At 45.4% G+C, this 60,623-nt stretch overlaps 2 protein-coding genes across 2 annotated transcripts; both read left to right on the top strand.

Annotated features, from left to right (window-relative positions):
• The first annotated feature begins 1,056 nt into the window (after nt 1-1,056).
• On the top strand, nt 1,057-31,779 carry DYNC1LI1 (dynein cytoplasmic 1 light intermediate chain 1). The gene is made up of 13 exons (XM_004588252.3): nt 1,057-1,276; nt 1,482-1,555; nt 16,048-16,164; nt 17,161-17,391; nt 20,285-20,454; nt 23,084-23,177; nt 25,216-25,351; nt 26,677-26,788; nt 28,444-28,503; nt 28,619-28,663; nt 29,090-29,210; nt 30,737-30,892; nt 31,620-31,779. The coding sequence occupies exons 1-13, from the start codon at nt 1,149-1,151 to the stop codon at nt 31,730-31,732; spliced, it is 1,557 nt and encodes a 518-aa protein (XP_004588309.2). The 5' UTR covers nt 1,057-1,148; the 3' UTR covers nt 31,733-31,779.
• A 5,211-nt stretch (nt 31,780-36,990) lies between these two features.
• Nucleotides 36,991-59,836, top strand: CMTM6 (CKLF like MARVEL transmembrane domain containing 6). Its single transcript, XM_004588253.3, has 4 exons — nt 36,991-37,210; nt 49,370-49,546; nt 55,840-55,938; nt 59,613-59,836. Exons 1-4 carry the CDS (start codon nt 37,073-37,075, stop codon nt 59,748-59,750), a joined length of 552 nt encoding a protein of 183 aa, XP_004588310.2. The 5' UTR covers nt 36,991-37,072; the 3' UTR covers nt 59,751-59,836.
• The last annotated feature ends 787 nt before the right edge of the window (nt 59,837-60,623 follow it).

The following is a 60,623-nucleotide window of genomic DNA, read 5'->3' as shown; positions in this document are numbered from 1 at the left end:
CAGGGTGTCCACTCGCAGGAAGTTGGATTGGAAGCAGCAGAGCCTAGTGCTATGGCACTAGGACATCCAAAGCATGGACTCAACCTCTGTGCCAGATGTGTGCCTGCGGAAGGCTCCCGGTGTGTGACAGAATGCACAAGCCTAAATATAAACGAAACAGGGAGAGATGCTCTGAGGAAAACCGGGGACCAAGGGACCAAGGCACACCAAGTCTCCAGGTGGGACAATCAGCCTGAAAGCTCAGCTTTCTCAGGATACCCCCCTGAATGCCTGGGAACACAAGCAAACTGCTGGTTCCTTCAGCTGCAGGCCCAGCGTTTCCAGGGTCTGAAAGGTAAAGGAAAAAGCAGGCAAAAACCCAGGATATGCCAGTCTCTGTTTTATGTCATTTAACAACGTTCACCAGATATTCCAGATAAGGAAACTGCGCCTCAGAGAGGGTAAGGTTAATAAATGGCGTAGGATAGGAGCACTGGAGCTACATCTCAGCTCCGATTTGCCAGGTGCAAAGTCTTGGGGACTTCTAAGCTCAATGTCCACACACAGCAAACGTTGTTTTTCACCGCGGATGGTTTCATTAGCACAATGGAGCTATGTGTCACACATGAGCAAGTGATGCGCAAGGAGGAAAAGACATGCACAACGGTCAGGGCCATGTAATGGATCTTCCCAAATCTCACGAAAGCGAAACTCGTCAAAAATCCGTTTAATCCTGTGGCTGCACAGAGGGTCGCAACAACACGCTGAAGCTGCAGGTTCAGTTGGACGCACACGTCGCCCGAGAGCCTACACAGGGAGTGTGAGTCTGCAATGACAGTGCAGGAATTCCGCGCCTGATGGCAGGGTTGGTGGCTCCGACGGAAGAGTGTGAGGGAGCAGGGATCAACCGACACACACCCAGACCGCCTCAGACAGCGGAGACAAAACCAGCCCCAGCTCCAGCAGCCCGCGCCTGCGCACACGCACACACGCGCCAGCCCGTTCGCGGCGCACGCGCAGTCGTCCCCTAACGCTCCCCGTGCGCCCGGGCCCCGCCCCCGCAGGCCCCGCCCCGCGCGCCCCGCGCCCCATATCCGGGTTCCCGCCGCCGCCGCCTGCGCGGCCTCGCTCATTCAGCCCTGTCGGGAGTGGTGTGATTCCCGACCAAGATGGCGGCCGTGGGGCGAGTCGGCTCGTTCGGTTCCTCCCCTCCGGGATTAACCTCCATGGCCGGCGACCTCGCGTCGGGCAATGGCGGGGCCACAGCAGGCGACGACGAGGACGGGCAGAACCTTTGGTAACGAACGACTTCCTCCCCCCGCCCCCAGTGTCCCACCATCCCTACCCCTGCTCCGCGGGCTCGGCCGGCCTGGCGGGCGCCCCGGGATCCCCGTGCCCGCCGGAGCTCGGCGCCCGGCCCAGGCCCACCGCCGCCGCGGCTCGCCCGGCCGCCCCTGCCCTCGGCCCCCCGTGCCTCAGCGTGCGTCTTGATCCCCCGTTAGGTCCTGCATCCTCAGCGAGGTCTCCACCCGCTCGCGCTCCAAGCTCCCCGCGGGGAAGAACGTGCTGCTGCTGGGTAAGTGTCCCCGGGGGTCCCGCGGCGCCCCGCCCCGGCAGGCCGGCTGGCTGGCTCGCTGTCCTTTGTGCGGTCCGAGGGGCCGGCCGCGCCCCGCCTCCCTGCGGCTTCTGACAGTGGGGGGCCTCGGGAGACTGGGAGGACCTGGGGACCCCTCTCCCGGCCCTGCTGGATCAGCCTTCCCTGAAGACGCCCCGCTGCTCCTCTTCCAGCTTTCCTTGTTCTGAATGCCATAGCCCTTCCTGGGGATTCTTGCTGGCTTAGGGTTTTTTTGTTTTTTTTTTTACCTACAAGATGAGGCCAGGTTTTTTTTTTTTTTTCCATAACAGAAATTGGTAACAGAAGGTTTCTTGGCCACAGCTCCGGTGCAGTAGTATGCTATTAATATTTGATAGCGGACTCTTATTCTAATTGACAGAGACCCGGGCAGCTGTTATGCGCGTTCGCGTTGAATTCGACGTCTCGGGTACAATGCGCTCGTCGTGTTGCACTTGCCTTTTTTTTTTTTTTTAAAGATTTATTCATTTTATCACAGCCAGATATGCACAGAGGAGGAGAGACAGAGAGGAAGATCTTCCATCCGATGATTCACTCCCCAAGTGAGCCGCAACGGGCCGATGCGCACCGATCCGCACCGATCCGAAGCCGGGAACCTGGAACCTCTTCCGGGTCTCCCACATGGGTGCAGGGTCCCAAAGCCTTGGGCCATCCTCGACTGCTTTCCCAGGCCACAAGCAGGGAGCTGGATGGGAAGTGGAGCTGCCGGGATTAGAACCGGCGCCCATATGGGATCCCGGGGCTTTCAAGGCGAGGACTTTAGCCGCTAGGCCACGCCACCGGGCCCGTACTTGCCTTTTGAACCGTCACCTGCTAAATCTGAACGCTGTAAACGGGTGGTGGAGAACACCCTTCTAGTTCGGGCGCCCTTGGCCAAGTGCACATAACTAGGAAAAGTGGCTGAATGTCCTTAGTTCTCCTCTCCGTCCCCTCGGTTCTCTGGAAGTTGTGTTTTGTGTGTGGGGGGGATGGGATAGGGGAGTAGAGAACCGAGGGAGAACAATTGACAGGTGCACATTTTCTGGTCATTTCCAGGAGAGCTTTCTGCCACCTACATTAAGTCCTATAGTTTTGGTTGATAAGATGATGGTTAAATTGTAAAACTTCGCTGTGTGTCAGGGTCCACAGTTGATGATAAGGGCTGAGAAGGGACTTGTTTTTCCACAAACGGCTGCTGATCTAGAACATCTGCGGGTCTTGATTTTTCACAGTGATGGGGAGCCAGTTCCAAAGTCAGTTTTTCAGCTTTGTTCTGGTGGAATCAAAACTCCCTACTGCACAGTCATCTTTATGCCCTATGATCATGACCAGTGGATTGACCTCTAAAAACCTGTGTGTCTGCAGGGGGAGTGTTAGAGAAATCAGCAGGCAGGCCCTGTTAGGGTCTGGGAAGGATGCAGTGAGATGTTTGTAAAGTGGTACCAGCATACGGACTTGTGATGGATGTATCTTAACTGGATTAGAAACCGTTTGATTGGAATCTCTTCTTTGGGAATCGAGTTAGTGCTCACATAAGTGATATTGATAGGGCAGGAAAAATACAGAAAACACATTTAATGTACTGCTTTAAACAAATGGTGTACTAATTACTGAACTCAAATGGACTTAATAACATGCCTTAATTGAAATGGATTATATTTTAATCACCTAAAAATTCTTTTCAGAAGTGGTCATTGTAGCTGAGTCCTGCGTTTTGATTTTGTTCTGTGACTCCTCTGTCCAGTTGTTCCTGCACTTAGCTGTCACATACATAGTGTTGGTGGTGAAGTGGCAGTGGCACTTTTGTTCCTTTCTGGGTGCCTCTAACTGGAGCTGGGGCTGCATCGTGTGTATTCTGCCCAGGACTGCCTTTTGGCACTGGGTGAGTGTGTGAGACTGAGCGTCCTCAGAGGTCCAGGCTGGTCCACGCCTGCATGCCTACCAGAGGTTAAATATCCTTATTGATCAGTGGAATAGTTCAGTAAGCCCCATCTAGTGTCAGATTATGTGAACTTGAAGTTTGGTATTGTCTTTGAGATTAGTGGGATTTTATCAGAGTGCCCTTCAGCGCTTTGGGGAAGCCAGTGACTGATCCTCGCACTGATGACAGAACTTAGGGTGCCTTTTCGCAGGTGCACCTGCAGGTTGGCTGTCGGGAGTTATAGCAGCATTCACTCTATGCAGACAGGAACTGTGGGTTTCTTTGTCAGGAGTTTGAGAGGTGCTTGGCTCCAATGTATCTTTCGTAAATGATGATTGTTTTTGGAGCCCCATATTTGAAAAACCAAATTGGACACTATAAGGTTTTGTGTTTCCAGAAACAATCCAGACAGGTTGCCAGCACTGTCCTCCCACCCCACCCCTTACCCCTTCATCCCCATTACAGGGTGTGTGTGGATATATTTTATTTACCTTGAAAGTTCAAAGTTAGAGGGAGAGAAAGAGAGATCCTCCATCCACTGACTCACTCCCCTATGAACGACCAAGCTTCTTCCAGGTCTCCTGGAAGTGGAGCAGCTGGGGCTGTAACTGGTGCCCGTGTGGGATGCTGGCACCCACTGTGCCACAGTGTGGCAATGTTAACTCCCAATTTCAGTCCGTTTAACATTAGCTTGCTGTGTGACCTCCCCACCCACTGCCTCATGGGAGAAGAGTCAGGACTAGAAATGTGAGCCGATCTGAAAGCATCTTTCATAGGTACTTCTCTCCCTCCCCGCTCCCTAGTCCGGAGGTGGAGATTAATCCAGTTTGTAGATGATGTAATGGATTCTGGAGACCTGTTAAGTGTGTTTTCCAAGGTCACACAACTCTGAAGGACCTCGTGTTTTCTGAACTGGCATGGCTTTGCAGCTTAGTAGAAGTCCCTGCCAGGTACAGAACTCCCTACTCAAGATACTGGTGATTGTTTTAAAAGAAGATCCAAATACATGTTAGACTTCAGGATGTAGTTCACTGACAAACACACCAGTGGCTGTGATGTGTATGTTTGAGCAGTCCTTTGTTCCACCTAGGCCTGACTTGCAACGAAGTCTGTAAAGAGTCAACACTAATGTTTGGTCATTGTTTCTTGAAAGACTTTGAGACCGGGTTTCAAAAAGTGGGTTTTTTTTTTTTAATGTTAAAGGTAGGACTTACTGCATGCATTTTAAGGACATATTCTTTCTAAATTGTACTTTTAAAAGCTACTTTTCCTCTTTACACTTAACCGATTTTTACTGCAGTTGTCTATGGTTACATTTTAATGCCATGCTTCTCATGCTTTGATAGGAAAGCTGTAATAACACTGGCTTCTGCACATTTGTAAGTACTAAATCTTGTGAAGATTGTTTACATTCTCTGCTTATCCCGTTAAAGATCAGGAAACAGAGCTGCTAAGTCAGTCGCCCTAGGCACGCAGTCAAGATGAAGCAAAGTCAGGATTCCGAGTGCTGCTGCCTGGCTCCAGAGGCCACACTCCTCACTGTGCACCAGGTGTTTCCCTGAAGCTGGGCTGGGGAGTTGGCCCCCACTCCCAGGACGTCTTGCAAAGTCTGGGCCAGCCTGGCTGAGGCAGGTGCAGGTGGGACTGGAGATTCAGTAAAACCAAAGCAGCTGATTTTTCAGGTTCTGATTGTGTATGGCTTGTGAGTGACACTGTAAATGTCCAAGTGACCCTTGGCAGCAGAAAGGTGTCCCCACCCCTGCTGAAGGAATAAAGGGTTTCTTTGTTTACGAGATTGTCCTGAGTGTCTGATTTGGGTGAATGACTCCATGGTCAGCTAAAGTACCCCAACAGTGTTCACGATACAAACTTAATGTTAGGAATTAATTTTTTTAAAAGTCAAAACCTCAAATGCTTGAACATTGTTGGATTTTTAAAAGTTTTTCGTTTTCTTTTAATTTGAAAGGCTGAGTACGGCTACAGTGGCTGGAGCTAGGCTGGCCTTGAAGCCAGGAGCGTCTTCGTGGACCACGTCACGTGTGTGGCAGGGGTGTAGGCACTTGGGCCTTCCTCTGCTGCCTTCCCAGGCACCTTAGCAAGCAACTGGATTGGAAGTGGGGCAGCCTGGTCGTGAAACTGCAGTGCCCATGAAGAATGCCAGCCTCTCGGGTAGTGGCTTTTAGCTACTACGCCACAATGCCAGTCCCTAAAAATGTTTTAAATCATATCACAATTGAGTCTGAATTAACAAAATATTTCCTTCTGGTTGTGGTCTGTTTAATTGTACCCAGAGATGAAATTTAGTCTGTGTTTGCTGGAAGCATTAGTCCAAGGTACTATGTGACAAAAAACAACAAAAACTCACGAAATGCTGAGTATTAAGAAGTGTCCTTGAAACAGGTATCTTGCTTTAAAAATAAAAGAAAGAAGTTCTGGAACGAGACTCTTCTGTCAGGTTTGGGTTGTTGCAGGCAGGAACCTCAGGACCTGGGCAGTGGAGCTAGAGGGCTGTTCCCAGCAGAGCCATGTGAGTGCCGAGGGCAGCGCGGCTTGCTGCACTCGCTCATCTCGGGAGAGCTGGATCAGAGGTTTATAGGACTTGGGGGACATGCAGATTTTTGTTAAACTGCAGTGTGTTCATGATTTTTTTTTTGGCATAATTATGGGAAAATAATACAATTATATTGGTGATTTTTAAAAAAAAGTTAACATGAAGTTAATGTGTATTTTCATGTGCTACTAAAAAATATGAAATGAAAATATTTTAAGAGTGAAATAGTACATTTGTTACAGTTATCAGGTGAACAGACTTTTCTCCTCAGAGCCAGTTATTAAATACTTTAGGCCTTTTGCAATTTGTTTTGATTGGAAAGGCAGAGTTACAGAGAGGGAGAGACAGATTTTCCATCTGCTGGTTCACTCCCCAGATGGCTGAGGCTTCGGACCAGCTCAGCTCCAGCCGTGCAGCCATGTGGAAGTGAACCAGTGCGTGGGGGATCTATCTCTCTGTCTGCATCTGTCTCTAGCTGTGCCTTTCAAATAAAAAGAAAATGAATCTTAAAAAAAAAAAAAGAAAATACAAAGCAGAAAGCAGCACTGAATTAGTAAAAATCAAAGACCAAAGTTTAACATGTCACTGTATCTCTAAGAACTGGGTAAGGCTGTTTTTTGGTCTGGTCTTGTCTTTAGTTGTAAAATCAGGGCAGTGTCTCTAGGAAGTTCTTACAGATGACCTCTTTAATCATGCATTCATCCAACATCTATGAGAAAAGTCTCAGACACTTCACTGAGTCATCCAGGGAAACAGGACTGCCTAAGGCCGGATCCCTGTCCAGGAGCTTACAGGCACCTCTGGGGGGCCCGGCGTAGCAGTTAAAGTCCTCGCCTTGTATCCTATATGGGCGCCAGTTCTAATCCCGGCAGCTCCACTTTTCATCCAGCTCCCTGCTTGTGGCCTGGGAAAGCAGTAGAGGATGGCCTAAAGCCTTGAGACCCTGCACCCGAGTGGGAGACCCAGAAGAAGCTCCTGGCTCCTGGCTTCAGATCAGCGCAGTATCGGCTGTTGCGGCCACTTGGTGAGTGACCCATCAGATGGAAGATCTTCCTCTGTCTCTGTACAAAAACAAACAAAAAACAAAAAAACGAAAACAAAAAAACCCTCTGGGAGAAGGCTCCAAAACTGAATACCAAGTTTGTAGAAGTGGAATCGCTAGATTCCAGGTTTTATGTTTTTGTAAATCTTGTTATTATATTACAAGTCTTAGTTGAAGGTTATAACATTTTACAGATATGCATTCAATATGGGAGAGCACTTGACTGCCTACCACTATTGCTGACACTGAGTACTCTTTATTTTAATCTATCTTGGTAGATTAAAAATTGCATTTTAATTTAAGCTGGCTTAGTTATGGAATATACACCACATTTGTTGATCAGGAACCATTGCTTTAATGTAATTTTAATTTCCTAGAACACAGGACTTTAAAAAAAAGATTTATTAATTTTTATTGGAAAGGTAAATTTATAGAGAAAAGGAGAGACAAAAAGATCTTCAATCTGCTGGTTCACTCCCCAAATGGCTGCATTGGCTGGAACTGAGCCAGTGCAAAGCCAGGAGCTCTTCCGGGTCTCCCACACAAGTGCAAGGTCCCAAGGCTTCTGGCCGTCCTCGACTGCCTTCCCAGGCCACAAGCGGGGAGCTGGATGGGAAGTGGAGCAGCTGGGATGTGAACTGGCATCCATATGGGATCCTGGTGCATTCAAGGTGAGGTTTTAGCCATTGAGCCATTGTACTGGGCCCCGTAGGACTTTAATAGCCACTTAGGTTAGCATTTATTGGTCTTGGTAAAGGTTTATTTAATTCATGTCTGGACAGTCTGTGAAAGTAAGAGAAATTATAAGTTCTTTTTTAATGTAATGCAGATTGCTAAGCTCAGGTAGGGCTTTGACCAACCCTCAGATGGGAACTCTCATATACTGTGTTCCTCGTGTTAGGTGTTCTGCTGGGAGCTTTGTTGTGGAGCGTGCTCACTGTTTCACAGTGCAGAGTTTCAAACCACAGGTTACACAGCTGACGTAGCAATCAAAATCAGGTTTGTCTTTCTTGCCTTACAGACACTCCTGGACAAAAGGAAGGGATATAGTCTCGAACAGGAGTTTATAACTGCCTGCTTAACACTTACCGAGTTCTGCAGCTGGCTTACGGCCTCTTACTGAGACAGCAGGGGAGCCCCAAGAAACCCCCACCCCGTCTGCCCACTTGATATTGTGTGGGAGGCCATGCAGAAGACCTGAGCAAAACTAGGGCAGTGTTTAAAGAGGAAGCTGTGCGTGGAAGACAGGATCAGGCACATCGAGCAAAGGTAGCGCTTAGCTCCCGACAGGAAAGAAAGCGGAGAAAGTAAAGATTTACTTATTGTCACCCTCATTTATAATTTTTCCTAAAAGCAGCTTTAGAGAGAGAGCTTTCAGCCCACTGGCTCACTCTCCAAATGACTGCGTTGGCCAGAATTGGACCAGGACAAAGCCAGGAGCTGGGAATTCCATCCGGGTCTCCCACATAGATGGCAGGGGGCCCCTTCCTCTGTTTTCCCAGGCACGTAACCTGGTTAAAAGTTGGAACAGCCAGGACTCAACTGGCACTCACATGGAATGCTGGCTTTGAGGTGGCAGCTTAGCCCGCTGCGCCGCAGTGCTGGCCCCGTGGCCTTTGCTCCTGTGCTGAGTGGAAAGTGACTGAAGCTGCTGTCGGAGCAGTCAGAGGCAGAGTTGTATAGTGTTCAAGAATACTGGCTGGATTCAAAACCTGCCCTTGGTGAGTTGCTTAATCTCAGATAATGCTGCTTACCTTTTAGGATTATTGTAAGGATTATATGAGATAATGTTGGAGAAGCACTTCAAATAGTGGCATACCTTGGAAATATTCACAACAGAAGCTTCCGTCATTGCAGTGTGTGTGTTTTGATCAACTTAAATGTGATTCATATTTTTGTTATCTTTCTGAAACACTGATAATATCTTCTAAAGAGTTTTATGTAAAATATGTCACTGATCAAGAGGCAGTGAAGCTAATGGTGAACTCATTTTCCTCTGTCAGGAGAGGTAAATAAAATTAATGAAGCGTCTTCAGAAAATGGAGGGCTTGTCCACAGATCTTTTTGTGAGGTTGGTTGGCTGACCAAGATAACACTGACCAAACCTTCAGAACTGGATGAACTTGGGAGGAAGGCATAAAATCTGGGGAGTGAAGTGGAACCAACCCCTAAATAAACTAGTATAGAATAACTTTAAGAAAAGAACTAATGGGGTCAACGTTGTAGTGTAGCTGACTAATCTGCTGCCTACTTCCCAAATGGGTACCAGTGCAGTATCTGGCTGCTTCAGCTCTGATCCTGCTCTGTGCTGATGGGCCTGGGAAAGCAGCAGAGGACCGTGCAAATGCTTGGGCCCCTGGACTCACGAGAGACCTGCATGAAGCTCCTGGTGGATGGAAGGTCTCTTTCTCTTTCTCTCTCTTCCTCCCTCCCTTCCTCTCTCCCTCTCCCCCCTCTCCTTTCTAACTTTTTCACGTAAATTAAAGAAAAAATCTTAGAAAACAAAAATTGACACTGATGAATGAAGATACAGAAATTTTAAGTCCATCTCCATAAAGATGGCCTAATCCTACTCCCCTCCATTTAGAAGCCAGGGAGTAAATGGAATTCCTGGATATTCAAGCGAGCTATGCACAGTTAATGAGAGTGTTGTAATTAGAAATCCACATTTTATCTGTCTTCACTTCTTCCACCTGTTAACTGTCAGTGTAAAGTTGATGGGTATTACATCTTGTGTTGAGTTACAGACCTGTCAGGAAGGTAAATAGTATTATGGGAAAACCTTAGCCTACCGACTGTTTAGATGGGTTTGTGTAGAATTTGAGATTTTCTTTTGAAATTGGAGCTGAGAAGTGATATTTGATGGCCATTGTTTCTCTTCTTTTTTTTTTTTTAAGATTTTTTTTTTATTTTGATTGGAAAGTCAGATCTACATAGCGGAGGAGAGGTAGCCAGGAAGATCTTCCGTCTGTTGATTCACTCTCCAAGCGGCTGCAATGGCCGGAGCTGCGCCAATCTGAAACCGGGAGCCAGGAGCCTCTACTGAGTCTCCCATGCGGGTGCGGGTTCCCAAGGCTTTGGGTCATTCTCCATTGCTTTCCCAGGCAACAAACAGGGAGCTGGATGGGAAGCAAGGCCATGAATTAGAACTGATGCTAACATGGGATCCTGGAGCTTGTAAGGTGAGGACTTTAGTTGCTAGGCTACCACCTTTGCTTTTTTTATGGTAAAACAAGTTCCATTAACTGCTTGGATCTTGGAAAGTCCAAGAGAGGAAGAGAAAGAGGAAGATCTTTGCTAGTTCACTCCCCAGTGGCTATTTAATTTTGCTGGAGCTGAGCTGATCTGCTGCCAGCCTCTTCTGGGTCTCCCATGCGGGTGCAGGGTCCCAAGCCTTGGGCTGTCCTCGACTGCTTTCCCAGGCCACAGGCAGACAGCTGAATGGGAAGCGGGGCTGTCGGGACATGAACTGACTTTCCTATGGTTTCCTAGAGTATGCAAGGCAAGGACAAAATCCACTGGGCTACCACGCTGGGCCCAATTTCTTGGATCTTAAACTTGGCTTGCAGAGTGACATTTGGATGGGATCTAGACAAATAATTTGGATTAAAGGCTAATTTATTGTCGAGAACTGAACGGTAGCTTGATCAACAAGCCAAAGTGTTACGTGCTAGGATTGAGCTTGGTGCATGGACTGTCTTTGGATGGCCAGCAAAGCAAAGCACCGTGTTTTCCCCTTTATTTTGTTTCTATAATGTTTAAAGAGGTAATGAGTTAAAGATGAATATGTGACGCACACTAGTATGGCCCACAAAGCTTGCAATATTGTTTTACAGTATTATGCCCAGCATCTGCTTATCTTGAAAATGGCTGTGTGATAATAATGGTGATCTAATGAAATGTTTTGATTTTTTTAATCTTTTAAAATGTGCCCTCTTTGAACCAGTGAAGTGGCTTGATTAGTTAATCCTCCCCCTTTAAGTGCTGGGATCCCATGTAGGTGTTGTTTGTGTCCTGGCTGCTCCACTTGCTATCCAGCTCCCTGCTTGTGCCCTGGGAAAGCAGCAGAGGACAAGCCAAAGCCTTGGGACCCTGCACCCACGTTGGGAGACCTGGAAGAAGCTCCTGGCTCCTGGCTTCGGATTGGCTCAGCTCTGACTGGCCTTTGCAGCCTTTTGAGGAGTGAACCAGAGACAGAAGATCTTTCTCTCTGTCTCTCTCTGTAAATCTGTCTTTTCAGTAAAAATAAATAAAATATGTATATATGTGTCCTCTTTAAGGAGATAAATAATGTAAATTTAAATAAAATATGTAGAGAATAACATTGGCATCATCACTTAAGGGTGCTTTATAGAAGGGCTTTCATCTTTGTGTGATCAGGAACTCTATACTGTATGAGTGTATGTTTACAGATCATTAATTATTTGGCTCGCAGGCCCAAAGCTGGTGTGTTGGCCTCACTGCCCGCTGCAGGCCAGGGACCTGAAGGGGTGGATGAATTCCTGCAGCATTGTGTGGAGCTGCACAGGCCCCAGGACTGTAGCTGCCACTTGAGAATAAAGCATGTAGAAATGTTTTGATTTTACTTTTCTAATTATTCAGCTTTTTACTTTCCAAAAGCAACTTGTAATTGAATGACCATTCTCTCATGAATGGGTTGCCACTGATGGTGATTTTGAATGTGTGTCACTGTTGAAGGACAGGTATTTGCAATTTTAACATTTTTCTTCTCTGCATGAGAGAGTAGGAGTGAGTTAATACTGAATTGTTTTATCGCTTCTCAGCCTTTTGGCTAAGATCAAGTGTAATCCTGGATGCTTTATTATTTTCAAACAGAGTGTAGCTTGGCTGTGGCAGGGCAGCTGAGGTCCGTTCATGCAGTTAGTAAAGAAAGTGCATTATGAGCTTATACTGTGAAACCTGAGAACACTTTCTGGAGATTGGAAGGATAAACTAGGTAGGGTTCTCCTAGGAACTTGAAGGATAATCCAGAGAGGTGACTGAACGAGAGAAGAGCCAAGAGCTGGGAATGTCACTAGGCAGAAAGCCCCGCAGATTCTTGTCTGGCGTGTGTGCTAGATAGTGGAGCACACCAGTGACTGGAGCTGGAAACAGAAGTATGTATTTGGGCTGGCCTAGCCCCATCCAGGGTGGTCTCCTGACCAAGACCAGACACTCCGCAGAGCTGGGAGTTACAGGATTTATGGGGCTTGTTTTCAGGGTGGTCATTCGTGAGTAGTGGAGGGAAGGTGGCAGTGTGATACTCCCTTTGCACATGTTGAAATGTGGCGTGTTGATGGGACATCTAAGGAGTGATGAGCAGTAGGTGGTGCAGGAAAGGCTGAGGCTAGACCAGGCAGTAGGTGGAAGTGGAATCCATGGATGTGGGAACTTTGTGGGGATTCCATGTAGAGGGAAAAGAATAAATAGCTGAGAAGGGGCGCCTGGGTGGCACAGATGTTGTGTGGGGATGCAGGAACAGCCCACTGACAAGTCTTGGGACCAGCTCTCTCAGAGGTGGGTGGCAGGAGAGGCAGGTGGTACTTGGGCTCTAACACAGCAGTCTCCTTTGACATCCACCTCTGTCTTGTTGCTCTGCCGGCTCTCAATCCAGTTGGCCTACGAGTACAGCTACCTGCCACCCCACACCTAGGGCAGATCTCACTACCTTGAACTCGTGCTTATCAATGGCTGCACTAAATGGCAGTGTCCCTGCCTCCCTGCCCTCCCGCTGCCCCCGCAGGACAGTCCGCCTCAGCTGGCGGAACATGCCCATCAGGAGCTGGCCAGCTCTGCCCTCCCATCTTAGGTTTCCTGTGTTCAAATATTTGTCGTTTCTAGAAAGACACTTATTGCTTCCAGGACCCTGCCCATGCGTTCCTTACTTCCTGCAGTGACTGACTCCATGCCTCACTGACCTGCTTTGCAAAGTCCTTGCTGACTGGCAAGCAGAACCAGGCTGTTTGCTCTGGGCTGGTTTTCGGATTTGTGTGACATTACTGGCGTAGCCCTAATGACAATATCTTGACATTGTCTCCTGTTTGTTTTCCTTCTGGAAGACAGCAACTTTCACATCTGCATCTTTGTAATCCTCGTGTTTGACTTAGTGTAGTGAATAAGTATCTGGTACGTCTACATTTCAGACGTTAGACTAGCAATATCAGCATCACTGGGAATTTGCTAGAAATGCAGTTTCTTGGGCCCCATTCTAGACTCCATGAATCAGAGACTTAAGAAGAAGTTTTAACAGTTCCCCCAGCTAATTTAATACATGTTTGGGCACATTTATTCCAGTGAAACGACTGATGGACAGCCTCACTGAGGGGAAGTAGCTCTGACCCTGTGTTGTGGAAAAGTCTTTGTCGTTTCTGTATGCAGTCGCTGGAAGAAGGAAGCAGCCATGCACTACTGGTTGTTGCAGTAACTTAACGCAGGGCGTGTTGTAGATAAGTGGCGATGCTGTTGGCATCATGAATTCAGAGTAAGAAGCTGAGTGTTGACTTAAATGTTTGAGGATGAAAATCAGTAATTTATAAAATCACCTATAACATCATCACAGATAATTTATCAATATTTATTAAAAGAGATAAGATAAATCCTGGGTCAAGTTAAGTGTACTTTTAACTGCATATGGCCTGTTTTTATGGTTCTCTATATGCTTTACAAAATACAGTTAAGACATTGTATTGTTGATTTAGATTTGTATTACAAGGCTGGGCACTCGGTTTTTACTTAGAGTATGTAGCACTGCCCCTGTGGGACAGTCCGAATTCGGTTGATATTATTGTAGTGTAAAGGACTTCTTTCAGGAAATAGGCTGTCTTGAGAAGAAAGACTATGAAATTTGATTCTTTACTTTTTAGCTCTGAAATAGACTTAGATGCCTTTAATTTATCGCTTCTTGGTCTTTTGGGTAAGAATAAGTGTAGATGCCTTAAATTCCACACCTACACATTTCATTTTATTTTCCTTGGATATTTTGGCTGAAGTTAAAATGTCATTGTGGGGCCCGGCACGATAGCATAGTGGTTAAGGTCTTTGCCTTGAATGTGCCAGGATCCCATATGGGCGCTGGTTCTAATCCCAGCGGTCCCGCTTCCCATCCAGTTCCTTGCTTATGGCCTGGGGAAAGCAGTTGAGGACGGCCCAAAGTCTTGGGACCCTGAATCCGTGTGGGAGACCTGGAGTAAGTTCCTTGCTCCTGGCTTCAGATTGGCGCAGCACCAGCCGTTGCGGTCATGTGGGGAATCATTGGACGGAAGATCTTCCTCTCTGTCCTCTCTTCTCTGTATATCTGACTTGCAGTAAAAATAAATCTTTTTTTAAAAAAATAAACATAATGTACTGTCTTGGGAATCATTGGGTCTTACCATAGATACTACTACTTTCAACCCACTGTAGTTCTTTTTTAATAATATACTTAAGAATGGTCTACAAAAATATATGCTTATTTCACGTCACATTTCCTTTTTAAAAAAAATTGTATAGGGTCCAGCGCAGTAGCCTAGTGGCTAAATCCTTGCATGTGCTGAGATCTCATAGGAGTATTGGTATCCCAGCTGCTCCACTTCCCATCCAGCTCCCTCTTGTGGCCTGGGAAAGCAGTGGAGGACAGCCCAAAGCCTTGGGACTCTGCACCTGCATGGGAGACACAGAAGAAGCTCCTGGCTTCGGATGAGCTCAGCCACTTGGAGAGTGACTCAGTGGACGGAAGAGCTCTCCCAGTCTCTTCTTCTTCTCTCTGCAAATCTGACTTTCCAATGAAAATAGATTTTGTTTTAAAAGACGTGTAATTTATCATGCATGACATGTTTTGAGATATATACAACATTGTGGAATGGCTAAGTCAAGCTAATTAATGTATTTATTACGTTGTAGTTATAGTTATTTTTGTGGTTAGGACACTTAAAGTTATTTCCAGCAATATAGTGTGTGGTTATTAAGTAGTCACCATGTTGTATAATACATGTCTTGAACTTACTGCTTCTGAATGAAGTCGTGTAACGTTTCGCCAGGGTCTCTGCCACCTCCCCTACTGCCACGCCAGCTTCTGCTAACCACTGCACTACCCTCCCTCCGTAAGCTCTGCTCTGGAGTCTAGACTCCAGCATCACACCTTGCAGTTTTGTCTTTGCCTGCCTTTGTCTTCCAGCTTCATCCTAATGATTACAAATGTTCTTTCTTTTTTGGGGCTGGGTGGTGTTTTATGATGTACATATGCAACACTTTCTCTAACCGTTCGTCCTCCGGCAGACACTCCGGTCGATTCCCCATCTTTGCTGTTGTGCCCAGGGCCGCAGTGTAGATGCCTCGTCCGCACCCTGATTTCATTTAGTTCAGATGCATTCACGTTGAGTTCCTGACTGCCGGAAGTTACACTTAGTGTCATGAGGTACTGGCAGATGGTTCATGAAAAGAAGCCGTCTGCCCAGTGTAACTGAATATGGGGCCAGCTGCCCTGGAATACCTCCTTCTGAGTGGGCCGTGCCCATGGGCCACCGCCCTTGTTCAGCCCGCGTCCCCTGGCTCCACCTGGCAGCGGTAGGATGATGCACAGCAGACAGAGGTACCTGGTATTCTTCAGACTGAGAGCAAGAAGGAGCCTGTTGAGTTCCTTGTAGATTAAACTTAGTGTGAGAGTGGTGATTCCTCGAAGATGTGCTTTTGTTTTGTTTCACCTCCCCATCCTCTGGGGGCAGGGGAACCCACAGAGAAAGATTTTATAACAGGATCGAGCCAGGCCTGAGAGAGGAGCAGTGATCCTGGGGGTCATGGGGGGTCATGGGAGTCACGGGGGGACGGAATCTCCGAGTCTGTGGCCAGTTATCTCTTTCTCCAGTTACCTTTGATTCCAGTTGAATTTTTTCATCATGCCAGAGTATCCTTAAAAAACTCAAATTATAATTTGAAATATTTATCTTTTTTTTTCCCCATATATCTAGGTGAAGATGGAGCTGGGAAAACAAGTTTAATAAGAAAAATTCAGGGAGTAGAGGAATACAAGAAAGGAAGAGGGCTGGAATATTTGTACTTAAACGTGCACGATGAAGACAGGGATGGTGAGTGTCACTTGTTTGTGACAAGTTCCGTGAAGACTGTGCTGGGCCTGCTGCTCTTGGCTGCTGCTCAGGTTAACTTAGTCTAACTGACTGTGTCGTTGCTGGGAATGTCAGTGTCATGCTGGTCAGTAGTTTTTTGTTTAGGCTTACTTTTACTGGTTGAGGTTCATCTCGTGATATTTTTAAGCATTTTAGTATATTCTGGGGAGCAGATATTGGCATTCTTGCTGTCTTGAAAAAAAAATCTTAATTCTTTTTTTATTTTAAATCAATTCTTTACTCCCTTTTCAGGGCCTTCTTCTGTTCTGACAAAAATGACATCCACCCCTTCCCCAGCCCTTACCTGATCATCCACTTTTCTTCTGAACATCATTTACCTTCTTAGTTTTGCATATATCTTTATTTCCTTTTTAAGGTTTTTTTTTATTGGAAAGTCAGATATATATAGAGGAGGAGGGACAAAGAGAAAGATCTCCTATCTGCTGGTTTATTCCCCAAGTGGCTGCAGCAGCTAGAGCTGAACCGAACCAGAGCCAGGAGCCCGGAGCCTCCTCCAGGGTCCCAAGGCTTTGGGCCATCCTTAGCTGCTCTCCCAGGCCACAAGCAGGGAACTCCATGGGAAGTGGAGCAGCTGGGGCACAAACTGGCACTCAAGGGAAGCTGGTGCATGCAAGGCGAGGACTTTAGCTACTGTGGTGTACCCCTTGCATATATCCTTAATGTGCATGACTCCATTGGCTGAAGGTGAAAAAACGGAAGTGTTACACAGTCTCTGCTTTCAAATGAAGAAATGTGAAGTAGAGGATGCTGGTGCTCTAGTTGAGAGTAAATCATTTTAGCCCTTTACTGAATTGGGAGATGTGACAGAAATAGCTGAACTTTTGCCAGTCAGTGGACGCCTCTGGTGGAGACACCCTAAAATACCAGCTAGTATTGTTAATTGGGTGATAAAATGACAATTTTGTTGCCTCGGTAACTGTCTTTTGTTTGTTGTAGATCAAACAAGGTGTAATGTGTGGATCTTAGATGGAGACCTTTATCACAAAGGCCTCCTTAAATTTTCACTGGATGCCATTTCTCTGAAAGACACTCTAGTTATGCTGGTTGTTGATATGTCAAAGCCCTGGACTGCTTTGGATTCTTTACAGAAATGGGCAAGTGTTGTTAGAGAACACGTTGACAAATTGAAAATTCCTCCTGAAGAAATGAAAGAAATGGAACAAAAATGTAAGTAGTCTAGAGCTACTAATAAAGAAATCGTATACAAAATATTTTAGCCAACCTATAGTAGTTATTGGGATTTTATTTAGGTTTAAATAAGTTTAGTGAAGGACTTATACTGTAACTACCATTTTTGAGATGCAGTTTGAATGATATACTGACTTTTAGTATAGCTTTAAGTTGGAGGTGTACACATGACGGTGAGTTACCTGAAAGGGTGCCACTTCTTCCTGACAAAAGGCTCTCTGTGTTCAGTTTGGAAAATAATATTTAGGGTTAAAACAAGTTGGGTGGTTTTTTTTTCAAGCTGTTTTGTTTTTGTCTGTTTTGTTTTGAGATTTATTTATTTCAAAGGCAGAGAAACAGAAAGGAGGAAGAAAGAAGTCTTCCATCTGTTGGTTTGTTCCCTGAGTGTCCTCTAGGGCTGGGTGAGGCCACAGGCCAGCCAGGACTCTCCCACGGGTGGCAGGGGCCCAGGTTCTAGGCCCATGATCTGCTCCTGCTTTTCCAGGCTGATGTAGCAGCGAGTTAGATCAGGAGTGAAGCAGCTGGGACTCAGAGCCGCACTGTGTGTTGCAAGCGGTGGCTTCATCGCTGTGCCACAATACCATCCTTCATTTCATTCCTTATCAGTGTTGTCAAAACAAAATGTGCCTGAAAAGGTGTTAACAGCATAGACAGAAATATGTTAATCTGGTTTTAGTATTTATATAATATGTAATATGTATTGCACATACCTGTGTGTTTTGGTAATTTTCATGAAAAGTATTTAAAATGATACAACGTTTCTGACATGTAAGCCAGTAGAATTTTAAAATTTTACCGACAGCTCTTTATTTGCCAGTGTTATACTTTGTCTAAGAAAATACATGTATTATGTATGTATATATGATATTGTAAATCACCAAGAACTTTTAGAGGGAAATTGGCAGTTTACTAAAATTTATATTGAAGGAAAGAGTAAAAACTTAGGAGAATGTAGGTCCTACATTATTGAAATGATGTCTAAATGCTTTTAAAATGTGCTTCTCTTCCATTGTTGCCCCTTGCCTGTGAGCTTTTGCCTCCCCTCACTCATGGTGAAGTTTAGGTTTGAGCAGCAGCTGTCCCTGGGTGACCCCTGACCAACCTCACCGCTGTCAGTGCAGCTGGGAACCCGGGAGAAGGTCTTCTCTGCTCACCCCACGCTGCTGACTCTGAAGCTGTTCTGGTTTATTGTGTTTATTGGAAGAGAAGAATTACAGAGAAATAGGCAGGAACAGAGAGAGATCTTTACCTGCTGATTCACTCCCCAGTGGCCGCAGCAGCCAGCGCTGGACCAGACCAAAGCCCATGGGTGCAGAGGTCCAGGTGCTTGGGCCAGCCTCTGTTGATTCCCAGTGAGGACATAAACCAGCACCCAAATGAACGTTCCTGTCCAAGGCAGCAGTCTAACGGGCATTCCACAGTGTCAGCCCCCTCAGGAAGCTTTGAGGACAGTGCTGGTTACCTGGGATGATGTAGAAGTCTTTTTTCATGGCTCCAATTTCTGATAACATTTGAGAACCCGTGTGGAAAAGTTCAGCTTGTGAAATTAAGAGTAGCGGTTAAAACTATGTTCCCATGTTTCTGGAGAGCCCAGCTTGGCTTTGCGGACCCATATAAAGTCAGAGCAGTTTCCTGTAGCTGCAGCATTCCTTGTGCTGCAAAGAGGATCAGAATCACTTTAAGCAAAAACAGCATTTTCCTAGTTATATCAGTAATATACATTCATTGTTTCTTTTTTTTTTTTTTAAAGATTTATTCATTTTATTACAGCCAGATATACACAGAAGAGGAGAGACAGAGAGGAAGATCTTCCGTCCGATGATTCACTCCCCAAGTGAGCCGCAATGGGCCGATGCTGCGCCAATCAAAAGCCGGGAACCTGGAACCTCTTCCGGGTCTCCCACGCGGGTGCAGGGTCCCAATGCATTGGGCCGTCCTCAACTGCCTTCCCAGGCCACAAGCAGGGAGCTGGATGGGAAGTGGAGCTGTCGGGATTAGAACCGGCGCCCATATGGGATCCCTGGGCTTTCAAGGCAAGGACTTTAGCCGCTAGGCCACGCCGCCGGGCCCCATTCATTGTTTCTTGAAAGTAATAATAAACTTTACCATGCTTGAAATTTTTCTAGGCATTTTTTTCCAGGCATTTTTACTTCTAAACTAGAATCATTCTTTGGTTTTCCTTTTTTTTAATCACTCCTCTCAGTGTTGCTATTTTCCTACAGTTTTAAATATTTTTTGAATGCTGACATTTTTTGTAGTATTCCTTAAGATACAGTTTTAATTCTGTGCTGTGGATAATTTGTTTCCAGAGTGATTGTGTTCAGTGTGGTCAGCAGTGTCCTGTGGAAGTGCTTGTGTGTGTGCCTCACCAGCTGTGCCCTCCACAATCCCAGGGGGTGATTACTGAGTCGCAGCATGTGCTACCACAGCTCTTAGTACAATCACATATCCTTTAAAAAGTGTTTTTGGCAGTCTTGCAAATGGCTTCAACATTGTGTTTAGGTAAAAAGTTTAGAGAGAGGAAATTAATGTTGTGGTCAGCTCGGACTGATGTTAAAGCATGTGGTTTTTTTCCCGGTTTTTCCCTTGCGGTGCCTGTTTGTTGAGTAGAGAAGCTAGGCTGTGGCTCACCAGGGATGTTTACATGCCAGTTTTGAGTTAGACCTAGGGAGACCTGCCCGTCGGAGCCATCCGTTGCAGCGTCCTGCCTTGTAGTTAATGTGTCGTCAGCACTTGTAGACTCTGAATGGATGGGTCACACGTTTTCTGTTTCTTACATAACTCTTCATAAAGGTATGTGTTTAGGCGATGGCAGAATGAGCTGCCTCCTGAAATAAAGCAATTTCTAAAATATGTTTACTTTGATTTTCAGTGATTAGAGACTTTCAAGAATATGTAGAGCCAGGAGAAGACTTCCCAGTTTCTCCTCAGAGAAGAAGCACCACGTCGCAGGAAGACAGAGATGACAGTGTCGTGTTACCCCTGGGCGCGGACACGCTCACGCAGAACTTGGGCATTCCAGTCCTAGTAGTTTGCACAAAGGTGAGTTTGCTTCCTAGATAGCCAGCTGTTTTGTTTTCCAGGTTTTTTTGAGGGGAGCTAACACATTGCTTAGTGCTCCTAGATTTTTGTTAACAGATAAAAATATTAAGATAGCAGATAATATGTGTCTCTGTTGTGATCTTGATCATAGTTTCTTTGAAAGAAAATATAATTTCGAATGTTCTGTTTAATTGAATTTATGATTTCACTTGTCATTGTTTAGCAGAAAGTACGGGTATAATAATAATTATTAACTTTTGTAAAATAATTTAGTTTTCAACATTGTTATTCTCAAATAGCAGAAGATTATCTAGTTAAAGTAGACTGTTAAACATCTAAATTCATTATTGTTTATTTGTAGGTATCGAGGGTGTCTTATTTGCAACAAAGATAATAAGATCACTACTGTCAAAAACTGCTTCCTAAGCTCTTGCACTGTTGATATTTTATGATGAAACCCAGTTTCTTTTCCGGTCATTTCATAAAGTATATGTTCTCCCTACTTGCTCCCAAGTAGTACGCTTTTCTGTTTTTAAGTCCTAGAATAGTTAAGATATTAATGATATAAAGCTGTGTGAGACTAAATGTTTTTGAAATATATAAGATTAGCCTGTAGTTAAAAGGACGGTACAAAGTTTATTCATCTTTAGGATAAAAATGTAAGACCTGCCTTAGTTAAAATGTTTCAGGATTGTTAGTAACAAAATAGTGGAGTGGCAGCATCTAGAATAATCCAGTTAAAGCCTGCTGTTTTCCAAAGGATTATTTTGAAGAGGTTAATTGTTACTTTACAGTTTCCCGTAAAGCAGTATTTTTAAAATTTACACTGGAGTCCTCAAATATGGTTTGTTTTGTCTTTGTTTTGTTTGGCAAAGAGCTATTTATTAACAGATGTTTCTCTTGTTTTGTACCACAACTAGTCACATTAAAAGCAGTGTTATTTTCCAAAGGGAAAATGTTGAGCTAAAAGGGTTCTAAATCAATATTAAGTAAGTCAGATTCATAAATTTTGAAACCCAAAGATTACATAGAATCTAAAGCACTGTCAGATGTATTCATTGTACGACTTTAAGATTTATTTATTTATTTTTTTTAAGGTTTATTTATTTTATTACAAAGTCAGATATACAGAGAGGAGAGACAGAGAGGAAGATCTTCCGTCTGATGGTTCACTCCCCAAGTGAGTGCAACGGCCGGTGCTGTGCCGATCCGATGCCAGGAACCTGGAACCTCTTCCAGGTCTCCCATGCAGGTGCAGGGTCCCAAAGCTTTGGGCCGTCCTTGACTGCTTTCCCAGGCCACAAGCAGGGAGCTGGATGGGAAGTGGAGCTGCCAGGATTAGAACCGGCGCCCATATGGGATGATGGCACATGCAAGGCAAGGACTTTAGCTGCTAGGCCACGCCGCTGGGCCCCCTTGTACGACTTTTTGTTTTTTTTTAAAGATTTATTTTATTTTATTTTTATTACAAAGTCAGATAATATACTGAGAGGAGGAGAGAGAGAGAGGAAGTGGAGCTGCCGGGATTAGAACCAGCGGCCATATGGGATCAAGGCGAGGACCTTAGCCACTAGGCCACGCTGCTGAGCCCCCTTGTACGACTTTTAAAGTGTATCGTAGGGCACAAGGATAGATAGATAGTTGGAGGAAGGAAACTCAACTCTTGAGTTTAAAGACTCTGGAAATAGACAGTTTCTTGCCTTAGGTTTACAGCTTCTGATTTCAGTTAAAAATCACTTTACTAAACTACCATGCTTCACGGTCAGTGGTCTAGCCGTAGTTTTCTTAATGCTTCGAGATACCACTCCCAGTATTCTGTAGAGTGAGCGACCAAGGCTCCTGAGTGTGCCAGACTGCTCTGTCATGTATGCACATGTATGTGGCAAATGATTACATGCCATAGTTGACCCCAAATTAATATTATTTAATACTTAATTATCTGATATTCCTTAGATGTCTGCTTTTTGCATTTTGCATCTTTGTTTCAGAAGAGTTTGGGGAAATTACTTGGACATGTGGTGCTTGAATTTGTACCCTTTGTATTTTCCTTAATATTTTTCTGTTGCAAGTGAAATTCAGAAATGTTTCATTGATTTTACAGGTGGCATTTCAAAAGTAGCTTGCAATTTTCTTATTTTGTTGTTGGTGAGATTGTAATGGAAATGAATCAAGCAGCAGAAATGAAATGAAGATCAGTGGAGAATGAGCGGATAAGCAGAGGAACAAGACAGAGCTGAGGAGCAGTAGAGACCCCTGAATATACAGGCGTGGTCTGTGAAACAAGGATAGCTTCTAGAGCCTAAAAACTGTGCTGAGAAGGGACTCTGTTAGGAAATCTGACCTCTTAGTATAATTGTGTGTTCATTCATTTCTGCATGAATCCTCCTGTTGGTGTTCTGGCTGGATTCAGTGCAGCCAAGTTGCTGCTTTCTAAAGAAGTAAAATGCTAAAATGGTCTTAAGACTCCCTTAGAAAGTCTCGGTTGTGATTCTGGGTCCTGCTGCTCAATCACCTCATCTTGGAGTGGTAGTTCTGTGTTGCTTTTTCCACCCAAAATTAATTAATGTGTTGAAATGATTAAGTTTCTTTTATATTAAGCTTACTTTTAATCATTATTTTAACTCAACAGTGTGACGCCATTAGTGTATTGGAGAAAGAACATGACTATAGAGACGAACACTTTGATTTTATCCAGTCACATATCCGGAAGTTTTGTTTACAGTGTATCCTTTCAGTTTATTCATCAAAGAGGCGCACCTTGTCTGTTTTCTAAAGTAAAGGAACAACTTCGATGGACTTTACGAGTTCTAGAACTGTTTTCCTGCATTTTCATGGTGAGCGTTGCGTTTAAAGGCAGCTTACTGAGAGCTTCACCGAGTCAGGTGCATGACGTCAGTGTCCTTGGACTTTTTTTCCTATCTTCAAAGGTTTCAAAGTTTGAGAACCTTCTATAAATGTTTGTTTGCTTCGAAATGTAAATACAGAAATATAAAAAAATTAGAAACAATGGATTTTAAAAGAGAAATTGCTTCTTGAAAATGAGATATTTTATTTATCAGTAAGAGAGACAGTTCAGAATTATCTGTATTTATTTTGACCTTCGAATGTGTTTCATTGGAGAACCAGGGCTTCTCCCTAAATGCGCAGGAGCCCAAAACTCAGTCCGTGTCTCCTGTGTGTATGGACGGGGCTGGAATTGCTTGTAAACAACACACGGGCTCTCCTGTGGGATCCGGGTACCCAGCAGACAGCGTAACTGCTGTGCCAAACGCCTGCCACTGCAAGCGTCTTTGTTTTATTTATTCATTCATTTTACATTTAATTGCAAGGCAGCTTTCACAGAGAAATCTTCCAAATCACCAGGAGTCAGTTCTCATCACAGGGTAAATGAGGAATCCAAAGTCTCCTCAACTGAGCTTTTGCTTAAGCTCTTCTTATTCCAAGGTAAGTTGTATATATATCACATTAGGGTGCATTTAGTAATATTACTTTTAGGTTCCTAAGCCTCAGATCACATCCTGGAAAGGAGTAGCTCTTTTGCAGACATAGGGCCAGTGCCTAGTTTGGTCCTCTGGGTTGATGACAGAATTTCTGATAGTGTGAACACATCATTTGTCAGTGGTCATAGTAATCCGCCCCTCCCCCCCAATAGTTCTTGGTCTTTGATCTGCCATGTCTTTCGAAGCAAAGGTCTGAAATTAACATTTGCTTTAGTTAGGCTGTATAATTTCAACTTTGGGTCATGAAATATACTTTGCTTTAGAAAATTTTATTAAACCATTATTTATTTATTCATGTATGTATCTGAAAGCAACAGAGAAAGAGAAGGCTAGCTGTCTTCTGTCTGCTGGTTTACTCCCCATAGGGATGCAGCTGAAAGGTCTGGTCTAGGCCAAAACCTGGAAGCTGGATTTGCATCCGGGTCTCCCCTATGGATGGCAGGCCATGTGCCTGCCATGTGGTGCTGCTTTCCCAGGTGCATTAAGCAGGGAGCTGGACTGGAAGCAGAGCCACTGGGATTTGAGCCGTACTTTGATTTGGGGTGCCAGTGTTGCATGTTGGTGGGTTGACCCACCGTGGCTCCTGCTTGCTTCCTGATGGAACTTCAGCTGTGCTTTCTCTGCGTATGTCGCATCGCCTGGACTTTGACTCGGAATCTTCTTTCCTGGGAGACAGTAGTGTTAACCATTCTTGTTGAAAAGGCAAAGAAGTTATTGATAAGTAAAATCCCCTGTCATGAAGTTTAAAGATAAAAGCAAAAATATTGTCTGTTCATGTCCTTCAGAGAGGTAAAGTGGTGTCAGAATTGCTAAATTTCCTATTTCTTTGCTTAAATACCTACCCTCCAATTTAAATTATGTAAAGACTATTTGCTTTTTACCTGATATGTAAATGTTTTAACACTTCTTTAATTTTTGATTATATAGTATGTCTTTGGAAGATATTCTTTGTTGTTTGTTGGTTTGCTTTTTGATGGTGTTTACAGGGTTGATCATGGTGGGAAGGATCAAGGATCAGGGAACGGTGGGAAATCATTGTTTCCTAATTCTCCCTTTCCTCTTTGGGGAAGGGGAGAGATCAAGGGGGAAGCCACACCCAGCCTCCCAAATGTCCCTGTACCCAGGGATGGGGAACTGCCACCTGATTGGAAGTTACTCTCAAAAGAAATAAGCAAATAGATAAAACATTTGAGCTGAGAACACAGAATTTTATGGTACTTGTTCACGGTTTGTTCAAGATTTTCTTAACCGTAATATTCAGATGGTGCGGCCCTTATTTACACTTCAGTAAAAGAAAACAAAAATATAGACCTAGTATATAAATACATTGTTCAGAAATTATATGGATTTCCGTATAAGATCCCTGCTATTGTTGTGGAAAAGGACGCCGTATTTATGTAAGTATGCTCTTTCATAATTATACTGTCGCTGTTTGACATGATACCATTTTCAGTTTAAGGTGGGACCTTTAGTCCATTCTGTGAGGAGTAGATGAGTCCTTGAACTGTTTATAAGCTGCTTTGATCTGTTGATCACTGCCTCTTGAGTTTTACTGCTGGCCTGTCTTTATTTTATTTTTTAGATTGTTTACTTAGTTGAGAGGAAAAGAGAGGTTGGGGGAAAGGGGAAGCCTTGCTTATCTTACTCTGCCTGCAGAGCCTTCAGTGGCCTTGGCTGGTCCACAGCCTAGGAGCACAGTCCAGCTCTCCCAGGAGGCTGACGGACCTGCTCACCTGAGCCATCACCTCTGCCTCCCGAGGTGTAGTTGGTAAGAACTAGATTCAGGAGCTGGAATCAGGAAATGAAGTCAGGCAGTATCATGCAGTATGTGGGCCTTGAACACCTGCTCACCTAACCCATTTGAAAAGGCTTTGCTAATAGCTAATCTGTAATTGTGGACAAATAATTATGTTTTCTGGGCCCGGTGTGATAGCCTAGTGGCTAAAGTCCTTGCCTTGCATGTGCCATCATCCCATATGGGCGCCGGTTCTAATCCCAGCTGCTCCACTCCCCATCCAGCTTCCTGCCTGTGGCCTGGGAAAGCAAGTGAGGATGACCCAAAGCTTTGGGACTCTGCACCCGCTTGGGAGACCTGGAAGAAGCTCCTGGCTCCTGGCTTCAGATGAGCTTAGCTCCAGCCATTGCGGCCACTACGGGAGTAAACCAGTGGGTGGAGAATCTTTCTCATTCCATCTTTCTGTAAATCTGCCTTTCCAATAAAAATAAATAAATCTTTAAAAAATTTGTTTTCTATTTGCTTATTTTTTTAAGGGAGATTGATTTATTTATTTGAAATATGGACCTAGATGGAGATCTTTCTTCCTGCTGTCTCACTGTCCAGATGGCTACTGCAGCCAGCACTAAGCCGGATTGAAGCCAGAAACTTCTTCCAGGTCTCCCACAGGTGCCCAAACACTTGGACCATCTTCTGCTGCTATTCCTAGGCCCTTAGCAGAGAGCTGGATCAGAAGTGGAGCAGCTGGGATGTGAACTGGTGTCCATATGGGATGTTGGTGTTGCTGGCAGCAGCTTGGCTTGCTATGTGACCTCTCAACACGGCATCATTTTAGTAGAAATTAGTAAGACATAATTTGGACATTATAAAAATAGTTTTCTATATCAAATTGCCTAGAAAAATGTTCCCTTTATGTGATCATGAAGTGAATGAAGGATTGGTAAAAATGTAAATGCTTGAAAATGTGTCACACTTATTTCTCTCCAGTCCAGCAGGGTGGGATAATGATAAGAAGATAGGAATATTACATGAAAATTTTCAAACATTGAAAGCAGAAGATAATTTTGAAGACATCATAACAAAACCACCCGTCCGAAAGGTAACAATTTCAGTAAATGGTCTCAATATTTCGGCTTTTAAACTGAGAGGGAAGTTCCTGTGCGAGGCTGTCCAAGGGGCTGTGAGTGATGTGGCTGTTTCTGATATGCTAGTTGTGTAGGATTTGTTGCAGCAAAATACAGATCAACTCTTCAGTTACCGAATCTTACTTAGCCTGGGGCATATTAGTGCAGAATACATAGTCTCAATATTCCTTGGAATTAATAATTGGCTTGGTGACTGGATTCCTAATAGCTTTAATAGGTTGAAGTTGTGAACTTTCTAACCTAGAGCCAAAAACCCACGAAGGCTATGCTGGAATAATTAGGCTGTTGAAGCAGGTCTCCAGTCATCATCACAGCTATTGATTACCCACCTTAATCCACAGCCGTGCAAGAGCTTCCAGTTTTCTGTATTCAGTTTTGGTCTTGACCACCCCATGTCATTCTATGACTATTAAATCTTGTTCCAGAAGGTACTCTTCTTTCACTTAATACTAAGCAGTGTACAATGTGGATATTTCTGAAAAGGTGTATAAAAATGAGAATCTCTATATAGTGGTTCCCACTGATAACATATTCAGATTTGTATTTAAGGACCCATTCACAGATTACTAATAATATGAAAGGAATGTCAAATGAAAAATCAGCATGGTGTATGTCTATTGAAAGAGATGTGCATGTCAAAAAAAAATAACAAAAATGGTTCCCATTGTTTTAAGAAATGATACTTTGGGTTGGGGGTGTGTGTGTGTGTGTTTTAATTTATCCCACGAATGCTTGTGAAGCACCAGCTGAGGTGCTGTTCAGGCACCAGGTGCTCCTGCCACAGGAGGGCGGTGCAGCTAGTCCATGCTGACGTGGAGTGTTGCGTAAACGCTGTGGGAGTGAAGCGGGGGTATTGGGAGCATGAGAGAGAACACTGGCCTGTTCGTGGTGGGGGAGATCTCTGATGACAAAGAAGATTGAAGGCAGAGGGCCTGGAGTGCTTGGGCCCTTGAGCAGGGCTAGTGAGGAAGAGAGGCAGGAAAGCCGAGGAGGGCTCTGGGTGGGGTAAGAGAAGACCAGCAGAGTTAAGAGCCTGTACGGCCTCACAGCTGGAACTTAGGACTTCATTTTGAGTGAGATGGAAAGCAACTGGAGAGTCAGAGCCGAGCACTAGGTAACCTTTTTAAAAGGATCTCTCTGGCTGCTGGGAAGAAAGTCACAGCCTTGGGGTGTGTTGCACAACAGTAAGCCGCAGATGTTCGCAATGCCTGCCCTGATTATTCAGTGGATGGAATAGCCGTTAGGTTTTTATTTCAAGGAAACAGGGACAAGCTGTGCCCCACCCTGTGGGATGTTACTGCCCTTTTTGAATTGTCCAGTGTTGTTCATTGTTCAGCATGTCTGATGAGCGTGGGTGACGCGCCTCTGACACACTCTGAAGTGTTCCCCAGCCACTGGTGCTACCACGATTGGCACAGCGGATAGCGACCATTTAGGTCACCGTGAATGGGCAATCACTGGACAGCTCCGGTTGTAACAGCCTTTTGGGGTACCGCATTCATAAATATTAATATAAGTAATGCTCAAATTCTCAAGCTCTTGTTAGTCTAATCCACAAAGTACGCTCTTACTGACAATAGCATGATATACTAACTTTGCTCATTTTCAGTTTGTTCATGAAAAGGAGATCATGGCAGAAGATGACCAGGTGTTTCTCATGAAGCTGCAGGTATGACCTGACATCAGCAGACTGTGACTCATGCCTTTCTACTCATGTGTATTGTCTTCAAAACAGCACTATGTGCTATCACGTCTAACACAGGTTGTTTTTTTTTCCTTCCCAGTCACTCTTAGCAAAGCAGCCACCAACTGCAGCTGGAAGGCCTGTGGTCAGTATTACAGATTTGACAACATTATTAAACTATAGTACATATTGTTTTAGTCCTTTTTTTTTCTTAATCTTATGCTTTATATTGATATACTTTGCTCTAAACTTGAATTCATAAGTTTTTTTGGAATGGTGAAATGTGTAAAAAAAAAAAAAAAACAGTTATTCTCAGAGGACAATGTTGTGTGTTTGACCCTGTATGGTTATAGGATTCCAGTCTGCTTTGTAACCAGCCCTGCCTTCTAAGCATAAGCTAACAACTTTATATTTTTTTTATTCAACATATTCCTTCCACTGGAGAAATGGTCACCAGTGGATTGCCATGTAAGAGTAGAACACAGGGAGCATAGTTGGAAAGGAGTTGACTTGTATAATAACTTTGAAGAAGTTGAAAGTTTCCTATTTGTGGTTTCCTGTTTGTATGTAGGATGCCTCACCCAGGGTCCCAGGAGGCTCACCTCGCACGCCAAACCGATCCGTGTCGTCCAACGTCGCCAGCGTGTCTCCTGTCCCTGCGGGTGCAAAAAAAATTGATCCAAACATGAAAGGTACGGCTCTGTCTTGGAGAAAACGATATAGTGCGTTTTATAATGGAGAAAAATCCAACTCTGAACCCCACCTTTTGCTACAGTGGTTTTCATTTTTGTATACTGCCTTCTAAGGTTTGTCTTTGTGGACTAAATCTCAGAGTTAACCAGATTGTTAACTCAGTGTTGGGTTTTTTGTTCTGTTTTGTTTTTAATTTTAAAATTAATTTGAAAGAGTTGTAGAGAGAGAGACCTCCATCCACTAAATATTCCCCAAGTGGCGACAATAGCCAGCGCTGCGCCAGGTCAAAGCCAGGATCATGCAGCTCCATCAGGGTCTTTGACGTGGGTGCGTGGTGGGGGCGCAGGCCCTTGGGCTCTTAGCAGGGAGCTGGGTCAGAAGTGAAACAGCGGGGACTTGAAGTGGTGCTAGGCTACGGGGTCCTGGTGTTACAGGGCCACAGCACTGGCTCCTCAAAGTGCATTCTGACTCCGTCAGGTCTGTAATGAAAGCTGTGTCATAAAACATGCTCCTATATTGGCCATTGAAGATAAGTTACATTTGTACTGTGATATGTAATCCTCAATTAAAGAAAAAATATATATATGATAACCTTATTCTGTAGAAGTAATTGCCCTACGTGGACTCAGTACTTTCATGCCTTTTGATGATGTCTCCCAATTGATTATTCAACTTTACATGTTAGCAATGTTGAACATTTTCATTTTGCCATGAGATAATTAGTATTCTTTAAATAATAATTAGAGTTTTGCGGAGCCAGTGCTGTAATCTAGTGGTACCAGTTCAAGTCCCAGTTGCTCTGTTTCTCATCCTGCTTGCTGCTAATGTTCCTGGGCAAGCAGTGGAGGAGGGCCCAAGGACTTGGGACCCTGTGCCCTCGTGGTGGGCCTGACGGAAACTCCTGGCTCCTGGCTTCCGACTGACCCAGTGCGGTTGTTGGAGCTGTCTGCTGGGGAGCGATCCACCAGATGGAAAATTCTCTCTCTCTCTCTCTCTCTCTCTCTCTCTCTGTCTTTCTTGGTGTCTCTCTGTAACTGCCTTTCAAATAAATAAATCCTTTTTTAAGTTATTCTTCTAGGATTTTTTCCTATTTGTATTCCTCTTCTGTGAATAACTTACAGCTCTCTTTTACCCATTTATCTCAGAATTTCTGGTTTTCATATAGAATTAGGTAGTCCTTAATAATATACTTGAGGCAAATATTTCTCAACAATTCTGTTTTTGAAGCATCCCTTTCAAGTTGGAGTTTTAGATAGCGTCAAATGTCTTTTTATTTAAAAGGCTTTTGGCCTGTAAAAACTAATTTCCTTGTTTTTAAATATTTGTAATTAACATAATCACTTTCCTTTAGATATGAGGAGGTTAAGCCTATAGGTTAAGCCTGTAGACCAAAGTAGATTGAATTTGGGATTTGTGGCTTTTAGATTCTAAGTCTGTTTTGTTATTGTATTTGGTTACTGATGTAATTATGATAAAACTTCAAAAAGTCTTAGGAGATTTTTGTTTCTTATTTTTATTTTTATAGCTGGAGCTACCAGTGAAGGTGTCCTGGCAAATTTCTTCAACAGTTTGTTGAGTAAAAAGACGGGTTCTCCAGGAGGGCCTGGCGTTGGCAGTGGCAGCCCTGGCAGTGGGGCTGGAAGTGGGAGCAGTGGTTTACCACCATCTGCCAAGAAGTCAGGTAAACTCGCTTAGAACAGCCTCGTTTCGGTGAGACGGAAGCTCCCCTCGGTGGTAGCTGTTTCTTGTTGTAAGTGCCTAACGCACACCTTTTGGAAAGGAAGGATGCTTACAGTTTTGAAGCGTCCCTGTCCAGGCTCAGTCAGGCCCCGAGCACGTGTGGTGGAAGAAGGCCTGGAGGCCAGGAAGCCAGAGGGGTGGTACGTGTTCATTATCACCTGCCTCTCTGCGACCTCCCCTTCTAGAGCCGCCAGGACTTAGTCAAGGATTCGCCCCAGTAGCCTGATCCTTCCGGGTGCTCCTCTAAGACCTCACCTTCAGACACCCTAGGGAGGTGAATTTTCTGCCCTAAATCCGTTAACAACAAACTGTGGGAACCTAGCGTCTAGCACGTGTCCCTCAGTAACATCCTGGGCCTGTATCCAAATCCCGGCCCCTCCCATGACATTCACTCCCGAAAGTGCATCGTTTAATGGTTTCACTATCTTTACAGAGTTACACAAATTATTTACTTTGCTTATTGTCCTGTGCCTTTAAAAATGTATGTATTTCTGTGAGATCAAATAAAAGATGCCAGTTTTGCCTGTGCAATTTAAAATGAGGGTACTTACCTGTAGTGAGGTTTATATAATTGAGTATGTTTAATGTCAGTAAAGCATCAGCAGATGTTTGAATGAGAAGGAGACCTGGGCTCTGTCACAACCTTAATTCTCTTTCTCTTCCTGCAGGCCAGAAGGCTGTCTTGTCAGATGTTCATGCGGAACTAGACAGAATGACACGAAAGCCAGTTCCCGTTTCCCCCACGACCCCTACATCTCCTACAGAAGGAGAAGCTTCCTGAAGATACCAAATAAAGCCATTTGTTCAGTTTTTTGGGGATAATGTAAACTGGCCTCTGCCATTTCCTTCAAAGTGGAATTAGGAAGCTGGAGTGCTTTTACAGATGGACTAAATTTATGGGTTTTTTTTTTTTTGGTGGTTGCCCATTTTTATAAAAGGAACTATTTAGAAGAAAAATTGTTCTAATTATGTGGAATGCTATTTGCATTGCATTTTGCATAAAGAAGTAATTTTGGATTTTGAAGTACCAAAATTTATAGATCTGAAATGCAACCATGTGATCATATCCTAAAGGCTGTCTAAAACATAAGCAGAATTTAGGGAAGGGTGAGGCAGATGTGGTTGGGAAGTCCAGACACAGTTAGTTAAGATTATTGAAATCATTCTCCAAAAATGCGTGTGTCTTGCTGAAGATCAGTTGTCAGATTTTGCACACCAACACGGATATGTCGCCACACACGAAACATGAGAAAACAGTCCGATGTCAGTTGATAATCTAGTTGTAATCTCAATCAGCGATCCTGCACGTGGTCATCGGGAGGTGATTTACAACTTTGGCCAAGATGTGTCTTGAACTGAGAAGGAAAGAAAGCACATTGATGAAATATGGAAAGAAAGGTAACAGGCTTCGGCTATGTCTATACATATATATATATATATGGCTCTGCCTTATTATACTCCTTTTTTGTTTGTGACTTTCCACTGTAATCAGTTAATAAAATATTTATTCTCTGCATTCAGGGTCAAACAACTTGTTGCATTTTCTCATGTTTAAATTTGTTTATCAGCTACTTAGATTAATTAATATGTAATGTTCAATTGGATCCCTTTTTTCCCCTGTGGGAAAATTTTTTTCTTTCTTTTATTTTTTTTTTTTATTTTATTATTTTTTTAAAGATTTATTTATTACAGCCAGATATACAGAGAGGAGAGACAGAAAGGAAGATCTTCCGTCCGATGATTCACTCCCAAAGTGAGCCGCAACGGCCGGTGCGCGCCGATCCGAAGCCGGGAACCAGGAACCTCTTCCGGGTCTCCCACGCAGGTGCAGGGTCCCAAGACTTTGGGCCGTCCTCGACTGGTTTCCCAGGCCACAAGCAGGGAGCTGGATGGGAAGTGGAGCTGCCGGGATTAGAACCGGCGCCCATATGGGATGATGGCATATGCAAGGCAAGGACTTTAGCCGCTAGGCCACGCCTGCTCAAGTGGTTTTGATAATTCAGCAGTTCTGAATACTGCTCATCTTGCCACTGCTTTCGCATTAAAATCTCTCCAGAATCCACTGGCTGACACAGTCTACCTTAGAGTCTCCGTTTGCCCAAGTAATCACTGCCAACCCTTGGCTGGGATAGTTGATCCATTTGTTCTGTCCTCCATCTTCTGTTATAGTACCAGGTGTCCTCCACAGGCTGCAGTGTACTGCCATATCCTCCACGTGCACCTGTGCTGTTTACTGCTTAGTCTGAGCCACTGAGGAGGCCCAGCTCTGACACATGCACTTCACGATCAGACATTGGAACCTGCAATTCTCTCCATGGTTGGAGTTCTGAGTCTGAGGTTCAGTTGGGGAGAGTCCCAAAGACACCTCATCTGAGGTGATCCCTACCTGGTTCTTGTGTGTGCATGTCAATACAGAGTCCGGCCCATTTCATTGCCCAAATCAACCTATGCATGCAGTAGTAGTTGCAATTGCTGGGTCATTTCTGTCTCCAGTCCTATCTTCTACTCAAACTAATGGGTGTTGTAGTCCAGCCCGATCCTGCCCACTGCACATTTGGCCCTCACACAAACCAGTGGGAGTTTTTAGCCTAGTTGGAGCCACCCACAATACCCCCCACCAGGTCTGCTCCCTACCCTGGTTTCTGTGTTTGCCCCACATCTTACTCTGCTCTTGTACATGTCAATGGGCTTTGAAGCCTAGATCACCCCAGCGAGCCTCAGTTTCCTGTCCACACTGGTGCCAGCAGGTGCCACTCTCTGTCAAGCCATGCCTACCTCTAGTCATCTGCTGCTTTCCAAGGCCACAACCAGGGAGCTGATGGGAAGCAGTACTGACAGGATTAGAACCAGTACCCATATGGGATCCTGGCACACGCAAGGCAAGGACTTTAGTCACTAGGCTACTGTGCCAGGCCCCACTGCTTTCATTTTGCAATGCAGTTGAATTGAGCAACTGTGACAGAGGCCCTAGTGGTCTCCTGTACTTAGGCACTGGTCCTTTAACAAAAGAAGTTTGGCAACCCTTCAGCTACAGCAGTGTTTAGCAGAGTTCCTGCTAAAGGCCACCTACAGGAATGATCCCTTTCTGAGTTACTAGTTATGGTCAAGTTGGGCCTGGGCTTTCTAATTAAGATATCAGGTGTCAATGGTTTGTATTTAGTAGGGTTTCAAATGAAGTATTTTAGGTAAAGTTGACCATAAGACTGAAACAATTTTGGATCTAACCTAGCAATCTTATTCCATATGCTGGTTCACTACTCAGTTGGTTGCAATGGCCAGAGCTGAGTCAATCTGAAGCCTAGAACAACTTCTAGGTCTTTTCTACATTCTTCTCATTATTAGTGGGCTACATTACTCTTTGATCTGTCTTACTTACCAATTTGTGTGTACTTTTAAAACTTTTCTGAAATTTAGACTTTGGCGCTTTGCAGCAGCGCCCAGCCAAGTGACTTTGCACTTTGTGATGGTGGCAGGTTTGCAGAGAACCTAGGGAATGGCACTGGCAGGGTTATGTGGGTACCTTGGGACTCGTATTCAGGCAGGTGGAGCAACCCTGGGAATTTCCCCAGGTGCTTGGTCCTAGGCAGGGTGGGTGGAGGGGAGAACCAAACGCCACAGGTTAGCATGCTTGCCTGGTGTGCTGGTGGACTGGGCTTGGGGAACTTTGAATGGGCTTGAATCTTGGGTGGGCAGAGGGGTAAGGTCCCAAGCCAGCACATGTGCCAGGAGCTTGGGATCCAAGTGGGTGGGCAGAGCTCCAGGCCAGCATACCACCCCAATGAAAGACTGGGCTCCAGAAGGCTGGACTGGAGGAACCCATGTGCTCCCAGGGGCAGGGATTGTGGGCTGATCAGGAAAGGAGGTGAGCAGATGTGTGGGTGGAAGGAGCGCTGAGGGGGAGTGTGTTGCAGGTGCGGAATGACTTCTGAGGGACTTCCATTGACAAGGCCACTGTACTTGCAGGTAAGTGAGGGGGGCGAGACTGAGCAGTTTGGAGGAGAGAAGCTGGAAAACCTTTATGATCAGACTGGTGCACCAGCCCATGTGGGAGACCTGAGCTGAGATTGTTAGCATGAATCACTGCCAATCACTCATTGATGCACATGATAGCTAGCTGGGGGCCTACCTGGTAAGGCCAGATCACAGTACCCACCACTGAGAGTCTAAACAGGGCAGGTAATGTCCATGATACTAACCAGCACGTGAGAGAACCAGATCTGGGGGCAGATTCTGTGGGGGATATGTGGACCCACCCTAATGGAATTGCAATTTCCACTAGTTTGCTTCAGAGCTGGGATTGGTGACAGACTGAGCTAGGCATGACCATGGAATGCTCAACACTCATGGGTACTGGGATTGGGAACAGGCTGGGTTAGTCCAGGCTGCAGCACCCACAGGTGCACCCAAGAATGGGGTGTGGGACCGGCCAGACTGCAACTTCTTCAGCTCACACAAAGGCCAGGACAGAGAGGGTAGACTCTGCCGGATAAGGGCTTAGCAGCCACCAGCACATGTGAGATCTGAGAGTGGCCCTAGCAAGAGAATTTGGGAAACTCCTCTGGTGGAATGTAGCTCCACTGGTGAGCATGTGATCCAGGCCTGGGTGTTGGTCAAACTGGGCAAGGTTTACCCATTAGCAATTGTGCGCGGGGAGGGAGAGTGGACCGGGCAGGAGCCTGGATGGAGTATGGGTCAAAAGAGCTGAGTGTGTGATGGGCAGGGTTGAGCAGAGCCACAGCATCCATTCATTGGCTTATGTAAGACAGGGCTGGAGACAGAACTGACCTCACATGCACACAAAATAAACAGCAGTTGGTGGAGAAGAAAGACAAGTAAGTACATGATCTTGCTACGTGGGCCTCAGAATCCAGAGGTGCAGGAGGAAGAAACCTCGGACATCTTTCCTGAGGACCCATCATGCTTAGGATGAAGTTCAAGTTCACTGAGCTGCAAACCCCCACGTTACATGGCCTCCATCTACATCTCCATCCTTGAATCTTTTTTTTAAAGTCGATTTACTTTTTATTGGAAAGGCAGATTTACAGAGAGAAGGAGAGACATAGAGAGAAAGATCTTTCATCCACTGGTTCATTCCTCCAAACAGTTGCAATGGCCAGAGTTAAGCTGATCTGACGCCAGGAGACTCTAGGTCTCCCACATGGGTGCAGAGTCCCAAGGACTTGGATCATCCTCTCCTGCTTTCCTAGTCCCTAAGCAGAGAGCTGGTTGGGAAGTGAAGGAGCCGGGACACAATGGGCGCCAGTGTTCGTGGGTAGAGTAGCGCGTTGATTCATTGTGCCAACTCCCACAGAAGCTTTTTCTGACCACTCCATGAAATGGCCAACTGTCCATCCCACCCCATCACAGATGTTCCTTTGTTCAAGATGGTGTCATTGTGAATTGGAGACAGTGCAAAGTTAAAAATGCATTGAAGCGGCAGACATCTGGTCTAGTGGTCAAGACGCTAGCTAAAACTCTTGTGTTCCTTATCAGAGTGCCTGGATCCAAGTCCCAGCTTCCTGCTAATGCACGCCCTGGGAGGCAGCAAGCAGTGGCTCAAGGATTTAGGTCCCTGTCATCCGGATGAGAGACCTGGATGGAGTTCCCGAGTCCTGGATCCAGCCCAGCCCAGCCCAGGCCCAGCCATGGCAGGCATTCTGGAAGTGAGCCTGATGCATCCTCTAACTCCCTCCATCGCTCTTTGCCTCTGAGTGTGTGTTTTTAATTCATTTAGTGGGCGGTGAGGTGGTGTAGGGAGTTAAGCTGCCACCTGTAATGCTGGTATCCCATAACCGCGCTGGTTCTAGTCCAGGCTGTTCCACTTGTGATCCAGCTCCTTGTTAAATGCAGCAAGGAAAGCAATAGAAGATTGCTCCACCGGAGGTGGGGCGGGGCTCCGCTGCAGGCGGGGCGGGGCTTGTTTAGGGGCGGAACCAGGACTGGACCAGGGGCGGGGCCCGGCCGGGGCGGGGCTTGTCTAGGGCAGGGCCCGGACTGGGCCGGGGGCGGGGCCCGGCCGGGCGGGGAGGAGGCGCAGGAAGTGAAAGCCCCAGTTGCTGAGAGGACCAGGAGACGCGCCGGCCGAGGCTGCAGAGGCTGCCGCGGGGCCCGGACTAGGGTGATGGAGAACGGAGCGGTGTACAGCCCCACTACCGAGGAGAACCCAGGCCCTGCCAGGGGCGCCCGGAGCGGCCTGGCCGCCTACTGCTCCCTGGGCCGGCTGCCTTTGCTCCGGCGCTTCCTCAAAGGCTCGCAGCTGGTGAGTCGGGGAGCGGCCGGGGAGCGGGGGCGGCCGGCTTGGCTTCCCTTGGGTCCGCAGCCCTCGCCTGCCCCGGAGGGTGGGCGTGCTCGGGAAGGCGCCCCGGCGCCGCGGAACCCGCCGGTTCCCCGCATCCTCTCTGCGCGCGGTTCTCCGCCTCGCCGCCCCGAGTGTCTTTATTTGGGCTGCGGAGGGCTTTCTGTTTATCTCTGTCTCTGGCCCTTGTGGTTTTCCTCGTGCAAACCCCCACAGAGGCAGTTCAGCTTCCTGGACTACGCGTGACACGGAGGAGTGTGTGTGCGCGCAGTGGCTGGGCTCCCCCGAGCTTTATATCCACTGAGTTAATTTCTGACTCAGCAGAGAGAGTCAGAAGGACCGCTTTTTGTGTACAGGTGTAGGTGGCAAAAAGCAGGACGAGGAATGCTTCTCTTTCCATTGCTGTGAGTTAAAATTAATTCTAGGCAGAACACCATCCACCTGTTGCTGGCAGTGTCTTTTGAGATGTGATTTATCATTCGGCTTGCGCTCGAATTGATCTCCTGTGAATGATGGTTCCAGCCACCTATGCAGGAGAGGCCGACTGGGGGAAAAAAAATCAGAATGGTCTAAATGTGCTGAGGTTTTGTTTTCGTCACCCCAGGTTAAAATAACTCGTTGGTTTCCTTGGAAAGAACTTAGATTCTTCCATCTTAATTGACCAGAACCCAAATTCTTAGAACTCAGATGACCTACTTTTATTGGCACTGCTTTTCAGCCACCCAGAAGGATCAGGTCTGTGGATGATTGAAAAGTGACTCAGAGGACACGGTATGTGGCTCCCAAGAGAATCAGGTGGCCTGTCCCCAGCGTCCCTGTAGGAACTTCCACACTGGCCACCTTTAGGTCCTTACCTCCCTTCGCGGGCTGCTTTCTGCTCCCCACAAATGCTTCCTTCCAAACTTCTTCATGTTAGCTGGCAGGTGACTTTTTTAGATACCAGCTGTTTTTCTCTGCAGTAAAATTCTCATGTTTCTACACAGGGTGTAGCTCTGGGGAACAGAAACCCCTCGTTTATCTGAGACCTTCTCCCGGTTGATAAGACATCAGCTGTATTGGGTTCCTGCCTATTCAATCTGTTCCTGATCGCCTGTTTTTGTCCTCTCTAATCAGAAGTGGCAAAGTTAAGTAAAATTTCCTGCCAGCCTTATTTAACCGAGTGCGCTGTAGTTGTTTGGAATGGAACACAGGCAGACATTCCGGTGGTAGGCTTCTGATTTGGAGGTAGAGGAGAGGATGGATTTAATTTGAAGGTATTTGTTCTCCATTGTTCCTCTGGGGAAGTGGGAAAAAGATTAGAAACGAATCAGTGTTTATGAAACTCACTGGTTTCGTAATGGGGAACTTAAAAGAGTGTTACAGTGCATGAACGCAGAGCTGAAAACATGTTGTTTTCATTATCGCCTTTCGCTTTGACGGCAGTTCTTCTGTTTCTGGCTCGTCACATCTGAACCTTTTCATAATCACAAGACGTGACAGGAGTTACCCAGAAAGTTCCAAGGAACATGAAGTTGGTAACAGCTGTCATCTCACTGAGCCGGGTGGGCCTGCTTCCCCCGACAACCTCTCCTCCCCAGCCCTCACCACACCTCATGGGGGCGCTACGGAAGGGAACCAAGGCCTGCTGAGCCTGTTGGGTGCACCCAGGAAATGCTTGGCAAGAGACCCAGGGAGTAAAGAGAGAGGGAGACCCAGGATGATGGCTTTTCAAGAACTGAACACACTGTACAACTCCACTAAGCAGACAGCTGTAACGCAGAATCCCGTCATCAGAAGAGGGGGACACGATTTTAGGAAGTGACCTTCAGACCCAGTAATGTCACTTAAGATGATATACATTGATAGTTCTGGGGTCTATGAGTCTTATCAGATTCACAGATCCCAAAGAGGAAGGAAGCCTGCTGTAAAATTAGCGCGCACATACTGGACCCAACACAGCAGCCTAGTGGCTAAAGTCCTCGCCTTGCATCTGTCAGGATTCCATCTGGGTGCCAGTTTGTATCCCTGCTTGTGGCCTGGGAAAGCAGTCGAGGACGACCCAGGGCCTTGGGACCCTGTACCTGCATGGGAGACCTGGAAGAAGCCCCTGGCTCCTGATCGGCTCAGATCTAGCTATTGCGGCCACTCGGGGAGTGAACCAGTGGATGAAAAATCTTTCTTTCTGTCTCTCCTCCTCTCTGTAAATCTGACTTTCCAATAGAAATAAAATAAATCTTAAAAAAAAAAAAAACCCACTCACACACACAAACTCTCTCTCTCTCTCTCTCTTTCTCTCTTTCTCTCTCTCTCTCTCACACACACACACTCACTAACAAACACTAGACACTAAACAGTTAGGGATGGCTCCTATCAAAGGCTGGGGTGTTGAAGTGGATTTTTCCCTCAGGTTCTTTCTGTTCTTGAGATTAGTTTTCAAGTGTCCAGGGCTGGGTGGGAGCTGCTGTGAAGACGGCTCAGAGGAGAGGAGAGGAGGGGTGGGGCGGGCAGACAGAACTCAACAGGTCTGGGAGTTACAGTCTCCCTGCAGACAGGGCCTGAATGTAGTCAGCGGCCTGTCCAGAGCCTTCGCATCGCTTTAACCAGCCAACTTACCCTTTCAGAGCCAAAGAATAAATTGTTCCAAGGCCAACGTAGGGAGTTACTGCAGTCCTAACTTCATGTAATCACGATGTGTGTGCGTGTAGTCTTCCCTTATGTCCATATCTTATTCTGTGAGAGTTTTTTAGTGTTTGTTTTAAAAAGGAAGCTTGACATTTGGCACTTTAATTGCTTGCTAATCAGCTGGTACTATGACCTAAATGTGCAGAATTTCCTCTCTGCAGCAAGCCCCACCTTGCGCCCAAAGCACCAGTTGAACGCCTCGCTGGTTGCACAGTGCTGGGATTCGAATCACTCTTCAGGCAGTTGGTTTCTGAATTCATCTGCAATTTAGTAATTTGCACATAAGGTTACTCTGTAAGCAGCTTCTTCCCTTGATATTTTCATTGTTTCAATGTGTACATGTCTGTGTGATAAATTGAATGCTAGGGTTTTTTTTTTAACCTTGGGGAAGATCCACCGTGTTAGCAAATGGGATCTTTGAACCCTTTGTGATGGTCAATATTTGCCTAAGGCAAGGGTGGGAGAAGGCTTGCTTATTTTTTCAGACTGTCAGATGGTGAAAAAAAAAAAGTGAGGTTTATTGATTTTCTTGAAAGAGTTACAGAGGAAGGAAGAGAGTGTTACCTTGAGCCTCTGTCCGCTGGTTCAGTTCTCAAATGGTCCCAGTGGTTAGGGCTGGGTCAGGCCCAAACCGGAAGCTTCATCCAGGTCTCCCATGTGGGTGGCAGGGACCCAAGCACTTGGGCCAGGTTTCACTGCTTTCCCAGGCACAGCTGCCAGGGAGCTGGATCAGAAATGGAGCAGCCAGGACACATATCAGCAACCCTATCCAGTGGTGGTTTTACCTGATAACCCATGATGCCAAGCCCTTAGATTTTAAAATTTGAAATGTTACTTTGTGCTACAAGGCTTGTTATAACAAGCTCATTAATTTATACATTCGTATAGTTTTGTGGCTGGAGCCTCATAGTTAATGGCAAACATTACGAAGTTCTTGTAAAAAGATTTTCCGTAGTAGACTGCTAACAATCCATGATGGAGAATTTGTGTGTTAATTTTAAGAAAGACTGTTTCAGAGAAGAGAGTGAAGCCGAAATCGAGGTTCAGGATAGTCGTTGCCTGAAGGTTTAAAGCCGTCTTGGAGACTTCCTGAATGTGTTGATGGAAGAGCATTGTTCTCACGATTTAGTAGCAAAAAGGGAAATATGCAAAGCTATGGCTGTCACTTCAAAGAAAACCTACCCAAGTGTACATGGGCATGAAATGAAAACTCATCGCCTGGGGAGGAGTGCGGAGTGGGACCTAGGGACCTTGGTCTGTCTTTGTGTATGGCTAACTTGGAGTTCAGCATGTCAGAAATTTATTTCCTTGTGGAAGTATGACAGTGGGAGACTGTGTGTTCCTCAGGGGCCCTCCCAACTCCTAGGGCTTGATTATTCCCATCATTACATGTGGGTAAAAATTTTTTGTCATTAGGAGTTATGCTGTTGTTAGATGCTCTGCGTAATATTTAGTAAGCACTATTTAGTGTGATGACATCATGTTGTTGAGAACCGAGCAGTTTAGCAGAAATTTGTAATCGAGCCTTTTACTCGTGTTATAGTCACCACTCACTTTCCTGATTCAGTCGTGTTTTCTGTCTTCTCAGTTTGATGTTTAATGATGTTGTGATCCAGATGTTGGTGAGACCCACGTGTTGCTGGGTGAGACGCCTGATTCTTGGTGCGGTGATCTGAGAGGCGGTGAAACCTGGAACAGGTGGAGCCTCATGCGGGGTAATTGGGTCATTGAGGGCCCTCCCTCGAAGGGAATTGATGTAGGGGAGCCCCGGTTAGCTGTTGTTACCCAGACTCAACTATCTGTTATCACGGTGGGCAATGGACCAGTATACCACAAAATTTCTTGAAATTCTTCCTTCCCTTAACTTTAACATTTTTGTCTTTTGTAGTACAAAAAAACTGCCTCCTTAACAAATGAGCTAAAAAATACATAATTAACATAAAACAACTACACTCTCACTCCTCAAGCTCTCACACACCCAGGCCGCCCTCATTAGTAGCTGGGAGCATGACTTGCTGGTCCTGTGCTCATCCTGCTTTTCCTTCCTACCCTTGAACTGAAGAATGCCTTTGAACTCCACCCAGTCCTTTCTCCTCCCATCTTCTAACCTGCTAAACCAGGCAGGTGTGCCTTGTTTGACAGCAGTCCGTATTGCTAGGCAGGATCATGACCTAACCACACCCAACTTCTTACCCATTTTTCTCATCATCTCCTTTGGTCAGGCCAGTTGCTTTATTGTCCCTTCAGTACTTATTTACCATGTAGATTCCTGCCCTTAAACATTTTTTTTTTAAAGATTTATTTATCTTATTACAAAGTCAGATATACAGAGAGGAGGAGAGACAGAGAGGAAGATCTTCCATCCGATGATTCACTCCCCAAGTGAGCGCAAAGGCCGGTGCTGCACGGATCCGAAGCCAGGAACCAGAAACCTCTTCCGGGTCTCCCACGCGGGTGCAGGGTCCCAAGGCTTTGGGCCGTCCTCGACTGCCTTTCTAGGCCACAGGCAGGGAGCTGGATGGGAAGTGGGGCAGCCAGGATTAGAACCGGCACCCATATGGGATCCCGGGGCATTCAAGGCGAGGACTTTAGCTGCTAGACCATGCCGCCGGGCCCCTTAAACATTTTTTTATCTCCCACCCGGAATGCCTTGTAGCTGTCCTGGATCTGTGTGTCTGCCAACCTGGGATTGAGCCTGTGTGTCCACTCATCTTTCTGCAACTCTTCTGAACATTTTCCTACGTGATAAAACCTACATAATTAATACATAGTTAGATAGCATAAAATATTTTGTTTCCTGCTGGTCTTGTTGCTGCATCCTGCTTTGTTTTGTTTTTGAATTCATCTCTCTGAACAGTAGAGCAACAGAGAGGAAGAGATGGATTTTCTTCCAACCCCTGGTTCATACACATGGCCACAAAAACCAGGTCTAGGCCAGAGCCAGGAGCCAGGAACTCCATCCTGCTCCCCGACATGGGTGTCAGGCATTCAAGTGTTTGAGCTGTCATTCATCACCTTCCTGGGCATGTTAGCAGGAAGCCAGATCAGGAGCTGAGCAGCCAGGACTTGAACCCACGCTGCGTGGGATGCTGGTGCTGCAAATGGTAGCTAAACTCCCTGCCCCACAATGCTGGTCTCTATTGCTGTATCATTACGTGTTTTTATATGTATCATACTGTTGAATACTCAAGTGCACTTTGTATTACACTGTGGGAAATCGTAACGGAAGGTTTGTAACTGCAGAAATGGGAGAAAGGAGAGAACTGCATGCTGACTATGGCTGATTAAACGAATATATATATTTTTTTAAGATTTATTTTTGTTGAAAAGTCAGATATACAGAGAGGAGGAGAAACAGAGATAAAGATCTTACGTCTGATGATTCACTCCACAAGTGACCACAATGGCTGGTGCTGAGCCAATTTGAAGCCAGGAGCTTCTTCCAGGCCCCCCAGGCAGGTGCAGGGTCCCAAGACCCTGGACCAACCTCTCCTGCTTTCCCAGGCCACAAACAGTGAGCTGGATGGGAAGTGGAGCTGCCGGGATTAGAACTGGCGCCCATATGGGATCCCAGCGCGTTTAAGGCGAGGACTTTAGCCACTAGGCTACCGTGCTGAGCTCTGAACAAATTTCTTGAGCCTTAGCTAGTTAATGCCCAAACTTCACTGTGTACCCTTTGTCCTGTTTGGATATCCAAACAGAAGCTCTCCCTTAGATTTCTCTGAGACTGAAGGTCATGAATACAGCCTGTTCATACATTTGGAACAGGACTTGTAAACACGATTCTGACCGCTTCTGGACAAGCCGGGTCCTGCTCTTTTCTTACCAGAACAGACAAGCAGTTGCTGTCTGCAGTACAGATAAGATGTCATTGTCCTGTAGCCTTTGCGGATGAGTGTTCCTGATGGTCTAATGTTTTTTGTTATAAGAATAATTTAGGGTCAGCTGTTCTCAAACCCCAGTCACAGTCTTAGCTGATTTCTTCTCATAGTTGACTGGCTTTTATAGACCTGAGGTACATGTTTGCAAACTGCTTATGGAGAAATTTTTAAAACTTGGACAAGGTTTCATATAGAGACAGGAGTAAAGCAAGTGCAGTGTTAGATATCTAGTTTTGTATTACCCTGAGTCGTGTATAAACTCATCCTGAATGCTGGCATTGAGCTTAGTGGTCAGGACGCCCGCATCCTGTCTCGGAAGTGCCTGGATTTGATTCCTAGTTGTAGTTCCTGGTTCCAGCTTATTCTCACAGCCGAGCCTGGAAGGCAGCAGTGGTGGCTCAGAGTAATTGGGTTTCTACCATCCGTGGGGGACACCGGGACTGAGTCCCTTGGCGTTGGCCCTAATTATTGCAGACATCTGGGGAGTGAACTGGCAGCTAGTAAATGTCTCTGTACATCTTTTCACTTTCAAATAAATACAAAGTTTTTAAGAATGGAAAAAAAATAGGGCTAAGGAACTGTTTTTTTTGTTTTTTTTTTTTTTTAACTCATCTTGCAGTTTTAAATATAGGTGGAGGAAGTTCCTTTACACAATGGTCTTTAGGGATTGACTTGCGTCATCTCACATGGTGTAACTCCTGGGGATGCCTCATCTAAGCATGTGTCTGAGGGAGGTGGTTTGGAAGGGGTCGTGCTGTCTCATGCCTTGCTGACTTACAGGAAATCCGAGGGATGTATTTTACCTTACACAAATTCTTTCCAGGTGTGTGAATTCTGGGTTGCCAGTAGGGGTAAGGAGTGTAGGATGTCCCTTAGAGTCTTAGATGCTAATTTAGGTTTGACACGCTTTTTAACCTTTCATGTTGAAATAGTAGAGCCCCACAGGAAGTTGCAGCAACGGTGCAGGGAGATGGTGTGTGCGAATGCGTGTTCCTGCCTGTGCGTTTGCGCACGTGCAGGAGCACACTGGAACTCTCTCTGGGCGCCTCCGTGATCAGGATGCTGAGTTGTGGCTCCATCACAGTTTCCTCAACTCCTCCCGGCTTACAGCCATACCTTCCCTGTGTCCCTGGCCATCATGGATGTGTTCTCTGTCAGACAGCGTATGGCCTTCTGCGAGGACATGGCTTGTTACTGTGAGTGATCAAGGAAGACTCCATCTAGGTCACTGTGTGTATCAAGTTTGTGCCTTTCAGGGTCAGGAGGCAGTTGTACCACAGTTTATCTAGCTACCAGAGGTCTTGCATTGTGCCTGGTTCGGTAGCCTAGTGGCTAAAAGTCTTTGCCTTGTATTTGCAAGGATCTTATAGGGGCACAGGTTTGTGTCCTGGCTGCTCCACTTCCCTTACAGTTCCCTGCTTTTGGCTTGGGAAAGCAGTCAAGGATGGTTCAACGCCTTGAGATCCTGCCACCCATGTGGGAGACCTGGAAGAACCTCCGGGTTCCTGGCTCCTGGCTTCAGATTGGCTGCGCTCCATTGTGGCCACTTGGGGAGTGAACCAGTGGATGGAAGATCTTTCTTCTGTTTCTCCTTCTCTCTGTAAATTTGACTTTCCAATAAAAATAAATAAATCTTAAAAAACAAAAAATAAACACAGAAGGGCTTGCAGTTGTCTCTAGTTTGGGGTTACCCTGGATAAAATTGTTAGGACAATTGACTTACTGGTTTTTGCCTAAGCATATGCTTTTTTTTCTCTGGGATGGGCACCTAAGGTTGTAATTGTTGGAATGTATGGTAGATACAAGCTTACTTTTTTTGATTTTAAATTTATTTTTATTGGAAAGGCAGATATACAGAGAGGAGGAGAGACCAAGAGGAAGATCTTCCGTCCATCACGATGATTCACTCCCCAAGTGGCCACAGTGGCCAGGGCTGAGCCAATTTGAAGCCAGGAGCCAGGAGCTTCTTCCGGGTCTCCCATGCAGGTGCAGGGTCCCAAGGCCCTGGGTCGTCCTGGACTACTTTTCCAGGCCACAAGCAGGGAGCTGGATGGGAAGTGGAGCTGCCAGGGAATTAGAACCTGTGCCCATATGGGATCCCAGCGCTTGTAAGACGAGGACTTTAACCACTATGCTATTGTGCCGGGCCCACAAGGTTACTTTTTAATGGGACTGCTGAGCTGCTTGCCTGGCTTGCGTGGCTGTCTCATTGCATTTTTTTTTTTTTTTTTTTTAGTGAAAATGTTTTGCAGAGGAGATTCTTTGTTATATGCCCGGCAGGTGTCTGGATTTAAGAGCAGTCTGTAGCCATCAGTATTTCCAGTTGCTTCTGCAGGCCCGGCTGAGGGGGAGAGCTGCTTCTTTTTAGCCTTTGGCTTTGGGTCATTGGTCATTTTCATTGTGATCATTGTGGCTCTCAGAAGCAAACTCCTGCGGCCAGAAAACCCACAAGCACTGCCCACATGACCCTTGTCTTCTTCCCTCCTATTGCTTAGCTTGTCCAGACCTCAGTGCTGGACCCTGCCATTAGAGAGCCCTTTGCTGCCTTGCACGATACCTACCCATGTCCATGGTTTCTGCTTACGCATTTAAGCAGGCTCAGTTCTCTCTTGAAATTCCCTTCCCTCTGACCTCATCCAAACCACCCTTGCTGACCACTGTTTCCCAGCCCCACTGGTCGCCTGTGTTCTCTCTGGACCACTGCCTGGTCTTCCCTTGATAACGCGGTATTATGACTTAGTCCCCTGCCCCCAACTACAGGGGCATTTTCTTGCTGCTGTCCCTTCCGGCTCAGTCCAACATCGGTGATTCAGTGTTGTTCCTACTTGGCCCCCAAGCGGTGCTGAACACTCCTAATTACCTTCTCTTGGCGGAAACACTTGATTTGTTGGCTGTGACCCCGGCACTGCTGCTCCTAATTGTTGGCTCATGTTTGCCCTCTGCACTCCCCTTAAACATGGAATTCCATAGAACTCTGCAGAAGGCCAACTTCCTTCATTCTGGGTGAGCTGATCCTCTCACCCAGCAGCTGCTTTGTGCGTCTTCATTGGCATCTCAAGACTGCCGCCTTAACCACCCTCCTAAGAGCTCCATATCCGCGCATCATTTACCTGCTAACCATGTTTCCACCACACACTTAAAAAACAAGAATAATGTTTATTTTTATTGGAAAATCAGATTCACAGAGAGAAGGAGAGGCACAGATAAAGATCTTCCATCTGCTAATTCACTCCCCAAGTGAGCCGCAACGGCCAGTGCTGCGCCGATCTGAAGCCAGGAGCCAGGAGCTTCTTCCAGGCCTCCCACACAGGTGCAGGGTCCCAAGGCCTTGGGCTATCCTTAACTGTTTTCCTAGGCCACAAACATGGAGTTTTAAAGGAAGTGAAGCAGCTGGGATATGAACTGGCACCCCATGGGAACCTGGCAGATGCAAGGCAAGGACTTTAGCCCACTAGGCTACTGCACCAGGTCCTCACCTAACTCTTTTTGAGTTTCCCTCCATCACAGCACAGCTGAGGTGGAACTTATTATTTTTTTTAAGATTTACTTATTTTTAATGGAAAGGCAGATATGCAGAGAGGAGGAGAGACCAAGAGGAAGATCTTCCGTCCGATGATTCACTCCCCAAGTGAGCCGCAACGGCCAGTGCTGCGCCGATCTGAAGCCAGGAACCAGGAGCTTCTTCCGGGTCTACCACACGGGTGCAGGGTCCCAATGCATTGGGCCGTCCTTGACTGCTTTCCCAGGCCACAAGCAGGGAGCTGGATGGGAAGTGGGGCTTCCGGGATTAGAACCGGCGCCCATATGGGATCCCGGGGCGTTCAAGGCGAGGACTTTAACCACAATGCTATTTCTCCAGGCCCAGGTGGAATTTATGTTCTTCCTTGCATCCTGGCCTCTGAAAAAGAGGAAGTGGGGAAAAAAAAACTCTTGTTAGCATACACACTACACAATAGTGGGAGTGCTGCTAAAATTCACCTGCACTTCCTTGAATAGCACACTGGAGTTAGCCATCCTGTGTTCTCTGCCGAATGTCCTGTCCCCACCCTTGTCACCCACGGCCTGCATGAGCAGCAGGGGCTCCTGTAGTACTCCTGCGTGTTCCTCTGACATCAGTGGGGTTGGGTTGTTCCCAAACCAGTTTATGCCAGTAATAGTTTTTATAGTCAAACACGTAAACTAAAATTAAATGTCAGAATTACTGCCATGGAAGGACTGACAGATCAGTTACTAAAATGCTTATTGGTTATGGGATGAAGTAAGAGGAGGACAAAAAACTGCAAAAATGGTCTGACTCTAGAGGATTCTGTATTGTTTCTCCAGTGTCATAGACCTGGCTCCGTTTTGGGCAACATCAACCTGGAAGTGGTAGTCCATGCTTGATGAAAGTGATTGAGGCACGCATTAAAAACATGATATTCAAATCAGTAAACTCTTAAAGGAAAGATCCACTGCAAAGGAGAGGTGGCGTGGAATGGGGAGAGGAGTGTGTGGTGCAGTAGTTGAGTGGCCACTTGGGAAGTCCCATCTACTGCGCTTCCAGTCCGGCTTCCTGCTGATGCGCACCCTGGGAGGCAGCGGGTGACGGCCCGTCCATGGGCCCCTGACACCCATGGGAAAGACCTGGATGGAGGTCAAGGCTTTTGACTTCAGCCTATCTCAGCCTGGCTGCCACGTGGAAAATCTCTTGCTGTCTCTTCTCTCTGCCTTGAAAATAAAAATGTAAATAAATAGAAAACAGTTTCAAAAAGATAGGTGTGTACATGTTTCAATTTTTAAAAAAAAATTTATTGGAAAGTCAGAGAGCCAGAGAGGAAGAGAGCCAGAGAGGAAGTAGTCTAATCCGTCACTGCTGCCCTGCTCACCATGGATCCCTGATTTCTTACTTCCGTATCCTGGCTGGATGGCTGCCCCAAGGTTGGTCTACCTCCTGTCCTTTCTCCATTTTGTAGCTGGCAAGAAGTGCTAAAAGCATAAACTGGATCATGTCCCTCAGTTTATTGAAAGCCCTTAAAATCTAGCCGCTCTCCAACTGGTTAGTGAGAATGCTGGAATCTGCCCTCTGCTCACCTCTGTAGGCCCGTGCCATCTTTTGTTGTGTTGCCTTTTCCTGCCTGCAGACTCTGCTCTTTGGTTGTGTTACCTTGGCTGGCTTCCAGGAGTCAGCTGGGACTAGTTGTGTGTGTGTGTGTGTGTGTGTGTGTGCGCGCGCGCGCGCGCGCACGTGCGCTGAAGGTGGGGTCAGTGCCACACGCCCTCATCTCTGGGGTATTTTATGTTCTGCTCGTCTGTGGGGAGCTTTTCTTTCCTACACCCCAAAACTGACCCTGCAGTCCTGCAGGTCTCAGCTGTCTTTCAGAGTGAGTGCCTGTTCTGGTTGTGTTTCTTTCTAGCATTTAACCTGCCTTATTTTGTGGACTTGTATCCCCTTGAAGGCAGGTGTACTGCAAGTGCGACCTAGGTGAGGCTCGGTCACAAATCTCTTTTGCCAACTTTTTAAATGGTTGAGAAAACAAGTGGTGTTTTTTGAATAGCGTAGGTTGTCTGAAAAACCCTGACGCCTGACATTTTGTTCTTGTAGCTGCTGTCCCTGCTGGCCTTCATCTGTGAAGAAGTTGTGTCGCAGTGCACGCTGTGTGGAGGACTTTACTTCTTTGAGTTCGTGAGCTGCAGTGCCTTTCTTCTGAGTCTGCTGCTGCTGATCGTGTATTGCACTCCAGTTTACAACAGAGTTGATGCCCTGAAAGTGAAATCATCGGTGAGCGTGAGAAAAATCTAGCCCTTTGTGAGGAGTGCTTCCGTGTTGTATTCTTGCACAGTTTTTTTTTAAAGCTTTATATGTTTTCATTGGAAAGATTTACAGAGAGAAGAAGAGACAGAGAGAAAGATCCCCCATCCGCTGGTTTACTCCCCAAGTGGCCGCAAAGGCTAGAGCTGAGCCAATCCAAAGCCAGGAGCCAGGTGCTTCTTCCAGGTCTCCCACGTGGATGCAGGGTCCCTGAGGCCTTGGGCCATCCTCTACTGCTTTCCCAGGCCACAAGCAGTGGAGCCACTGGGATTAAAACTGGAGCCCATAAGGGACCCTGATAAGTGCAAGGCAAGGACTTTAGCCACAAGGCTTCCACGCCAGGGCCTCTTGTGCAGTTTTATTGTTCAAATAGGAATGCTCTAGAAATTCCAGCAATATGAAAAGACAGTGTCCATCATTTCGGCTGTCACCTTTAAGCAGCTGGGTCTCCCCTGCCATGAGGGGTGAGAGGGGCAAGAATGGGAACAGCCCTCTAGCTTGCAATTATAGGGAGCTTAATCTAGTTCATGTTAGTTTTGTTTATAAAATTAGAGTTTTGTTAATTTTGCTGCTTCACGGTTCAGAGTGTCACTCCTTGGTTCTCTAGCTATTGATTATGCACCTGTCGTATTCCAGCCATGAGCTAAACCCTGAAGATGCAGTAATGAGCTAATGGGAGCTATTTTTAGAGCTTTAAGTAAAATACCATATAATTTTTGTGCTTTGATTTTATTGTGGAAAAAGTTGTCTAAGGATGAATGCATTGATTGAATTTATGGTAAAGAAATTTCCCTTATAATGTAATCATATGTTGGAGTCTTAAGTCCACAAAGTCAGAAATGTTTACCTTCACAGACTTAGTGTGTTGAGTTTATGTTTTTATTTGAGTATGTTTTGGATTTGTAGGGAGGTCAGAATTGCTAAATTTAAGAAAGAGTTGAGGGCCTGGAGTGAAGTGCTTGTCTCACATGTGCCGGAATCCCATATGGGCGCTTCTTCTAATCCTGGCAGTCCCACTTCCCATCCAAATCCCTGCCTGTGGCCTGGGAAGGCAGTTGAGGACGGCCCAAAGCCTTGGGACCCTGCCCCTGCTGGGAGACCCAAAAGAAGCTCCTGACCCCTGACTTCAGATTGGCTCAGCTCCAGCTGTTGCAGCCAGTTGGAAAGTGAATCAGCAGATGGAAGATCTTCTTCTCTGTCTTTCCTCTTCTCTGTATATCTAATTGTCTAATAAAAATTAAATTTTTTTTTAAATAGAGAGTTAAGCAATTTGCTTACTTTAACATTTATCACTACTGTTTGCAAAAAGCTACATATGCTAAGGTTGACACAAAATTTCATATGGATGCCAGTTCGAGACCCAGCTGCTCCTGTTCTGATTCAGCTAAGGTAGCCTTGAAAGCAGTGAAGATGACCCACGTGCTTGGGCCCTGTACTCATGTGGGAGACTGGATAAAGTTTCAGACTTTGGCCTGTTCCAGCCCTGGCCATTTGGAAAGTGAGGTTATTTTGTTTATAACTCCTGCCTTTTAAATAGATAAAATTGAAAAATACTTATCTCTGAAAAAAAAGAATAAAAATTATGATAAAACTTTAATTATTAAGAGCAACAAATGAGGCAGGCATTTAGTCTGTTGATTGACGAGCCAACATTAAACATTGTAGTACGTGGGTTCAATTCTGTTGGCTGCTGAATTTTGCTTTACTTAAGATATATTTATTTATTTGAACATAATAGGATGGGAGAGACAGAGGTCTATCATCTACTTTTTCACTTCCCAACTACCCATAATAACTGGGATTGGTTCAGGCAAAAACAAGGAGCCAGAAGAACCTTTTGGGTCTCCTGCATGAAGCCAGTGATTGGTCCATCATGGGCTGCCCCTCAGACATGCTAACAGGGAGCTAGATGGAAAGCAAGGTGCCCCGCCCAGGAGACAGCACTCTGACATGGAATGCAGGTGTCCCAAGTAGTAGTTTAAACTGTCATCTCCACATCCCTTGAATTTTTTTCCCACTCCTGGGCCTGGCAGGAGGGCATGGCAGCGAGGGCTGTGAGGTTCTTCGATCGCTGATGGGTCCGGAGGAGAGGTGCGATGGGCTGCGGCTGATGGGTAAGGGACAGCACCTGCTTCTCGGGGAACCGCTCCCACCTCAGGCTTGGGCCTTCAAGCCTTGTACTCTTTTTTTTTTCCATCTCTTGAATTTTGTGCTATGGGACTCTAGTTACCTTAAGGCATATTTCTAAGTTAAAGGATTGAACATTTTTTTGAAGTTGATAGCATACAGAAAATGACTTTGAGAAGAACCTAGCATTTAAATCCAAACCATCAGGTGTTTGATGAACACAAACGTGCAGGTTGGAGTGCGGCCAGTGTGTGACACCTGATAGTCGCTGTCAGTGCATACTGAGTGCCAGTGTCACTGGCTTAAAGGTGAAGGTGAGCTGAGGTTTGGGGGGGGTGAGTTTAATGTGGCAGTTAAACGTGTCACTTGGGACATTCACATCATTTGCCAGAATGCCTGGGTTCAGGTTTAAGCTCTGCTGCCATCTTCATCTTCCTGCTAATGTGTGTCCTGGAAGTAGCAGGCTATGGCTTGAGTGGTTGGGTTCCCACGACCCACATGGAGACCTGGATTCAGTTTCTAGCTCCTAGCTTCTGCCTGGTCAAGCACTCATATTGTGGGCATTTGGGAAATGCATAGGTAATCTCTTTCTGTGTTTCTTTCAAAGAAATAAAAATAAATAAACAGGGTTCCACGCAGTGGCTTAATTGACTAATCCTCCCCCTTCCAGTGCTGGGATCCCATATGGGTTCTGGTTTGTGTCCAGCTGCTCCACTTCCCATCCAGCTCCTTGGTTGTGGCCTGGGAAAGCAGCAGAGGATGGCCCAAAGCCTTGGGACACTGCACCTGCACCTGCCTGCTTCGGATCAGCTCAGCCCCAGCCATTGAGGCCACTTGGGGAGTGAACCAGAGGATGGAAGATCTTTCTCTCTGTATCTCCTTCTCTCTGTATATCTGCCTCTGCAATAAAAATACATAACTCTTTAAAAAGGATACCAGCTGACAGCTCTAGGTGTTGTTAAGGTAAACACTGTCAGTGCAGGGATTTCAGGATCACAGTGATGTCAGAACTCAGTGTTTCACAAATTGCAAATAAAACACAGTTTGGGACTAACCTTAGAATTCTTGTTCATTATACTTTAGAGTGAAAATTCTGCATTTTGACAGGTAACTACATTCCAGGTTGTACAAGAAGAAAGTTCTCCATTGTTTGGACTGTTTGCATGGTAGTTTGTGAAGATTTGCATTTTTTTTTAAAGATTTATTTATTTTATTACAGTCAGATATACAGAGAGGAGGAGAGACAGAGAGGAAGTTCTTCCGTCCGATGATTCACTCCCCAAGTGAGCCGCAACGGGCCGATGCGCGCCGATCCGAGGCCGGGAACCTGGAACCCCTTCCGGGTCTCCCACGTGGGTGCAGTGTCCTAATGCATTGGGCCTTCCTCGACTGCTTTCCCAGGCCACAAGCAGGGAGCTGGATGGGAAGTGGAGCTGCTGGGACTAGAACCGGCGCCCATATGGGATCCCGGGGCGTTCAAGGTGAGGACTTTAGCCACTAGGCCACGCCGCCGGGCCCCAGATTTGCATTTTAAACATTGAAGGTTAAAATAAAATTTTCATTGCTTTCCTCAACAGCAAAACACTATCCATAAAATTTTCAGAAGTATGTAATTGTTCTCTTTAACAATGTATCTATAGTCTTTAAAGGATATTGATCTTTTTGACAAAAAAATATTGTTCAGTTTAGAAAAGTCTTGCACGCTAAACAAAATAGAAAACATTAGTTCATCAGGATTAAGTACAATACGTATTATTTATTTGAAAGGCAGAGAAAAAGAAATGGAGAGGAAAAGAGAGATTTTCCATCACTACTTCAGTCCCCAAACGCCCATGTTTGTTGGGACCGGGTAGGGCTGACCTTAAGGAGCTTGCAGCTCATTCTGTATTTTTCTGTATGGGTGAGAGAGAGCCCAAGGACTTGAACGTGTCAACAGGAAGCTGAATCAGAGGCAGAGGAGCGGGGAGGCAGCCCCTCTGATGTAGGATGTGGTATCTCAAGTGACAAAGTAACTGTGAAGTTAAACTCACACACTCAGGAGCGTGTTGTGGCACAGCAAAGTAAGCCACTACAAGATCACAAAGCCTTTTGCAGGCTTGATTGCTCCGCTTTCAATCCAGCTGTCTGAGAACAAGCTTGGGACAGGAACGGAAGGTGGCCTGGGTAGTTGGGACTCACAAACAACCCTCCCCTTCCTCCCCCCACCTCCGCCCCGCCCCGCCCCGTGGGAGGCGAGGATGGAATTCCTGGAATTCAGTGTGGTCCACAACCAGTCATTTTGGATAGAAGATCTCTCACTCTGTCTCTCGCTCTGTCCCTCTGCCTTTCAAATAAATAAATCGATCTTTTTCAAGCAAAACAAAACAAAAAACTTGCTCCCAGACTTGAGCATTTGAAACGTTATTTTAGAATCAATACCAATTTTAAAATACTGGGGCAAAAAATTAATTTTTTAAGATTTATTTATTTTTATTGGAAAGTCAGATATACAGAGAGGAGGAGAGACAGAGAGGAAGATCTTCCATCTGATGATTCACTCCCCAAGTGAGCCACAACGGCTGGTGCTGTGCCGATCCAAAGCTGGGAGCCAGGAACCTCTTCCAGGTCTCCCACATGGGTGCAGGGTCCCAAGGCTTTGGGCCGTCCTCAACTGCTTTCCCAGGCCACAAGCAGGGAGCTGGAGGGGAAGTAGGCCAGCTGGGACATGAATTGGTGCCCATATGGCAGATTACCACCACAAGCAGAGACTTAGGTTACAATACCATCAGATAAAATCATTGATTGGGCCCGGCGGCGTGGCCTAGCAGCTAAAGTCCTTGCCTTGAACGCCCCGGGATCCCATATGGGCGCCGGTTCTAATCCTGGCAGCTCCACTTCCCATCCAGCTCCCTGCTTGTGGCCTGGGAGCAGTTGAGGGAAGCCCAAAGCCTTGGGACCCTGCTCTTGCTGGAAGAAGCTCCTGGCTCCTGGCTTCAGCTCCACCCAGCTCCAGTCATTGTGACCATTTGGGGATTGAACCTGTGGCTAGAAGATGACTCATTCTGTCCCTGCTGCTCTCTGTATGACTCTGCCTTTCCAATAAAGTTAAATTTTTAAAAGATTTCATTTTTTATTGGAAAGCCATGACAGGTTTTCAGAGAGATGATGTCTGAATGATGGTTTTGCTAAAATATCTTCTTGAACAGACACCAAACATGAGTAGATAGAACTTTGCATGTACAGATTTGTAAGTCACACTCATGGAGAAAGTACCCCAGGAAAATGCCTCTTTGTAGAATTGAAAACTTCTTAAACTTTTTAAAAATGTGAAGTCAGTGATGTTGGCACTGATGTTAGCGGAACTCGCATTTCCAAAAACTCAAAGTGTTGAGCCTAAGCACTCAAGGCCGTGTATAGTGGCTGTTGTTTGACAAGCTTCCCTTACTGAATGAGTGTGTCAAGTGAGCCTCCTCTGGGGAAGCCCGGGAGAGCACCTTGGCACCTCATGGCACCTTGTGGCTATGTCTACGTGATGATCATTACTACCAGACTTATGATCTACATTATGATTGTTATGATGAGCGAGGGAAGCTTCTGGTAATAGATGAGCTCATTGGACGAGCTCCCATGGATTACTGACCGGGAACAAGGGAAGGTGATGTGTTCTTGCCATACATGGGCACACTATTGGCAAAAGCCTTTATTTTTGATGGGTGATTCTTCCGGTTCTCCCTTTTCCACAGTGTTGTCAAACTAAGGAAGTATACTCAGCATCCCATCACAGGAAACTTTTAAAAGAAAAAAAATTTCCTTGGTTCAAGTAAAATGGGATCCTGTTAAATCCGTTGCCTTAGATTACTTTAATGTCATAGGAAAAAAAAAAAGAGGACACCCTCACCACCCCAAACATGGCCTCTTAAAAGATTGTTTTTGTTGAAAGGGCATCTTGCATACTCAGAATAAAATGTCCAGTCCAAAATGTGGCTAATGTTTCTTTGTAGGGCAGTTACTGAATGCTTGGTTTATTGCAAAGTTATAAGTTTGGATTGTATTGGGATTTTAAAAAAAGTAAGCCTTTGAAATTTTGCAAAATTAAAGTGTTTGCTGTTATGAGTCTAACCACACTGTATTCCTTCTGTGTTTTTCTGCGTGTGTAGGATTTTTATATTACCTTGGGGACAGGCTGTGTATTTTTGCTGGCATCCATCATTTTTGTCTTCACGCATAGCAAGACCTCAGCTGAACTTGCAGCAGTAGTAAGTACCTTGTATTCTTAATTTTTGCTTTTGTTTTGTGTTGAAGTGCAGAATTTGGAAAATTTTACAGAAGATAAAACATACAGGAGGAGATCATCTTTTATCTTTTTTTTTTTTAGTGTTCTTTTGAATAGAAGCCATAAAAGCAAGTAATTGACAGCTTTAAACACTCCTGTCTAGAATTTGAGTTTCGATAACAGAAACACACGTACTTCCCATGTGAATTTGTCATTGTCCATGGAGGTGGTAACATGACTGTCATCTCATCTTACTCCATTTTTCGTTTTACCCGAAGCACACCTGCAAGCCAGATGCTATTCTAGGTACAAAGAATACAAAAGAAATGACGCAGAGGCAGCCTGTTCAAGGAGCTGCACGGGGAAACAGTATGGAACGGACCTCTGAATGCTGACCCACTTGGCAGTGGGTTGGTCCTAACTTCCCAAGTTCATCAGGTCTTTTTGGGGAATACCATTCGGGATGATTTTTGAGGAAATCCATGTTCCTATGCTTTTTGAACTTCTTGTTTACTCTTTCTAAAAACCTGATGTGCCTGAGAACTGGTCTGTGATGGAGCAGTCCAGCCAGCTCTCTTTCATGATTCCCTTTCACAGTCCCCACCACCAAGAGAAGCTACTTGCTTCTCCCAGATGTTGAAGTGTCGTTCTTAGTTGTAAAACTGAGCAAAACACCCCAGAGCACAAGAAAGGGAAAATGGAATGGAATGACTCAGTTTTTTGGTGGCAAATGTTGGCACAGATCTTAAGACCGTGCTGGGGACACCTACATCACATATTGTTACCATGCATGGATCAGAATTCCTCCCACTCTGGCTCCCAGCTAGTGTGTCTCCTGGGAGGTAGCAGGTGGTGGCCTAAGGACTTGAGTCCCATGTGGAAGAGCTGGATGGAATTTTTTGAGATTCCTAACCTTGGCCTGTCCAGCCTTGAGGATTGTGGGAAAATGAATCAGTGGACAGAAAATCTCTAACTGGCTATGTCCTTGTCTTCCTGCCTTTCAAAGTAATAATAATAAAATTAAAAATTTCATTCCATATAAAATCCTTGATGTCCGATTTTATTTTTTAAAAAGGAATTCAGGGTATTCTGAGTTTTAGAAAGGTAAAACTGCACAGACACTGTATTTTGTGACACCTGTCATTTCTCATTGGTATATCTGAAGCAAAGCATATGCATATTTACAATAAAATAAAGGCTATGAGTTGTCCTACTTTTTGTCAGTTTGGGTGGCTTTTTTGGGACTCAGAATTGTAAATCAAGGATCAGAGAGCTGGAATGGCCCCAGTGTTACGAGCCTGAATGTCTCACATTGGAGAAAATTCTTCTTGCATGTCAGCTGGTTTCTGCTTAGCGCTAGGTTCTTAATAAAATTGAAGCTGTACGTGTCGGAGTTGTCTGCTAATGGATCACTAAAACCACTTCTTACAGTAGATCCACTCAAAGAAGTTCAGAGTCACACGGCTACACTCGGCCTGTTATGTGACTGTGGTTTCTTTGTGCTATGCATGTAAGAACACAACATAGAAACATTACTGCTGGACCTGGACTCATTTTAGCAATCAGTAATACTTACATACAGATAGGGGAAGCAATTGACGAGAAAAGAACAGACTTACCAGGGTCTCGGGTTTTGTTTACTTGTTTTTGTTGTAGAGGAGTATAACAGGGTGGTCAGTAAAATACTTCTGAGTCTCAAAATATATGATACCTTGAGCAGGAAAGGAAGTTAAGGATAAATTGAGTTCTGGCAGGGAAGAGAGAAGCATGGCAGAAAATTCTTACTAATTACTAAAATAGAGTTTGTTTACATATTTGAATTAGACTATTATCCTGCTTAATTTCATGTTGTCTGGTGGTTTTGAAAGTGTTTATATGAAGTGTTATAATTATTAAAGAATTAAGTATTGTTATAATGTATAATTACTGGATATTACCATTCATAAGTATTTAAACTATGGAAAGTCTTGTAGACTTAAATAAGCGAGTGAATGCAGTTTAAAAGCGCGGAAGCAGTGAGCGAGAGGACCAAGTTACTTGCCTGGAGTTTAAAGGGTAGCAAGCCCCTAGGCAGGGGAGTTCTCAGAGTTGGTCAGGGATGGTTTCTCAGACAAGGTGCCATTTTGAGTGTGAATGAAGAACTTGGGAAGTTTGCCACAACAAATAAGGGCAGAAAGACCTGAGGGTTAACTGGTACTTACACTTAAATTGAACGTATGGGGGACTATCCAGGTGAATGAATGAACTTGGAGTTCAGTTTGCAGTCTGTTGAAATGAAACTGAATGCATTTTCTATTAAGTGGCGAGTCTGGGGAGAGGAGAAGGGGCCGGGACCACGTGGCTCTCAGGTGAGCCTGAGAGTTTGGTCTGGTGGTTAAGATTAGGTTAAGATACCCACATCCGCAATTGGAATTTGTGGGTTCAAGATCAGCTCTTGGCTCCCGATCACAGCTTCCTGCTAATGCAGATGCCGGGAGGCAGTGTCGATCGCTCAAGTGGCTGGATTCTTGCCACGCATGTGGGAGGTCTAGCTCAAGTTCTTAACTCCTAGTTTCTGCCTGACCCAACTGTTCTAAAAATTTGGGGAGTGAACACACTTTCTCGCGCTCTCTGTCACTGAAATCAAGAGATAAGATGTTAAGAATCATGGAGGTGGAGAGCTGGAAGAGACTTCAATTATGCTTCAATTACTGACTGCAGTTTTCTTCTATACAGAGCATTGTTTGGCCTCTACATCCTTAAAGCTTTTGCTAATGAAGAGGCTGTGTCGGGAGCATAGTGTCTGTCCCTTGTCCAAATTCTCAGAATGTTTGACCGAGTGTGTGTTAGAACAGTACAATGAGGAAGTGTTTGAAGGAAGAGGAAGTAAATGGTGGCGTCATGTCACTGTGTCATTACAGTGTGACAGTTAACTGGAAACGCATCACAGGTTGTTTGGTCTAATCGTAGTTTTAAAATGAAATTGGTTTTGGTACTAATAGCTTTTCCCCTTTTCACCTAAGCCATTTTCACATCTGTGGATGAGACTAACCATTGCAAGTAACCTTCAGTCATCTGTTAGCATTTTATTTTGTAGCATTTGACAGTTTCTAAAAATGTATTGATTTATTTGAAGGACAGAGTTACAGAGAGACGAGACTCCAGCTGTGCCTGTCACCAGCAGGTTCACTTCCAGATGGCCACCACATCTGGGGCTGGATCAGGCTGCAGCTGGGAGCCTGCAACTCTATCCAAGTCCTCCCACATGGATGGCAGGCCCCTAGGTCCTTGGGACAGCTTCCCCTCACATCCCAGGTGCATTCGCAGGAAGCTAGACTGGAAATGGAGCAGGCAGGCCTTCAGGTGGTCCACCATATGTGATGGTAGCACTGTGAGCGAGGGGTTTTCACTTGCTACACCACAACACTAATCCCTGTTTTACATCTTTTCATGGGATAGTCTTCTCCATCTATTAACCTTAGTTTCATAGATTGATTATCCCACATATACACGTAAGACAGGACATTGTATTTTGTGCAACTTTAATGAATAGTGTCCTAGAAATTTTCATTTGTAGATAAAATGGATAAATCCTGCTTACATGAAACTTTTAGCCAATGTCGGATTGTATTGCGAACTTCCATATATAACCTTTCCTTTTTTTTTTTTTTTTTCCAGGTGTTTGGATTTCTGGCAAGTTTTATGTTCCTGTTGGACTTTGCCGTGATGTTCTATGAGAAGCAGCAGGAGTCCCAGTTGAGAAAGCCCGAGAGTACCGCGAGGGCGGAGACGCTCACCGAGCCCCTGAATGCTTAAAGACTTGAAGCGGAAGCAGGTGGAGTGGAAGGTAGCTGCTTTTGTGGTCTCCGGGCCCCGGTAGGAGCTCATGGAGGATCTGGGCTTGTTTAGACCATTTCTGTCTAAGGCGTGGGGGAAGGGAGAAGGCAAAGGCTGTATGGGGTAGGGGACTGTTGGGCGGTCACTATACGTTAGGTCAGAAGTTTTCGAGTTGTTTGTATTTTTCTTTTGTTTTTAGATAACCGACAAAACCTTTATCAAATGGAGGGTTTGGGGGTGGTGAGGGAGAGTAGTTTTTAATGCACACAACTCAGCTGGAGATACATGACCCTATTATTTCCATTACAGAATGTCTTACTAAGCTTAGCTTCCAAATGATGCTATATAGCTGTGTAAACACCGTGATTGTATCATGCATTTAGAACTTGTTTCATTTCTAAATTGATTTGCTTTGCATTTTATGACTAGATTATGTTCTGTAATGGAAGATTTGATGTCTCTTTAAGAGACTGATATTTAAATGTTGGCCTAGAGTTTTTTTTTTCCTTAATACTACATTTTTGTTGTATCTCCCTTAGCCTTAAAATTATCTTGTAACACTTGAAAATAATTACTACTAACCCTGAGACTTCCATGTAGCCTAATATAAAATGGGAGATGTTGGTATTTTATATTTAGGAAAGCAACAACACCAACAGCCTCATGTTTATTAACTGTACTTTGGTTGTTGATGTCAAAATGTAGAGTATGATACAACCTAGAGAACAGTGCAGAAACTGGTAACTATGGACCAAAGGTAAGAAAGATACAGACTTTTGGTCCTATCCAGTGAAAGTGATTATAAAACAGACTTGGACCACTTACCAAGTTCCGACTGAATTCAACAAGTGT

Source organism: Ochotona princeps, chromosome 30 (genome assembly GCF_030435755.1).
Source record: "Ochotona princeps isolate mOchPri1 chromosome 30, mOchPri1.hap1, whole genome shotgun sequence".
Classification (NCBI taxonomy): domain Eukaryota; kingdom Metazoa; phylum Chordata; class Mammalia; order Lagomorpha; family Ochotonidae; genus Ochotona; species Ochotona princeps.
Note: the sequence above shows the minus strand (reverse complement) of the source record. Positions and strands in the feature narration are given on the sequence as shown.

What these genes read in the sequence shown, in the direction of transcription:
- CMTM6 (XM_004588253.3), top strand. Translation starts at nt 37,073, where the DNA reads ATGGAGAACGGAGCGGTGTACAGCCCCACTACCGAGGAGAACCCAGGC. An exon ending in TCCTCAAAGGCTCGCAGCTG is followed by an intron (nt 37,211 to 49,369) that starts GTGAGTCGGGGA and finishes TTGTTCTTGTAG; the next exon opens with CTGCTGTCCCTGCTGGCCTT. An exon ending in CCCTGAAAGTGAAATCATCG is followed by an intron (nt 49,547 to 55,839) that starts GTGAGCGTGAGA and finishes CTGCGTGTGTAG; the next exon opens with GATTTTTATATTACCTTGGG.
- DYNC1LI1 (XM_004588252.3), top strand. Translation starts at nt 1,149, where the DNA reads ATGGCGGCCGTGGGGCGAGTCGGCTCGTTCGGTTCCTCCCCTCCGGGA. An exon ending in CCGGAAGTTTTGTTTACAGT is followed by an intron (nt 23,178 to 25,215) that starts GTATCCTTTCAG and finishes CGTAATATTCAG; the next exon opens with ATGGTGCGGCCCTTATTTAC. An exon ending in AATTGATCCAAACATGAAAG is followed by an intron (nt 29,211 to 30,736) that starts GTACGGCTCTGT and finishes TTATTTTTATAG; the next exon opens with CTGGAGCTACCAGTGAAGGT.